Genomic DNA, 72,089 nt, shown 5'->3' on the forward strand with positions numbered 1-72,089 from the left:
GTTTGCTACTACAGACACAAGAGGTTTTAATTGTGGAGCATAGGGGCATCTCCGCTGGTGATGGGGAGGCTTGGTAAGAAGAACCGGCAAGACATAGGCCTGTACCCCCTGTCACAAAGACGGCAGTAATGGGTGATGTCAGACCAGAAACAGGAAGCAACACAAAAAAGGACAGGACAGACAGAGGCGTGGAGTTTGGTGAAGCTGAGCGCTTGCTTGCGCTCAGCATTTAATAGATAAACAGATGGCAAATAAAAAGGTTGTAACAAAACACTGACACCAAAACAGGACGTATCTGAGCAATACACATAGCCCCTGCTCCACAGAGAAAACAAGGACATAAAAAAGATGCTGCTTCCGCATCCAGCGCTCAAACAATATCACAGACATTTGCAGAGCTTTTTGAGATGTTATAGTAATAAAGTAATGACTTGGATCGCATTGAGGAGTTTGGTGATAAAACGAGTGATCAGGAAAGGATTCATCAGCATGCACGACTATGAAGAGTTATGTGAAATACAGCGAACAAGGGGTGAGGATTGGCTGGAGATGCAGTACTGATGTTCTTTGCTATGCAGTGCCTTTTAAACCTGTTTTACTCTGAAAAAATATATTTTTTAAACAACGTGTGTATAATAAACATGTTGTGTGAAAATAAATTGGACCTGACATGCCTGACAAGTGCTGAACAAATAGACCGCTAAGGGTTTAAGTACCCTCAGCCCGTCCCATCCAATAGCTAGTTCAAATCACATCTCCTCCAATTCATGACTGAAACTTCGCTTACCGTACTTGGATGATGACTCCTAATACCGTGACACCGGCCCTTTCCTGATTGGTCAGCTTCCGACTGCCCCCGGAATGAACTGCCCAACCATTCAGTACAAGGCACGCAGTTCCTGTTGTACAGTGCTCTAACAGGTCAAGGGGGAGAATGTTGATTCGGATTCATTTGCTGCACCATTGTTTCTCTTGTTACAAAAAGTTGGAAATTGTTTGCTCTTGAAAAACACCTGAAATCAGACACAAGTCGCTGAACAATTTGGTGTTTTCTATTCTGGTGAGTTGCTTCACCATTCTGTTAAATAATTTTGTGCATGTCTTAAATAATCTAGAGCTGTTGCTGCACTTAATGTGTGTAGGGGTGCTGTGTTGATTTAGTTTGACGGTTAGTTTATTAACATTAGTTTGTCTCTTTATTACTCTTACTATTGTTTTACTCTTATTGTAACATTTAATATGTTGAGCACATGTGTCAAAACAAGTAAAAAATATGTATTGATTAATTCATATTGTGTCTGGTGGTCAACTCAGTCTTAAGAAAACACTTTGCTTGCTTCCCGAGGGGTGTTCTCTTAGCCGGAGAAGACTATACTTAAAAAAAAACCGTTTCAGTTTCCAAAGCCAGCAACAGAAAAGCTGGAAGAAAGTGAGTGGAGGGACTGAACTCTGTCTCCGTGGATCATGGCAGTAGGGCGGCTCTCCCCCACACTGCTGCTTCTGGGGATCTGGAGACAGGATGGAGTGCTGTGTTGAGTCTAATCTTGCTTGGGGTGCCCTCCTGACTGGGGAGGGCTGAGGACATGAGCACCGGTTGTCATGCTGGTGATGTCACAGTCTTAACCCCAGATGCTCCTTTTAAACTGACCGTAGCTACAGAGACAGCACTAGTCACAGACCAGCAGGCAGAGGAGACAACCCCAGAACGGGGAGGGGGGGGGGGGTGGTCGAGCAGAATGATGAGTCAGGGATGTCAGTGTGCGGGCAGAAAGAGGAGTATGATGGAGAGGCTTGTGACTTTTCGCAGCTGCCTGATCTTCCAGGTGAAAATTGTGCTCAGATCAATGACTGTTTAGGTAAGACAAAAGGTAAAAGGGGGGGGGGGGGTCGACATTGCATCCTTTTTTCTGGATCTGAAATTGATCTTGAGCTCTGCTAACAATGTTCTCAGGAAAGCAACTTTGGCTGAATTTGATCAGAAAAAACAGCACCTTTTACCCTGTCTGTTTTTTTTTAAACTATGTGCCTCACTTTATCCACGGAGAAACTACTTTTAGCAACTTTTAATATCAATGGTTATAGAGATTTTTTTAAGAGCCCAGTTATTTGATTTTATTAACCACAAGAGAGCAGAAATCGTCTTTTACAAGAGACACACTCAGACAGCGCTAACCAGGTTCACTGGCTGTGCAAGGGCGATTTTATTTTAAGATATGGCTCAAATCTCAGTGGAGGGGGGGGGGGGGGGTTACTGTTTTATTTTCTCCTGGACTGGGCACAGAAATTTTAAAATTAATTCATGACATTTTACAAGATAAACTTTTAAGAGTGCATGTTAAACTTGGGGGGGGGACTTATTGATTTTTTTAACTCGTGGTGGTGGCTGGGTGAGGGGGTTATTGCACTTTGAATTTTAATCTTGACCACAACAACGGGGAACCCCATCCCCCAGTCTGTGTGTGAGCGGACAGCTGCTGTAAATACACACCACCTAGTGGATGTTTGGAGAATTGCCCACCACAATGCTAAACAATATACTTGGATTAAATTACAAGAGTTAGATTTCTGGGGCAAGGTTAAATCACTTTTACACCCCTAGAGCTCATATTAATAAGTTTACTCATTGGCATATTTCATATTCTTCATTATCAGGTCACCACTTTGTGTCCACCGCTGTCCATTACTGTCTGACGTTCCTGCTTATTGGCATTAATAAGATTTAGTGATAATTTCAAACATTTTTGGGACTATTGGCAGACACAGAAACACTACTTTGGCAGTCTGACAATGGCGGAACACAGGCTCTGCTGCTCTCCAAGGCACTGGCCTTCCAGCTGCGAGGCTGCCTGGCGTTGGTGGTGCACCGAGATCAGTCTTCAATAGAGATGCACCAAATCCACGATTCGGTTTCGGATTCAGCCCAAATACCTACTTTTTGAGCAGGGTTCGGATTCGGTGAACCGAATCTGAATCCTATATATCCGCCCAGACGCACATTCATTTTAATACATCCCTCCAATGTGGGCAGTTCTTTATTTAACAAAAGACACGAATCTGTTACTGAACGTAATTGTTGTATTTAACATGAAGACGACTGACGAACTCTGTCGCAGCTCTCCACTCCCTAAATTACTGGTGGCTCACGCACTAAACATGTCACCCTGCTGTTCAATGTAAACGTATCCCCGTATGCAAAAGTACATTCACACCATGCTTTTCTGTGGTAAGGTTATGCAGTAAACCTGTAATATATAGTAACGGCAAACTGTTGTGCTTTATTGCTGTGCCTGTCAAACGTGTTCTTGAAATCATACGGAGATTAAAATAAATAAATAAATAAATGGAAAAGTCAGATTTGCAAGAACAATATGCTTTTGTAAGTTAAAGTAGGTTATTCTAATGTGCCAATACAAGTTGATTTATTTGGGAACTGCTGTGTTTTATTAAAATATTTTAAAAACAATTTTGTAGCCTATTTGATATGTGTTACACACACTGCATTTAAATCAACGTGGGTTTTATTTCGCAGGGAGATTCAGGTCACTCATCATCACTAATGTTTTCCTCATAGCTCTCAGATAGGTTTGTCAACAGGCTCCAGAACCTCTGGACACTTTAAGGCAGGTCAGGTTTTTTTTTTTAACTCACCTCTCTCAACTGCAACGTATTCGACATGTAAAGTGAGTGTGAATTACTTGAGCAGTTTAGTAAATGTATTTAATTCTTTAATTGTGATGGTGATTCTATCCTGACAGCCTCGTAACAACGATTAATCATATTGCATTATTTATTTATTTATTTATTTTTTATACATACGGTAAACAATATCTATCAAAATAGCGCAAAACTATTATTATATTTAACTTTGCACTCACTTGCACTTCCATTTAACCTTGTGACGGCAAGCTTCTATTTATTAATATTACTTGCTTCGCCCAGTCCCGCCTAGTCAGAGACTGAAAACGCCAATCAGCTGCTGCATAGGTCTGATTGATGGAAACGGTATTCGCAGGCATGTGTGTGCTTTTGGTAACAACTAAGTAAAACAATTTAATTAATTCAACGACAGTTCGCACAATTCACACTCACTTTACCGAATACATTGCAGTTTAGAGAGGCGAGTTACAAAACCTGACTTTCCTTAAAGTGTCCCGAGATTCTGGACCCTGTTGGAAACCTTACTCTCAGATCAGGTGACACAGGTTGAAACGTCATTAAAGAAAATAGTGGGTTATGGTAAAGGTGCAGCTCTCCTTTCTTGTAAAGGTAAAGTAAACAGTTCTGTATTTTGATGTTTCTGTTGTGGGAGAGGGGGCTAGCGGTAAATTGTGGACGTTTGAAACTGAAATCTCATTTCTGTTCTTGGAGTCTTGAAATTAGAAGATGCTATTAACACTGTGTAACACATTAGAGACAAGACAGATTTCCGGACTGTGCTAAATTAAACCACATTCTCAGGGTTATTAATGGTTAACCAGGCGTTTGTCCGTTTCTAGTAATGGCCCAGAAAGTTCAGGTTTAAGCGGATTACAGATCATTAACTTTAACCGTGTCAGGTTGCGTTACCTCCCCTCTCTCATTAAAGCTGCAGTATAGTCAGCCACAACCCTGTCATGAAACTATAGCAACATCTGACTTTTTTGTGCCGCATTTTTTCTGATAAAATGAAAAAATGATTTTTTATTTTTTTTGTGTGTAGTATGGAAAATATTTTAGCAAATCATACAGTATTTAACCATATAACAAATTGCACAATACTATAATGAGCACAGAGAAATCCATTTGTATGTTCTGGTTGATATTCTGAGTAATGAACTGGAAAAGATTTCAGTTTCAACTTTATTACAAAAGATTTACTCTGAAAATGTTTAAAAATGTGGAGTCAATTTTGCACAGATCAAAAGGTTAAAAAATGTGGTCCAGCGCTAGGAGATATGCGCATGCACTACCCTTACCAAAAAAAAAAAATAAAATAAAATAAGCCTGCCGCAACCTGCTGTTGGCATATACCAGTAATACTGCTGCAACCTTTCTCTTGCAACCGGTTGCAAAAACTGGTAGGTTGCAGTGATATTGCAGGAAACTTTTGTGCTGCTTTATTTATTAATTATATGGATAAAAAAAAAAAAAAAACACACACACACACCACAAAAAGATCTGTAATGTATTTCTTTTATTTAATTTTGGTAGATCATAAATGAACATACACTTTAGTAAGAATACACTCTCATACACCATACTGAGATGTATATACTGAAACACACCTACTAAGATTACAAATTTATACAAACTGGGATTATACAAACACTCAACACTGAATGGAGATTACAAGCCGATACACTACTAATATACACACTATATACTAAAACATACTATCTCTATCCTGAGAATACACTGTGTTGAGATATAGTGAAACAAATGCTGTACTAAAATTACAAGCTCATACACTGACCCGAGATACACTATACACTGGAATACGGTACTGAGATTACAAACTCAGTGGAGGCTTTGAGTATATACAGTGCCTTGCAAAAGTATTCAGACCACTGACCAATTCTCTCATATTACTGAATTAAAAATGATACATTGAAATATTTAAGAAAAATAAATAACTGAAATATCTTGCTTGCATAAGTATTCAACCCCCACACATTAATATTTGGTAGAGCCACCTTTCGCTGCAATAACAGCTTTAAGTCTTTTAGGGTAAGTATGTACCAGCTTTGCACACAGTGTTGGAGTGATTTTGGCCCATTCTTCTTGGCAGATTTGCTCCAGGTTGTTCAGGTTGGTTCGACGATGCTTGAAGACCGCAATTTTCAAATAGTGCCACAGATTCTCAATGGGATTGAGATCAGGACTTTGACTGGGCTACTGTAGGACATTCATCTTTTTGTTCTTGAGCCACTCCAATGTTGCTTTGGCCTTGTGCTTGGGATCATTGTCCTGCTGAAAGGTGAATTTCCTCCCAAGCTTCAGTTTTTTAGCAGGCTGAAGCAGATTCTGTTGCAGTATTTTCCTGTATTGTGCTCCATCCATTCTTCCTTCAATTGTAACAAGATACCCAGTCCCTGCTGAAGAGAAGAATCCCCACAGCATGGTGCTGCCACCACCATACTTCACTGTAGGGATGGTGTGTCTTGAAGCATGGGCAGTGTTAGGTTTGCGCTACAAATATCCCTTTGAGTTTTGACCAAAAAGCTCTGTCTTGGTCTCATCTGACCACAAAACCTTTTCCCACATCGCAGCTGGGTCACTCTTATGCTTTCTGGCAAACTCCAGACGTGCTTTCAGATGGTACTTTTTGAGTAACGGCTTCTTTCTTGCCACCCTCCTATACAGGCCAGTGTTATGCAGAGCTCTTGTTAAGGTTGACTGGTGCACCATTACTCCACTCCCAGCCACTGAACTCTGTAGCTCCTTCAAAGTGATTGTTGGCCTCTCTGTGGCTTCTCTCACAAGTCTCTTTCTTGTTTGAGTGCTGAGTTTTGAGGGACGGCCTTTTCTTGGCAGTGCCTGGGTGGTGTGATGCAGCTTCCACTTCCTGATTGTTGATCCAACTGTGCTCACTGGGATATCCAAACACTTGGACATTATTTTGTACCCTTTCCCTAATCTATGCATTTGTATTACTTTATCTCTAACTTCTGTAGAATGCTCTTTGTTCTTCATTTTCCTTCAGATTCACAGCCTTACCAATGACCCTTCAACAATTTTAATGGTTCACAGGTGGAGGCCAATGGTAAGGTAATTGTGTCCTCGTTAGGGCAATTTCTTTCATCGGTGCAAACTGGGAGCTTCCACAGCACAGGGGTTGAATACTTATGCAAGCAAGATATTTCAGTTTTTTATTTTTCTTAAATATTTCCTAACATAAAACCAATGTCACCTTACAATAATTGATTCTGCGTTTCAGTGTTTAAAAATAAAATATGAAACAGAACGAAATTTCAATGTACCATTTGTAATTCGGTAATATGAGAGAATTGGTCAGGGGTCTGAATACTTTTGCAAGCCACTGTGTGTGTGTGTGTGTGTGTGTGTGTGTGTGTGTCTATATATATATATATATATATATATATATATATATATATATATATATATATATATATATATATATATATATATATATAATATATATATATATATATATCTATATATATATCTATGTCGTTACAGCAACTTTAAAAGACATTGAAATCTACTATATGACTGCGTGACAGAAGGAAATTAGCATATAAAAGTAGAATTTACAAAGTTTTGTTAATGTTTTGAGAATGTTTTTACATTTTGACAATTAAATTTAACTCATTCTAAAGTTGTGTTGAATGATTTATCATGAAAGATGATGTTTAGGTTGAAGCATAGAAAAAGTGTTGTTAAAACTTTGAGTTTATGATTTCATATGCCGTTTAGTTTGCTTTTGTATCTTATGTACATCCAAAGTTATTTAGTTGCACAAGGACTTTATAAACACCTCTAAATTGTATACATCTCAGTACAGAGTGTATATTTCTCAGTGTTTGCATATATATATATATATATATATATATATATATATATATATATATATATATATATATATATATATATATTATGACATATGTAATCTGGTGACCACCCTTACTCAAGTTTACCATGGTGAATTCAGGGACAGTTTGCACAATTCACACTCACTTTACTGAATACATTCCAGTTTAGAGAGGTGAGTTACAAAACCTGACTTTCCTTAAAGTGTCCCGAGATTCTGGACCCTGTTGGCAACCCTACTCTCTGATCAGGTGACACAGGTTGAAACGTCATTAAAGAAAATAGTGGGTTATGGCAAAGATGCAGCTCTCCTTTCTTGTGAAGATAAAGTAAATGGTTCTGTATTTTGATGTTTCTGTTGTGGGAGAGGGGGCTAGCGGTAAATTGTGGACGTTTGAAACTGAAATCTTATTGCTGTTCTTGGAGTCCTGAAATTAGAAGATGCTATTAACACTGTGTAACACATTAGAGACAAGACAGATTTCCGGACTGTGCTAAATTAAACCACATTCTCAGGGTTATTAATGGTTAACCAGGCGTTTGTCCGTTTCCAGTAATGGCCCAGAAAGTTCAGGTTTAAGCGGATTACAGATCATTAACTTTAACCGTGTCAGGTTGCGTTACCTCCCCTCTCTCATTAAAGCTGCAGTATAGTCAACCACAACCCTGTCATGAAACTATAGCAACATCTGACTTTTTTGTATAGCATTTTTTCTGATAAAATGAAAAAATTAGATTTATTTATTTATTTTTTTTGTGTGTGGTATGGAAAATATTTTAGCAAATCATGCAGTATTTAACCATATAACAAATTGCACAATATTATAGTGAGCACAGAGAAATCCATTTGTATGTTCTTGGAAAAGATTTCAGAACTTTATTACAACAGATTTACTCTGAAAATGTTTACAAATGTGGAGTCAATTTTGCACAGATCAAAAGGTTAAAAAATGTGGTTGCAAGATTACAAACTTATACAAACTGAGATTATACACACACTCAACACTGAACGGCGGTTACAAGCTGATACGCTACTAATATATACACTATATACTAAAACATACTATCTCTATCCTGAGAATACACTATGCTGAGATATCATGAAACACAAACGCTGTACTAAAATGACAAGCTCATACACTGACCCGAGATACACCATACATTGAAATACTGTACATACTGTACTGAAATGACAAGCTCATACACTGAAACACACTCTATACTGAGAATACTCTACACACTCTATACTGAGAATACAAGCTCAGTGGAGGCTTTGAGTAAATTGTTGATGCTCATATACATATATATATATATATATATATATATATATATATATATATATTATATTACATAGTATTAAAGCTAACTTTAGATGAAAACTTTAGATGAATATATGACAGAAGGAAACTAGCAAAGTATAATTCACAAAGTTTTGTTACTGTTGTGAGACAGTTGTCAAAATGTAAAAACAAAATTGAACTCATTCTAAAATGGTGTTGAATGATTTATCATGAAAGATAATGTTTAGATTTAAGCCTAGAAAATGTGTTGTTAAAACCTTATGAATGATGATTTTATATGCCGTTTAGTTTGCTTTTGTATCTTATGTACATCCAAATTTCCCTTTCAATGAAATGACAACCGACCACTCAGCATTGACAGCGCTCTCCTTGGCGCCAATCCCGGCACCGATTGACTCGGCACCGGTGAACACCTTCGACGCTGTCTTCAGCCCTGCACCGACCGCGCCACTCATCGACACCGACCACAGCACCGATTGACTTGATCCTGACCACTCTATCTCGCCACCGAGCGCAGCAGCCCTGCCTACGCACATGCCATGTCAGTGCGGTCATCTGGGTCCTCCGCTGGTTTCCAGCAGTGCGACCGGTGTGCTCTGAAGCTGGTCAGACAGGACGAGCACCTGTCCTGCGCCAGATGCTTAGGGCCAGACCATGCGGCCAAAGCACCGGTGGGTGAGTTGGACTGCTCTCCGTGCAGGAAGTTCTCAAAGAACTAAAAGCAGGAGAGCAGCCCTATCCCCAGGGTCCTCCGCAGAGATCCTCCCCCCCCCCCCCCCCCCCCCCCCCTACAGTGGCCAGGGAGCTCTCCCGCACACCAGGTACCACCACCGGTACAGAGGTGGAGGCATCTATCAGGGGAGGAGAGATGGTCATCGCCAAGGCAGTACTGCTTGAGGGGGCGTTCACCAGGGGACAGGCAGTCACCACGCAGGTACTGCTCTCCTTCCCCGCTTAGGCACAGACAATCCCCATCACAGTCGCCTCGGAGGCGTGCAAGCTCGGCTGAGAGATGCTTCCAGGAGTTGGCGGAGACTGTGAGGGCTCAGCAAGCTATGCTCAAGACCCTACTTAAGTCACAGGGCAGACTGCCCCCTACCACCAGGCAGCCCAAATTTTCACAGTCCCGTTCCCCATCCCCGACACTTAGATCTCCTATCCGAGGTGAGCTGTCCTTCACTGCGTCAAGGTCAGACTTCGCGGACCCAGCCACCTCCATCAGGCAAGCCACAGCGGGGGGCTCCTTACCACTCCTGCCGTATGTGTCGCAGAGGGAAGAGTTCCTGGCACTAATGCAGCATGCAGCTGCAGCCACTGACGTTTCCTGACCGGCAGAACAGGAGGGAAAGGGGATCAGCTTTCTCCAGCAAAAAGGGCACACACAGCAAGCCCTCCCTTTTTGCCAGGATTTCCTGGAATTGGTGCACTCCTCCTGGAGCAACCAGGAGTCTGCATCCTTAGCCTCCAGAACAGCAGAGTCTCTGCTGCACACTGCAGGAGCCCAGGAAGCGGGCCTAGACACATTCCCCACTACTGGGGACATGGTCACGGTATTGGTGCAAGGTTCCACCTTCACCAAGGGGGATAAGGACCCAACCTGCCCGTCCAAGCCTTGCAGGACAATGGATGCTATGTTGAAAAAGGCGTATGCATCAGCAGCGCTGTCAGTCAGATCACCAGACCTGGTGCTCTACCAGACCCAGTTAGCAGAGAGGCTGCAGGAAAGATCCACAGAGGCAGACATAGGGGAGCGCCAGTGCGGTAGCAAGGGCGATGACTGACCTAATGGGGGAGTTAGGCCAGGCATCAGGGAGAGGTGGCATCAATGGTGGCCGCTTGCTGGCATTTGTGGCTGACTCAAGCCAAGGTTGTGGAGACAGAGAGGGTGGCGTTACTGGATGCGTTACACCAGGGCAAACATTTGGGGCGACCATTGATGTGAGCTTTGAGAGGTCCCACAAGGCCACGGAGGTCACCTCCAAATTCTTGCGCCTTCAAGCTTACTGTCAGCATCCAAGGTGGCATTCACACCTTGCAGGGGTGAAAGGGCCTGAACACCACCCACCAAGGTGGCCTGCGCTCGCCGAGCCTTCACCACGCAGCGCACAGACTCCTGTCCTGGACATCCAGAAACTTGCGTTCCATCAGGGTGGTTCACCTCCCCGGTGTGGACAACAAGGCAGAAGAGCTGCAGACAGCTCGGAATGGAGACTGCATCCTCTGGTGGTGAAACAGATTTGGGAGAGGTTTCTTACTGCACGGGCTACCTCTTTGACACAGCCAAGTCCACTCATTGCCCCCTATGGTTCTCTATGGAGAGAGACGGGGGCCCCCTGGGAATAGACGTGCGAGCTCACCCCTGGCCACAGGGGCTCTTGTATGCATTCCCTCTGCTACTATTACTACCCCTGACACTAGAGAGGATCAGGATGGAGAGAGCACAGGTTCTGCTGGTTGCACCCAGATGGCCGAGACGCCCTTGGTTTGCTATCCTCTTCGACATGTTGTCAGGTCAGCCCTGGCAGCTCCCGCTGCGCAAGGACCTCCTGAGCCAAGCAGAGGGGCTATTGTGGCACCCGAACCCAGCCCAGCTCCACCTCTGGGTCTGGCCGTTGAACAGAGCCATCTATTCAGACGAGGTTTGCCAGATGCAGTAGTAGAAACACTATGGACTGCTAGGGCGCCGAGCGCTAGAGCCTAGTACTCATACAAATGGAAAGTTTTCCAAGACTGGTGCATTACCGAAGGTCACCCTCCTGTGACCTGTTCTAAACTCCTGTTTGACGCAGGAAAATCAGCATCCACTTTGAAGGTATACCTGGCAGCAATATCAGAGTGCCATGACAAAACTGACTCTGTGTCCCCTGGGGCACATTTCCTGGCAGTGCAATTTCTTAAAGGGGCTCAGAGGCTTCGTCCTCCCGTGAAGAGTATGGTCCTCAAGTGGGATCTAGAACTGGTACTGTGGGTCCTTATGGGTCCCTGTGGCAATGTGCCCCGCCCCTGTGTATTTCTGTGTTGTATGTTGTGTGTTAATGTTGGTGTATAGTCATTGGTACACGGGAAGTAATATGATATATGTGCACAAGTGTTTAAAATGTTTATTTGTATTTAGGCATGAGGATTGCACAGCACTTCATGTGCAGGTAAAATATAATAATATATGAGCACTGGGAATTGCATTTATTAATTCACATGCAGTTGTACCAAGACTCCAATTGAAGGATTGATTAGCAATCGAGTTTCGGTACAGCTGCATAAAAGCAGCATGTTTTCACTCACTCTGGGTTGAGTGTTTGGTGAGTGGAGAACGGGATTGGAGACGGAGGTAACAATAATAAGAATAGTTCAAATATCAGCTCACTGTGTTTGTCTGTGTAGTCCATTTTATTTGTCACTTTATTTTGGTGAAAGTGCCGTGTCCTGTGTTTTGTTTGTCTTACAACCTTTTATTTTCTGTCTTTTCAATTATTAAACGCTGAGCGAAAACAATTGCTCAGCTTCACCAAACTCCACCTCTCAGTTTATTATTTGTTGGTTCCTATTTCTGGTCTGACATCACCCACTACAGCCGTCTTTGTGACAGCCCCCATTCGAGCCCATGGCGTCAGCAGAACTGTGCCCTGTTTCCTTTAAGGTGGAGTTTTTAATAGCCATTACATCTGCCAGACGAGTAAGTGAGCTTCATGCGGAAATGACTCGCGGGTAACATTAAGAACAAATCCAACCTTTTTGCCTAAGGTGGTATCTTCATTCCATATTAACCAGCCAGTGGTTTTGGAAACTTTCAGACCTCCCCCGCACAAGTCAGAGGAGGACCGTAGACAGCACATGCTATGCCCAGTTCGGGCTCTGCACTGTTACCTGGATAGGATGTTGTCCTGGAGACAGTGCAACCAGCTGTTTGTGTGCTATGGCTCCCGCTCTAGAGGTTAGGCCCTGTCGAAGCAACGTGTAGCGCACTGGGTGGCAGATGATTACCGGTGGACATTACAGACAATTCTACCAGGGCCCAGGCAACTTCGTGGGCTCTCCTTCATGGCGCCTCCTTAGATGAGCTATGCAATGCTGCTGCATGGACAGGTAGTCAGACATTTGCGCATTTCTACCGCCTTGATGTGGCAAACCGAGCGAACGTTATTTGGTATTAAAGTTGCACAAGGACTTTATGAACACCTGTAAAGTGTATACACTTAGTACAGAGCGTATATTTCTCAGTGTTTGCATATGTATATATATATATTAGTGGGTAACTTTATGTCTTAAATGAGACCACCCTTATTCAAGTTTACCATGGTGAATTTATCATAGTCTTTTACCTTGGCTTTCCATTACTTTTGACATGGTTTCCTACTGTTTTAACATGATTTCAGTGATCTTTAATATACAGGACCATAGTTAACCATTTCTTAGAAACATCTATTATAAAATATTATGGTATTCCCATGGTACAGTACAGTAAAGAACAATGAAAGCATGTTGAAACCATAGGTAAAGTTAAATTAAAACCTAGTAAAAATGCAAAAACACAACTATGGTAAACTTCAATAAGAGCAGGCTCCTTCTGCCATACAGGTTTTTGATTCTGAAATTTGTTGCAGTAAGGTGTTAAGAGGTGTTGTCTTTTCATTGAAGCATTTATTAATTTCTGATCCACTCAGCTCAGTTTGTTAAAATTCACCTACTAATATTCAAACACTGTATATAGAGATTGGTAGCAGACATTGATTCAGTCAAGTTTCTAAATACTACAACTTGTGACTGATGACTGATCTCCAGTATAGTGCAAGTATCTCAGTATACAGTGTATGCGTCTCAGAGTACCTAAAACTCAGTAACCTCATAGTGGCTCCTCCTACCAGACATTGTTATGATGTTTCAGCATCCTTCTGATTCTGACTTTGAATATTTTATGCAGCACGTCGATAGGTTGCCATCTTTTGATTGAAGCATCTGTTAATTTCCGATCCATGTAGCTTTAGCTTATTCGAAGCATACACTATGAAACATTTTACCTACAAAACATGTTTCTGCAATGGTGACTTGCAAGAAGGGTAAGATGTTGAGCTTTACAATAGAAAACATTTTTTTGTGGGGTGGGGAGTAAAATCAAATAATTGACAAGATAAATCAATGATAAATGATATTTCTGTGATCACTGAGGTTGCAATTCAAAATTGGAGGTAGTGGGACGAAATACTAATTAATAATTACATTTTTTTAAGATTATGTTTAGCAATACCAAAAAAATGAGTGAACAAGGGCCATTGTGGTGTAACATGATCAATAAACCACTACCACCAGGTGTTATTTTTTAGGATATACTTGCTGTGTTGAAGTGATCAGTTAAGTAATCAATTGTGGGGGAGCAGGGAAGCTGGGAGCTTTTAAAATGAATACTACTATAAGGAACAGCAGAAGGGGTGACTGGCTATTTGGTACAGCTGGAGTGTGTCATTCTGTGCAAATAATTGCTTTGCTAAGTTTTGTGCTGTTTTGTTTCTGAAATTTAAATCCACTTTTTTGGCAGGTCAAATTCCTATAAAACAAGTAGAAAAGTGAATTAGAACAAAATAAACTAATCAACATTTTTTATTGTTAGCTTATGGTCTTTAAGAAACTAACAAACCTTGATGGGCTGACTGTTTTGTTGTTCTAAACATTTATGTATGCACTACTTTACTTCCTTGACCTTCCATAATATGGAAAATAAAAAACAAAAATGCAGAATATACATACATATGGGACACGAGAACTCTGTTACAGAAAATGAAAAGCAGGGGGATACACCAAACTGATGCATTTAAAAATAAATAAATAAATAAAAAGTTAAACAGTAGTTACACTTTAAATGTATTTCTAATCATAATGAACCTTTGCTCATATCTTGCAGATCAGTTTTTCTCTTTAGAGATTTCCCTACACCTAGACAAAGACCACCAAACAAAAAGTGAAATTACGTATGTATTAACCTTTCACTATTTCATTTTTATTTAATTATACTTTAATGGTTTTTATTTGCCATTTAAAATTCATAATAACCATAGTTTTCATTTATTTCTAGTCTTATTTTAATTGACAAAGCCCTTTCTTTGTCATCTGTTAAAGAACAGGAAAACAAGAATACATTATTTTAATTTCTAAATGTTCTCACTGTTGCAAATAGTAATTTGTGAACAGTTACATATAACAATAAAGCACTCATAATCTAAATGAACACATAGAGGAAATGATTTATCATTGAGGTATCACAGCCACTGTTACATTATTTACATCAATACTGCATCACACATTGTCATAATGTGCATAAGTATGAAAATCCCCTTTCACACTGAACTAGGTATTGCATCACCGGTTTTGTATACACTCAGAATGATCAGAAGTTTAATATCACTTAAAATAGGAATGGGGTTCCCTGCTTTTTTTTTTTTTTTTTACACGATGAAAAAAGGTATAGTCAAAGCTTCACTTAAACCGCCAACACTCTTATCTGACCAGCAAAAATAGACCAAATAATTCTTTACATTAACGTCCTTGGTAATACCGCATAATAAGTAAAACATGTATCATATTACATATGAATAGCTTAAAAATAACGCTGTTATCAGGAGTACTGTAGCTAGAAATGTATCTTTCCCCCATGGAGCAAGGCAGAAATCACCTTCAGCTCTTCTCTTCTCCATAGCATCTTCACCTGACTCCACGTCTTCGACGTCTGTGGTTTTTACCACCTCCGTGAGCCCATCTTCATTAAAACAGACAACTATACACAACGCTTAATATAAAGTGTGGGATTCCATTTCAAACTACAAAACACTAGAGGTTTATTACAGCCTATTTTTATTTTAAGATACTTACTTTCATCTGCCGTGTCTTTTGTTTGTCTCGCCTTAATCTTTTTTCTGAGTGAAAATGTTAATAATAATTTAAACAAAATTAGTCTACAAATTAAATTAAAGGAAATATTTTAGAAATTATTCCAATTATCTACATTAAAATTGCTGATTAAAATTACGGTTAAAGGTATATAAGGATACAGAAGCTATATTTCCCTTAATGTTGTAATGTTTTAAATAAAGTAAGTGCAATTATATTTGTACGTACTTGGTCAAAAATATTCGAGGCTTCACTGAGGCGACCAGGAAGGCACGAGATTATAAATAAATTTAGTGGCACGAGACAAGGGGTACCTATATATATGGCTGTTGAAAAGCCCGCGATTTCAGGTTATATAGGTAAGCTTTTCAGTCAAGAAAAAGTTTGCATTAAAATACCTCATTTTTTTTATTTATGTATTCATTTACTACGACTTACTATTGTATGTAGCCTATCCTTATTGCTTTGGATACATTAGTAGATATTTTGCTGTCCTTGCTGTAAACACAGCTGTAATTTGTTTTTATTTATTAGGCTTCCAAGCCACAATGGCTGGGAATCTTAAAACAGAGTAATTACACTGGAAAGGCTGACATTATTTTACACATACACACAGTACAGTATATATACAAAGACACATACTGTAAACTAAGAAAACATTTTTTGAAGCCCTGTTGCAGCTGTATAGCATCCAGAAGAAAAAGAAAAACTGCACCATGCTTTTTAAACCAGAAGACAATCGAAACAATAAAATATATAATACATGAGCTGTACATGTCACACGAATACAGCTTGTTTAAAAATGAAAAATATAGACAGAACTCTTCAGAATCGCTTGCTCTATGAAATACAATTGCAACTGTGAAGATCGCACGGTTATTCACAGAGAATCCCCACAAAAAACGGACATTTTAGTATAATGAGCAGCTTTTCTGCCGTAATATTTCTTTACTTAAAATAACCTCGTGGACATGCAGGCATTTACAGAACTGTACACTTACTGACACACTCTGTAAGTATTGGAAATGGAAATGTATACAGAAATGTTTTGTTTATTTATTTGTATTTATTTATTTTTAAATGCTGTTGCAGTTCAACAGAAGCCGCTCGAAAAAAAACAAAAACAAAACTGCATCATCCATTTTAAACCAGAAGACAATCTAAACAATACAATGTATAATACGTGAACTGTACAAGTCACACGAGTACAGTCTGTTTAAAAATCTGAATATATATATTTTTACTACCGAACTGTTGTAAAACAACAAACACGAATACTGAATCTGTTGCAACGAACCCTGGGGTGTAAGCCGTTTACATGAAGGGGGTGGCGGAACTTTGGGAGAACTAGACACAGACCTCTTCAGAATCTCATGCTCTATGAAATACAGTTGTAATGTTGAAAATCGCACGGTTATTCACGAATGCCCCCAAAAAGTAGACATTTAGAAGAATTGGAGCTGTGCAATGATGTTAGCTGATTTCCCCTCCTTCCCCTGTGTGGACTTCTATCCTGGTGAGAATGCAGAGAGCTTAATTGTTGTCAATATATAACGGAGGGATAATAAAGTGAGAGAATGAGTTGCGGGCTGAATTGCTACTGCTCGTGAAAGCTGTTACAGGCGGATTCCGGCTGTGTGTTGTGCGGATTGTTTCAGGAAAGTGACAGCCGTTGACGGAGGCGTGCTTTGGAAACAAATCCTGCAAGTGATTGCGCGATACCTACAGTTTAGTAAGGCAGTCTCTCAAATCTCACATTTCTCTCTCCCTACTCTTTGTTTTATATGTCTGGTGACTGACTTGTAAATACTTCAGTTAAATGCTTTATAAAAAAGTAATTTCATAAAACCCACGACTGATTTGGTATTATATACTGTTCCTGCTAAACGTTATATAAATGCAGTCGTGTATGCACTGATTCAGGAAAACTAGTTTTATATTGGAATATTAACTTTAACCCTGTTTTAAATTCTGTCCCTGTTAAACGTTATACTGAAGTAGCTCAGTGTGTTGTGCATGTATGCTTTTTACACTAGTAGTTTTGAAATACTATTTATATTAAGTGCTTATTTAATGTTTTATTATTTAATGTGGGATGTGTGTTGATATAAATTTGTTTTGATTTGTTGTGGATTGAATATAATTATACATTTTGTATGTTTATAATTTATTAGATGTGACTTGTTGTTTTACAAAAACTGGTGTGGCTTATATGAGCACTGTAGGTAATGCAAATAGTGGGATGTGTAACACAAAAATAGGTTTATATAGTATGGTTAAGTTCTGGTCTGAATAATTGAAGAATACAGAGACTGATAGCTAAGTGCTTTATTTATAGTAGTTAGATGTATTTTATTGGAGATGTGATTTTCATCACTGTATTGTGCATTAACCAGCAGGAAGAAAATATATGTTTGGTTTTTAACACTAGAACCTCCATGGGAGTCATTGTGACCCGTTTTGCATTTAAAATGTTAATTATTCTCCCGTTGTAAGTCGTATGTGTGTGTCCGTTTTTGACTTTTCCTAAATATATGAATTACATATCCTGGCGGGGTTTGATAGCCAGAATCGCGAAAAAGATACATTTATAAGTAGTTATACTTAGAACCGCACGTGGGTCAATGTGACCCATGCATTACAACACGTGTCTTTTTAATATAACTTTTGTAACTGCAGCAAACAAGACACGCCCCCTCTTCCTAGAACATGTTTATTTATTTTTTATTTCAAGCCTTTGTTTGTGGACTGACTAGGAGACAGAGATTGCTATGATAGTGGATTTGTCAAGATGCCAACTCAGTGAAAGCCTAGTTGCTTATGTACCTGGGAGACAACAATCCTTTGTTTTGTTCCACGAATGCAACTTTTGAAAAAATATTTCGATTTTACAGGCTTGTATGTACCAGTTTACAAGTGTTTACACAGTAGTGTTCAATGAAACTACATCTGTGTTTACAACACAGCTCCTGGATGCAGGCAAAGTCAGCTGGCAGACGGGTACGCTCCTCCATAGAGCACAATACAGCCGTCAAACCGGAACTAGTGTTATATTTTATTTTTATGTGTACATATAACCATTTACACGTGTGCACAAGTATATGTGCATACCTGTTTCTTTAGAAATGTGTATTTTAAAAAAAATAATTTTTAGTGTTTGTAGTTGTGCTGTATATGCTCTCATTATACAAATAAAGCCTTTTATGTTTAATTTTCCATTTAACTAGTGTTTCAGCCATGCAAATGTTAGATTTGAACGTTCACTTTTCAGTTGTATTCGATAGTATGTCTTTCATTTTTATAACAAAGCAGTTTAAAAATGTATGGGTCAAAGTGACCCACGTGGCGGTTCTAATGTTAACCAGAGGGTGGTGCAAGTTTGCCCTCTTATGGTGAAATTTAGAATGCAGTCTTTGGTGAACAAAGACTGCCTTCGAAAATCTCACCACAAGAGGCCGCTTATGACCATAATTCCTGATAAAAATGATATAGCCTTGCCCAGCAACATATATTGCTTAATACTATCATCACATCTAATAGTAAATCATATAATAGTAAAACAAAAAAAAAAGAAGTGTGCCCACGTTATTTTTTTTTAAGAGTGTAAAAGTTACTGTGATCTCTGGCTGTACAGTAATTTGATATCTGGGGTATTTAAATATGCAGCTAAAAGTTCCACAGTGTGCAATGCACTCACAACTAATCACAAGCAGTTATCACAGTTAATACTAAAATCCACATTTATAAAATACTGACCGTTGCCCTACAAAAAATTATACAAAATAAAATTATGCTTTCCAATTAACAAAATGTTTGTATGATTTCCATTTTCCCAAGTCTGAAACCATATCTTGTTCTTCTGTGAACGCCTTAAAGTTGCCTGCAACTTCCGGTTATTATTTATTTATTTATTTATTTATTACTTCCTTCCCCTGAGAACTTAAAAGTTGCATTAAATCAACACCGTTGCACAAAAAGTTACAAAACTAGGTACGGTGGTAGAGGCCTTTGGGAAGTTGTGTCAGAGCGAAAACGAAGGTCATAAGTCACATGGTTTGGAAGTCATATTGGATTTTTCGTTAATTTTTTAGCCAATTTAAATAAAATCTTCTCTGAAACAGCTTATGGCAGAGATGTGAAACTTGGGGCATAGACTATCCTTATGCCCTAGATTTAGTTTTGTTCAACATAAGTTGATTGGTCACATGGTTAGGCGGCCATATTGGATTTGTCAAATAATCTAACGTCTTCTTCTCTGAAACTGTTATGCCGATTTGAAGTGAAACTTTAGATACAAAACCTTGGCAAGGTTGTCTATCAAGTTTGTTCAAGGCAAGTCTCTACATGAAAAAACATTGCCACCGTGAGCCAATCAAATTTCAGCTATGGTCAATTTGCACATATTTGCATATTGCAGTATTTATCTAAGGTAGAATGTTGTAGACTTATGAATCTTCACAGAGTAGCGGAAGCCTATGAGAATTAAGGTATGCTTTATTAAAAAAAAATACCTTGATCTTGACCTTTGACCTGTCATTAAGCTCAAATGTAGAACTAGCTTTTAAATCCTTCCAGTGTAGCTTGGGTCATGGTTACTTTGGAACACTGTGACCAGGATGGCTTGAAGTGGTGACATCAGACCCAGAAGGACACAGACTCCAAAATAAGGACTGGCTGGTGAAAACTGAGCGGTGGCACTCAGTATATTTATTAAATGATGAAACAAACAAAAATTTAAACAAAACACACAACACTGAAAAGAAAGGGTGCATTGGCCAAACAAAAAGACAGACAAAACACAAAATGGACGTGGACGAACCCAACAAACAAGTACTGTGCTGGCACTTCCAGCACGCTGTAACATTTGCTATATTAATTTTAAATTAACTCTCCTCTTTCTCACCCGTTCTCCACTAATGAACACACAACTCCAAGTAAGTGCTTCGTGCATCTATATATACAATTGTGCTCTGATTCAATTACCAATTAATTATTTCCTTGAATCCCAGCACGTGAACTAATCTGTGTACTCCTGTTCTTACATATCAATACCCATGTAAATATGCATGTGGGGCGAGTTGTGCCATCCTCGTGTCTAAATACAAATTACACTTTAACACTCTTTCTCATAACCCATATTTATATCCCGTGTATTTTATACTTAAACACCAACATTAACACACTACATACAACCTAAAACACTAATAAACACAAAGGGGCGGGACACTCTGCCACAAACACATATAGCAGTCCAAATATGCTCTATCAAAAATGTCTGACCATGACCTTTAACCTCTCTTTAAGGTTATTTGCAAAAGTGGTTTATAACTGCTTAGAGAGTGCAGGTTTCCTAATTAACAATTGTTAATTCCTAATTAACAATTTATTCAGGGGCTTGAAAGAAGTCTGTAGTGGTTTCTTATTATTTTTTGTTTAAAGTCATCTAAAAAAAACAGTTATGGGGGAAAAAAGAAAAAAAACAGTGTTTGTCATTTAGCCATTTTAGATTAACAATTGAATGTTCAGATACATAACAAATTACCTTCTGTTAGCATGATAATTACTTCTGATTGTGCTGGTGCTGGAGTTCCTTTATCTCACCAGTAAAGCTCTTGCTTGTTAAAAACCAAGGCTGGTGAGTTCAGATATCCTCAGTTCCTTTTGGAGCAGTAAGTTTGAGGCATTAATGGTGGTCACTTTTGTGGGAAGTTCTAAAACCAGTGTATTCAAAAATAAATCAAACACTTAACACCCCTCACATAATAAACAATAAATAAATAAATGAACTGATACTTGCATTTTAACTTTTTCAGCTAATCAGATGACCGATGGCTCCAGTCATAGAAGCAGGCTTTAAATATTCGGCTGCTGGAAGCACAGGACTCTCCCAGCAGCCCCTGGTTCTAGTTTCCTTTATGGTCCTTATGGTCCTCATTGTTATGCTGTTCTACTGCTCATCCTCTGACTGGTGAGTATTCAGGATTTCTTGTTATTACATCAGCTGACCTGGTAAGATTTTTATATCTATTAGGCTCTGGCATTGGCTAGATTGTCATGTTCTAATTTAATTGAAACTAATTCTTCACCTAATAGTCCTACTCTTGACATTGGCTCCTCACAGCTGCAATGACTTCTTACATTTCTTTAAAAATAAAATACTAGACATCAGAAATTAGATTCCACAAATTCTTCTAGATTTGATACTGACAGTCCTATTGAATTGCCCTGAAAGTATAGTAGGACTGTCTAGCGTTGTCCCATTGTGGTTCAGATCTTTAGGTCTGAACCACAATGATAGGTTTCAGTTTGTCTCTATCAAACCTTACTCTGAGATCACAAGATGTGAGCCTGCTGGTTATTCCTAGGGTCAACAAAAACAACATGGGAGGTAGGGCTTTTTCTTGTAGAGATCCTAAATTATGGAGTGCTCTGCCTTCGTTTGTCAGGGAAAGCTGGGACCATTACAGTTATCAAGTTGAAAATGCACTTTTATAAAATAAGTCTTAGTGGGTTTTAATGTAAATTTTAAATTGCTGCTTTTGTATTATTGTGTATATTGCTATTTAAATGGTATTGTAGTGAAAAAGATTAAGCTGACAAATGTTTTTTGATTCAAAAACACTTTATATACAAGAAAGGTATACCTCCAATACAATCATATAAGCACGAGATTTAAACTGACTTCGGACAAGGCCTCAGTACAGCTCAGTGCATACGTTTGTATCAGAAAGCATGGATATCTATGGAGTCAATTCGAAAGAGATGAAAAGACCGACAACGCTTTACCATTTTGGGTATTTATACCTTTGTAAACAACTGTTGACTCCACTCCCATTTGTTTTACTTCTGTTCAGTGATAGGGGTTTCCACTCTATCATTGCACATTCCCTCGGGGGGGGGGGGGGGCTGCATACCACGTTGTATTTAGCAGGGTGCATCCATCTTGCCTTTCAGTTCCCCTCCCACATCTCACTCTATCTCTGCTAATCTCCTGCCTTTTGGTGTTTAGCTCAGACACCCATCTGTGACTTTCAGTCATGTTAGGCTATGCAAAACTGCACGTAGCTGGTTTTGCCAAAATGGTAAATGAAAGAACTCAAAACTTACACAATACTGTGTAGAACCTTAATATAAAGCATATTAAAGCAACTGAATTAGTAAGCCCATTAAAACGACTATAAAAACACATTCACACAATTTAAACAATGATTAAAAAGAACTTAACTATAAAAGACACACATACAATGTAACACTTACAATTAATTACATCATTAATACCTCATGCAGAAAGCCATCACAACAGTATGACTGTGGCAGTTGTATGTGTGACATGCTATACAAATATATTGTGGTTTGTTGTTTTTTTACTGCTACGTACTGTGCAGTGCTTTTATATAAAAAGCGATATACACTGAGTGTACAAAACATTAGGCACACCTGCTCTTTCCATGAAATAGACTGACAAGGTGAATCCAGGTGATCGCTTATTGATGTAACCTGTTAAATCCACTTCAATCAGTGTAGATGAAGGAGAGACAGGTTAAAGAAGGATTTTTAAGCCTTGACACAATTGAGACATGAATTTTGTATATATGTGCCATTAAGAGGGTAAATGGGCAAGACAAAAGATTTAAGTGCCTTTGAACAGGGCATGGTAGTAGGTGCCAGGCATGCCAGTTTGAGTGTGTCAAGAATTGCAACGCTGCTGGGTTTTTCACGCTCAACAGTTTCCCGTGTTTATCAAGGAAGGTCCACCACCCAAAGGACATCCAGCCAACGACAGGACAGTGGTCAAACGGCTCACTTATGAAAGAGGCCAAAGGAGGTGGATCAAATTGTGCAGAGCAACAGACAGGCTACAGTTAGTCAACTGACAGTCCAGTACAACATTGGTGCCGAAAGACCCATAAAAAAATGCACAACTCGTCGTACCTTGACACAAATGGGTATGGCAGCCGACGACCTAACAGAGTTCCACTTCTTTCAGCAAAACACAAGAAACTGCAGTTGCAGTGGGCTAAGGATCGAAAACACTGGACACTGGAGGATTGGAAAAACATTGCCTGGTCTAATGAATCCTGGTTCCTGCTGTTTCACGCTGATGGGTGGACTAGGGTATGGAGAAAACCACATGAGTACATGCATCCATCATGTCATGTGTCAACATTGCAGGCTGGTGGTGGTGGTGTGATGGTGTGGGGTGTGTTTTCATGGCACACATTGGGATTCTTGATAAAAGTGGAGCAACGTTTGAATGCCACAGGATAGCTGAACATCATTGCCAATCAGGTGCATCCTTTCATGGCAGCAGTGTATCCATCTGCTAATGGATTTTTTCAGCAGGATAATGCCCCATGCCACAAGGCTAGGATTGTCCAGGAATGGTTCCACGAACATGACAGTGAATTCAGCTTAATGCAGTGGCCTGCCCAGTCACCAGATCTCAATCCAATTGAGCATCTGTGGGATGAGATGGAACGAGCTATTCAGAGTAGAGATCCACTACCAGCCAACTTGACACAACTATGGGAAGCATTGGAGTCAACATGGGCCAGCATCCCTGTGGAACTCTTTCGACACCTTGTAGAGTCCATGCCTCAATTGACGAATTGAGGCTGTTCTGAGGGCAAAAGGGGGTGCAACTCAATATTAGGAAGGTGTTCCTAATGTTTTGTACACTCGGTGTATAAATGCAATAAATAAAGAATAAAATAAACTCCTAACTGCTAGCGAAACATCTATGCTGATAAAGTAACATAAAAAGGCAGAGAGACATTCAGTTATAGATGTTCATTGTTTTTCTGTCTTTCTTGAAACCCCAGTTTGAGCAAAATTATCAATACATGTCATCTGGTTGGAATACACACTGTGATTTTTTTTTTTTTTTTTTTTTTTTTTTTTTTTTAGTCCTTCCTCATAGTTTTACAGAATTGGCCCCGTAATTCTTGGTTCCTTTGAAATTGCTTTTGTCTTTGTTTGTGATCTGCTGCAAGCCAACTGCACTTTGTCAGGGACAGATAAGATTAAAAGGAACAGATGAAAATATTTTACATTATGGTGATTGTTGTACCAAGAGAAATATTTCAGGCAATGTCTTTCTACCTGATACAATCCAGCAGATACAAGTATGTAACTGTAAGAGATGCAAAGGTTGGGTGCCCCTGGTTGAAACTGTAGGCCCAGTACCACGATAAGACACGTGAAGTTTCTCTGGACCTGAGCTGGAAACAGGTGCTCTTCTAAAATAGAATGTAGTTAATAATTGTATGCAACCCTATTCTGTCCTGTTCTAAATGTAAAAACACAACCCTCGCGCAACATCATATAACCAGAATTTGTGACAGAAATGTAACTACTCTGAAAAATATATAAATCTCCAAAGCAGTAGGATTGCATGACAGAACTAAGAAAAATGCTGGGCAAGGCATGATTGTTTACAACACACTGCAATAGACAGGACATTAAATCAAATGGCAGCAACAGAATTCAAATATTAGACGAGGTGAAAAGCCTATAAATGTTACAATTATAAACGATTAAGAAACCTTTTACACCAAACAGTATTTGCATAGATCAAAACTTATAACAATGAATAACTTCAGGTAGACATTCTAGTACAGACAAAAGTAATTGTCAAGACATATGTTTAAATCAGACAATCGGTTACATTTCAGAAGAATTTCACTCGCTGACTTTTCAGCCAAGGCAGTGTATCTCACACAAAATCAAACTGGCTGACCCGGAACTTATCCTTGCTCACTTTCGTGCGGCACACAAGTGAATTCTAGGTCAGTCAGTTTTGATTTTGCTTGAATACAGCAAACAGTGTCTCTTTCATGGGTAGCAAAGCATAAACACAAGCAATGGGAAGAAGAAGAATGCAAGCGGCAAAGGGAGGGGTGGGAGGGATTTGAAATATTTTTACAAATCTGTGCTGAAAGCCCTGAATCACCGAAGAAATTATCCTGACCCTGGAGAAAGAGCAGCTTCTTTAATGAAGCATGTCAAAAAACACTTCCGATCACAGTAAAGCAAGGAAAGCTCACTGCCTTTGCTGTATTAGTGATTGAAAAAGCAGTAAGCCACATTAAACTGCACTTGGCTTTTAAGGTTGTCAACCGTCCATTAAGGCCAGTCAGAAAGAAAAGTCACATTTTAACACCTAAAACAATAAATAAATACATTTTTTAAAAAATCTGTTATTTTTAATCTGAATAAATATAGCATATTTTGTATTGCTTGCAGTTTTCCCAATCAGCTCGAATGACATATACCAACACCTTGTGTGAAAAGTATCAAAAGAAGGATACCAATTAACAATACTGTGCTGAAATTAGTATACAAGTTCTTCAACCAAGCAAGTAAACAAAGTATAGTGAGCTCGGCAGACATTGTCCAGCTTGCAATGCTTTTTTGTTATTGAAAATATGCTGGATAGCCTAGATGGAATTTATGCAATAAGTGACTGACTGATGAAAACTGGCACAAAACTGCGCTCTTTTATATACCTAGTGGAGAGCCACATTTCCTACACTTGCCAAGGTTGCCATTAATTTGTTGGCTTTGCCACACAGTACAGCAGAATTAGAACACATTTTTTTCTCAGATGAACATTGTAAAAACAGATGTAAGAAATCAATTGTCTACAGACCTTCTGAATAGAATTCTCACTGTCAAGACTGCTGTTAAAAATTGCACCAGCTTCAGACCAACGATCCAATCTGCAAATGTGTCCACGTATGACCATAAGAGGTAAATAAGACCTAAAGAAATCTAAGTACACAAAACAAGATGTATTTTTATGTATTGTTTCTATTAGTTTTTTAAATGGTGTCAGTAAAAAAAAAAAAGGCCACTGTAAATCTGTATGTCAGTAAAAACAAAATGACAAGGTTGGCAACCCTGATTTCACTACATGACAATGTACAGATGTGTTTGTTTATTCAATATATATTTTTGTGGACTTGGGGGACCTACAGCAAGTGGACAAAGATTTGAACACCCTGACACTGTATATAATCAGGAGGGAGGGAGTTAAAATCCTCCCTGCTGAAAAAAACAAACAAAAAAAAAACATGTGCAAATGCACATTTGTTTATTTGTTTGATTTGTTTAGTTTAATTGTTGTATTAGTAATTATCCGATGCACCTGGCTATCTTATAAATTAGAGCCAGGTGGAGGGTATTTAGAAAAGCATCCAGTCTGTTCAGGGCTGCTGGTGTATATAGAAACCTGCTTGATTGTGTGCTCAAGAGTAGAAAAAAGAAGGGTAGTGTAAAAACCTTTTGATGTGTGAAACTGTGTTTTTGTTTGTTTATTTTTGTTAAGCAGGTAAACAGCTTACTTAGTTGTCCAGTTTTATAATTTAGTTTCCTGTCTGTGGTAGTTAGTGCTCGTATAGAGCTAGGTTTTTGTTTTCTGTTTTGTTTATTTTGTATTATTAAAAATCTTAGCGTGCAAGTGCTTTCAAAAATCTCCATCTGTGTCTGGGTCGGTACTTTAAAAGGGCGAAAATATATATATATATATATATATATATATATATATATATATATATATATATATATATATATATATATATATATATATATTATGGATGAAGGCTATATTTGCATCCTGAGCCATTCAAACACAGCGCAACAGTGAATTCAGAATTGCATATTCTTCTAGATTATACTTGACCTTGGACCCATATTTGACTCCTGTGCTCCCCAAGACCACTTTCAAACAAAAAATGTCTCATGAGTTATGAGAGCGTTGCTATCCTTCGCTTAACCACTTGAGTAGGGCATTGTCAGTGACGAGATTGAATGAATGTCCCAGTAGGTAGTAGCGTAAGTTCTGAGTGGCCCATTTAATGGCCAGACATTCCTTCTCAATGATGGAGTAGTTATGCTCCCGGGTGAGAATTTTTTTTTTACTTATATAGAGGATGCGGTGTTCTGCTCTGTCGACATGCTTGGACAAGACTGTCCCCAGACCAACATCCGGTTGTGGAGCATGAATTTCTTGTCAAAATCTGGTGTGATAAGGGTAGGGACTTAATGGTGTCAAACACCCCTGACATTCTTCTGTCCATTTAATTACATTTGGTGGCCAGCCCCAAGAGAGACCTCACCTGGGACTTGGTTTTTGGGATTGCCATGTCCATCAATGCCTGGACTGTTGCTGTTATGCTGTGCCCTTACAGGTCAGGAGGGGAGATTGTTTACTCAGATTAATTCGCTCTCTGTCACAGAATACCTTGAAAAAAACTAAAATTAATGTAGCGCTGGTACATTCATATCACAGAGAAACTGGAGAAGAATACAAAATAAAAGACATTCCTGTCACTTGGACTGACACCTGGCAAATTTCATCTTTTGTGTAAAAAACAGGATGGCAGTGAGTATGAACCTGGAACAATTTCTGTTTTTTTTAGGCAGTGTAGACAGATACCTGAGGCAAAATGATTAAGCACATATATATGAAAATGACATTGGTTTTGCTGAAACCAAGAAAAACAGTGAGTTACATGAAAATAATTTCATTTTGGGGTTAGGTGACAGTTTATAAACTATTAGACCTGACAGTCTTTATGATGTCATAGAAACCTTAGATTTATTTTTTCCTATAATTCAGTGAAGCCCATCTCCTCTCTTCGCTCTCTCTCTCTCTATTATCTCTCTATCTATATATATATATATCTATATCTATATATAATATCTCTAATATATATCTAGATATACTATATGCAGAGAGTATATTATATATATATATATATATAAAATTTATTTATTTGAGAGGAACAGTAGTAGTTAGAAAAACTAGTTGGAAACTACCGAGTCTCTGTACAGCTCCAAGAGTTTTGCTGTTTTCACCATGTTCCAATGGCAAAACTAAATCACTTGGAATTACCATCTGTACCAGTACCTAAAGTCTGAAACTTTCTTATATCAAATGTGAAAAAAGATGTAAATATCTCTTCTAAACAATGAGATATAAGTTGTCAAACTAAGGTAAATTTGTTGTTCTCCTTCCGTTTCCTTACTTTACTTTTTAAGAGTGTGTAGTGACTTTTCAAACAGAGAAGCTAAATAACTGGACATCAATCAATGATGTGACTCCACATGTTGGTCAACGTCAAAATAAACAAGGAATGCAAGCAATTTGATATTCACACCATTTATATTAAACAATTTATTTATGTTTTAAAACAGCACATATTGCACAAAAAAAAATAAAAAAATATATCATTGTTTGAACTTGCAACATGACGTTCTTGAAGAGCACATTGCCTTAGGCTGCTGTGCCACTGCGCTGTTGTTGAAATACGATCATTTTTTAAGCCTACATCCATGCCTGATCAGCTTACGCTGAAAACCTGAAGGTTGTGCTCGATTCTATAAATACTCTATTTCCTGTTTGAAAATATTATATATAGTAAATATATAATAAATATATAGTTTCCTGTTTGGTAGATACCATAGAATGGAATTGACACAAGAGTGGCATGTAGCTTCCTTGTCTAAATCTTTGATCTCAGATAAATTGTAGTCCCTCATTTAATTAAAACTAAATAAAGGAATAATTTATTAGGTAGAATAAATAAGTGATTGAAAAAATGTATCAATGCATAAATATATTTATAAATAAATATTTTTAAATAAATAAATGTAGAAATTAATGTTTATATTATAAATTAATAAATAGCAAGCCAGAAAAATGTCATATGAATTAATATGGCTGATACTTTTATCCAGAGCAATTGACATTTGTATACCTATACAAAAAGTATGTTTCATGTTAAAAAAAAAAAAAAAAAAAAAAAGACATACAACGAGACATTAGTGCTTCTTCACTTGTAGCATATGTGGAATAGTGGTTAGAGCACTGTGCTCTTGACTGGAAGGTCACGAGTTCCATCCCAGGTGGGGGACTGTGACAGAGAGCGAGAGGATCTGAGCTGCAAATCTCCCTCTCAACCGAAGAGGGTGCTAAGCAGAGGTACTTGCACGCCTGTACCAAGATGGGTCGGCTTGGAGAGAGGGGTGGAAAAGGAAGTCAGACATCTTAGTGCAGGGCAGAATGACCATATTAGGGGAAAAGATTACTGTGATCAGCTGTGCTGCGTTAGACAACTGGCTGGTGTGCCGAGTTGTGCTGATCATGGGGTCTCCTAGTATATAAGGGCTGTCATTTTGTAAGTGTGGGGCCTTTGAGGTAACACTGAACCTGGGTTGCTGAGCCTTGTGTTTTCTTTGTGTGCTATGAGTGTTTGCTTGTTTATCATTAAGACCGGGGTCACAGTGATCTGTCACACCAAGGAGCTGCTGCACTACTGCCAGCACTTTCACCTTGGACACCACACACCCCGCACAACTGAACTGGACACGTGAGCACCTGCACTTTCCACCACCCCGAAAGTGCACAAAAGAGCTGAGAGGGACTTGCTCTATTGGGACCTATGATTTATATTTTTGTTGCTTTGGACTATGTTCCCTGTTAATAAAGTACACCCTCTGCCCAGTGGCGGAGCAATAGCAGGTGCAGCAGGTGCAAATGCACATGGGCCCGCACACTCAAAGGGCCCCAGAGGGGTTTGAAAGTTTAGATTTATTTTATTTTTTAACAATGTTTTTAACAATGATACTGTCCTTCACGTTTTATATTTGCAGATGTTACACATTTGTATCACTGTAGCTGCTGGTTTATGGTGCCAGTAATTCAGATTGTATCCTCCCTCATTTCAATGGGTATCGCTATTGTTTTAATTATCCAAGCTTCTTTCTCCCAGAGGCTGTTACGAGGCACGTCTTCATGGAAGGTTTTGGGGTACTATTCAGAACAGACATTTGCAGTTATATTCTGTGTGCATCCTGTAGTTTAGATGGAAGCTCTTGGGTGCTGCTGCAGGCACCAAACTAAACTAGAAAATCAGCACGCCTGCATTTCTGATTTAAAAATAATTAAAAAAAAAACAAAACAAAAAAAAAAAAACGTTTCATATGTGAGAATTTCTGCAAATGTCGGGGCACAATTATAAATTTTGTAATTATCTGTGATCGCAGAATTGGGGAATCCTGGTAGGGTTAGTGATTAAACCTGTTCGTTTATGATTAAAAATAGTGTAGTGTTGATGGATAGTGAATAGATGTAAAGATGTTCACAAAATTAAATAAAGTAGGTGAGTGGAAAACATTCTTGTTACGTACTGTTTCATACATGCTAACATTCTGACAATTAAATATAGTTCAATATTGAACACTTGATTTGGTATGTTTGATGTTTATAAATAATGGTTAAATTAACATTTGGGGAGGGGGGCCACAATAAGGTCCTGCACCGGGGGCCCTTCTTCCTTTGCCTCCACCACTGCCTCTACCATTGTTGGTATTGGGGTTATTTGCATCTGTATCAGTGACTCTGTGACGTCTGTTTCACCACCACACCCACCACATTGTCACAGGGACACACTGCTGCTTTACCTAGATTGGTCCAGTAAAAAAATCCCAACTGTATAAATGAGTAATTGTATGTAAAAAATAACATCACAATTGTAAATTGGCCCGGATAAGGGTGTCTGCTAAGAAATAAAATAATAATTTTCAGGCCTGATTGGTACTTGGATGAGAGACTGCCTGACAATACAAGGTACTTTAAACTTTTCTTTGTAGTGTACATTTCAAACTTTACATAATAATAATAATAATAATAATAATAATTTATAACAACTCACCATGTTAGTCTGTATAGTCTGTTTTGTTTGTCTATTTATTTTGGCTATCAGTGCTGTGTCCTGTGTTTTGTTTGTCTTTCAAACCTTTCATGTTCTGTCTGTTTAATTATTAAACTGCGCATCAGCACCTTCACCATTTCAAAACCTGTGTTCTGTGTTGGTTCCTGTTTCTGGTCTGACGTCACCCACTACAGTTGTCTTTGTGACACAGCAATACACATGTTTTTAACTTTAATTAATATTGTTTTTCGGTTGTCTATCAATTATTCTTTACAGTACTGAAAACACGCATACATTTCAAACTTTGCATAAGAGTCATATCAAACTAGCTTTATACGGGGCTTATTTGTATCCAAATACCTCATAGGGAGCTCAAAGCATAAAATATACAGGCACCTCCAAAATTATTGGCACCCTTGATAAAGATGAGCAAAAAAGGCTGTATAAAATAAACAACACAGGTAATGAGCTATATACTAATACAATTGCTCAGAGAAAACGTTTATTTAACAAGTAATTTTTTTTTTCTCAAAAAGATAGGTGTCAAAATTATTGGCATCTTAAGGAACTGTATTGTAGCCTTCCATGGCTTCCTGTTTCACTGAGGTATAAAAATGAGGTAACACACATGTAAAATCCATTTGTCATCCATCACCATGGGGAAAGGCAAAGAACTCACAAATGAAAGAGACAAATGGTTGTTGACCTTCATAAATTAGGCAATGGGTACAAAAAATAGCTAAAAACCTAAATATACCACTTACCACTATTAGGGCAATAATTAAGAAGTTCAAAACCAGTGGAACAGTTGTAAATCTGCCTGGTAGAGGACACAAGTGCATCTTGCCCCCACGCACAGTGAGGAAGATGGTTTGGGAGGCAAAGAAGAATCCAAGGGTCGCAATTGGAGAATTACAGAACTTGGTTGTATCTCCAAATCTACAATTAAACACCACCTCCATGCCAATAGCCTATTTGGAAGGGTTGCCAGAAAAAAGCAACCAACAAATGTAACTGCCTGGAGTTTGCTAAACGGCATTGGCACTTGGATTGGAACCGGGTGCTATGGTCAGATGAGACGAAAATAGAGATCTTTGGCCACGCACACCAGTGGTGGGTTTGGTGTCAAAAGAAGGATGTGTATGCAAAAAAGAAACTCATTCCTACTGTAAAATATGGTGGGGATCTTTGATGTTATGGTTTTGCTTCCACTGGTCCTGGGGCCCTTGTTAAGGTCAACAGCATCATGAACTCTACCAAGTACCAGGACATTTTAGTCAAGGACGGTAGGACGACTGCTCCTGGGTAGAGTGACTGTGGTCTTGAATTTTCTCCATTTATAGACTGTATGTCTGACAGTGGATTGATGGTGCCCCAAATCCTTAGAAATGGTTTTGTAACTCTTTCTAGACTGATGAGCACCAATAACTGTTTTTCTGAGGCCCTAAGAGATTTCTTTTGATTGTGTTTCCACACACCTGTATGATGAAGACTAAATGATCAAATTGTATGATCTTTATATAGGGTAAAGATCTAAAAAAAGATCTGACCACATTCAATGTGAAAAATGTGCAAAAATCAGACAGGGGGCAACTTTTCACTTTTTCACGGCACTGTATATATATATATATATATATATATATATATATATATATATATATATATATATATATATAGATATAGTACAGTTTTCATCAAAAGCACATTTCTCTGTCTGATTTTTGCACATTTTTCACATTGAATGTGGTCAGATCTTTTTCGTGGGTTGCAGTAATATATAGAGGGAGTCTGAGTTAAAAAATGACACCAAAGTTTGGTGCTTCTTTCATTTGTTTGGTGTGCAAGGTAATCAAACATGCAATCTTCAGGTGTAAAAAAATTATTGCTCCCCTAGTTAACTCAACCTAATTAAAGGGATAGTTAGGGTCAGCTGTTTGAATACTTTGGTTAACAATCAGGCCTGATTTGGGCCAGCCCTGCCCAATATAAATCTGACCAACTTTGGTCCTTACCATCAGAGTGAAGTTGTCAGCACACAGGTTCTAGAGGCACATCATGCCACGATCAAAAGAAATTCCTGAAGACCTCCGGAAAAAAGTTGTCGACGCCTATCGGTCTCTAAAGGGTTACAAAGACATTTCTAAGGCTCTGGGGCTCCACCAAACCACAGTCAGAGCCATATTGTCCAAGTAGAGAAAGATGGGACAGTAGTGAATCTTCCCAGGAGTGGTGGTCCTGCCAAAATCTCTCCAAATGCAAGCCGTAAAATCGTCCTGGAAGTCACAAAGAGCCCTAGAACAACATCCAGGGATCTGCAGGCCTCTCTCACCTCAGCTAAGGTCAGTGTTCAATCATCAGAAAGACACTGGGCAAAAATGTGATTCATGGCAGAGTAGTAAGGCAGAAATCACTGGTCACTAAGAAGAACATGAATACTCAACTCAAGTTTGTGAAAAAGCACCTGGATGATCCTCAAGAGTTCTGGAACAATGTTTTATAGACAGATGAGTCAAAAGTGGAACTTTTTGGCCAATATGGGCCCCATTATGTCTGGCGAAAACCAAACACTGCATTCCACAATAAGAACCTCATACCAACGTTCAAGCATGGTAGTGGTAGTGTCCTGATTTCGGGATGCTTTGCTGCGTCAGGACCTGGACGACTTGAAGGAACCATGAATTCTGCTCTATATCAGAGAATTCTACAGGAGAATGTCAGGCCATCCGTCCATGAGCTGAAGCTGAAGCTGAAGCTGAAGCGCAGCTGGGTCATGCAGCAAGATAATGATCCTAAACACAGAAGCAAGTCTACATCAGAATGGTTGAAGAACAAGAAATTTAAAGTTTTGGAATGGCCTATTCAAAGTCCAGACCTAAACCCCATTGAGATGTTGTGGCAGGACCTGAAACGAGCAGTTTATGCTGAAAAACCCACACATGTCACTTAGTTGTAGAGGTTCTGCATGAAGGAGTGGGCCAAAATTCCTCCACGGCACTGTGAGAGACTGATCAATAACTACACTTGCAGTTATTGCTGCTAAAGGGTCCCTTTTATCTAATATTAGATTTTGGTTGAAGATCTGATAACATTCAGTGTCAAAAATATGCAAAAATGCAGAAAATCAGACAGAGGGCAAATACATTTTCACGGCACTGTATATTTTAATATGAAACACACAATAAACACATGAAAATATATCATGCATTCTTTGCTTCAATAATGTGGGAGTGGTTAAGTTGGGTAGTTAAAGTTGGGTCTTGCCCACAACAAATGATAGAATACCAAGATGATTGCATAATTTGGTATGTTAGATTTAGTTGTGCTAGCCAATTAAAAAAAAAAAACTTCAAGACTGAATTACTAAAGTGTATTTCAAAAGCTATGTGCACAATGTCAATTATGCAATAACAGTAATATTTGTTCCTAGGAGAAAACACAATACTAACCTTGACTAACTTGAAGTTAACAAATATACATGGATGTTGTGCTTTTACTTTCAGGCAATCCTTTCAATTTTGTGATCATGAAGATGTGGAAAGAGGGGTTCCTAAACTCATTCAAGTTGTAGGTTCTCATTTTTTTCATGACTCAGTTGACTAACACTGACATATGACAACAAAGTCACTTTTTAATTAGAAGAAAAAAAAAATTGTGACAAAATTCAGATAGGAATAGAATTTTAATAATGTAACAGTATAAAAGTAGAAAAAAAAATTTGCAGGACAGAGCGGTATAATATTGTTAAGAGTAGTTTCTTACTATTTTCATATTGCTTAATTATTTTATTCCTTATTTGCTTTTTCACTTCAAACAGGGTAAAAACTAAAACTGTTGCGACCACAGAATGGCACAGAATTAAATATTTGTGTCAGAGTGTTTCTCCAATATTGAATTTTTTTTTTAATATATTTCAGAATACTCTTGATATTATCTAAGCCTGCAGAATCCTTCTTGCTGATTTCTTTAGAGTAGGCTGCATCCTAATTCTAAAGAACTAGTATAATTCAGTGACATTTCAACTCTGCTGTCCCACCTTTTTCATACTATCACTTAAACCATTCGGGCCAGCAGAGTTGAATTGCACAGGAGAACACATAAAAAAATGCATATATTCTCTTCAAATTTATTGAATTTTTGATTAAAGAGTCCCAAATGCGGAGAAAAGTTTTTGTCCACAGGTTATTTTATATTACACTGGGTCATACTTGACTTATTTATATATTTTGATAATGTATTCATTGTATTCCACAGACTAAACTGGAAAACCTTGATTTTGTGGGAGTCAGATTTAATCCAGAGGGGGATGAAATCCTTAAGGTTGAGAAAGGTATGAGAGTTATAGGCTACTTCATTCGGATCACACATACTCTATCAAAATTAATACAATTTTCTCCTTGCTTGCAAATTTTTACATCACAACAACCATTTTCCGTGCCCCACAAAAACATGCTCTACCAATAGTTATGCTGAAAGCTTCATGACCTTTCTATTACACTATTAGGCTTAAAAATAGATATAGTAGTTACGTTAAGCATGATCTGTGTGTGTGTGTGTGTGTGAATATATATATATATATATGTATGTATATATATATATATATATATATATATAAAAAAATATATATATATATATATATATATATATATACACACGCACACACACACACACACACGTTATTCACGTGTATATTTGGAGTAAGTCTTTTGCCTTATAAATAGGTTTGTGTTAAGCTCTTCAAAATGATGAAATGAAATGGGGAGGGGGGGAATAAATAAACCCCTGTGGGAAAACATTTGCAAGAGATGCAGTATATACAATGAGGTTGTGTCATGAATTTGCTAAATTGTGCAACAAGCTGAAGCTGAGCAGTATGTGTCCTTTGTTTGTTTATTTATTTATTTATTTCGCTTATGCAATGACATTGCCTTTTTCTCCATTTCAGGCAAACCTAATTTGGAAAAAACTACCCAGGTATCAACTCTCAGCTCAAGGGTGGAAGAAGAAAGGAATCCTAATGGGGTAACAAGTTCTGTAGACACTGATGAAGCAATACCAGGAGTATCACACCCCCAAAAATGTAATTCTTCTGTGAAGACAGGTGACATGCAGTTTCTCAAGGGGCTTCACATTGAACCTCTAAAAAATCCACCAGAAAACTTCAAGTCACCAGAGAAACTACAGAGAAATTCATCGGTTAAGAAGAACCTTTCAAAGACTCTGCATGAGCCAAGCTTCCTTCCTAGCTTGTTGGCCACTCAGCCTGGGGACCGAGATACAGGCCCTACCTCTGAAAATAAGCGTAAGAACTCAGACATTCTAGCACATACCTTAGACCCAGCCTTGGAGGACATCACGTTTCAACAGATAGTGGAACACACATATGAAACGGCAAATTACGTAAAAGAAGCCAATAGCCAAACCCTCCACTCTTCATTGACACTCTCTTACAGACATTCAGATGCCAGTCTTCAGCCTGACAGTTCTTATTCGTGGCTGAATGACGAACCAGAAGATCCCACTTACCAAACTGTGAAGGAATTCCTAGAAACTGAATGTTCTTCCCCTACACTTCTGGAGACACTCCAGCCAGAACCAGACAGCACTGGCGCAAACCAGCATAAACTGGTCTTAACAGATGACATTGTACTTGAAGAGGTCTTTGAGGAAAGAGAGGTTCTGGCCAAGTTGAATGTTGTCTATGCCAAAGTGAGCAGAAAGAGCAAGGCCTTATCCACAGCAGAGGAGGTCCATTCAGAATCATTTAATCAGAAACCACATGATGATGATCCTCCTCCTCCTCCATTGCCGGAGAAACGCTTTGGTATCGATCAATCATCTGAATCTAAGGTGAATATTTTATCATACAATGTGTATAAATGCTACCTTTGTCACTACGGTGAGTATTCTTACAAGACTACATGTTATGGAAGCATTTACTATCGAGTAATCATGTAATAATTTAGAAGTATACCAAACGGCTAAGCCGTTTACCTGTCACATAAAAAAAATTAACAAAACCACACAGGTTGAGCACAAATTGAAAATGTTTTTACATTGCCTTCCTTTTCTCCACTTGAGCACCCCATGAAGCAGGCTTATATACACACCAGCAGTCCTGAACAGACTGGCTGCTTTCTTTAAATACCCTGCACCAAATTTACAATGATAGCCAGGTGCAGGGGATAATTACTAATAAAGCAATTAACAAAACAATTAAATAATTAACAAATGTGCATTTGCACATTTTTTTTTTTCAACAGGGAGGAATTAACCCTCTCCCTGCTAACACATCCTCCCCCATGTCTTTAATGGCCATCTCCCTCCATCTTTAAAAGACCACCCACCCTCAAGTCTCATCTCTTTGATTTTCGCCCTCTTCCACGGGCAGGCTTGAGGGTGGGTTGGTCCCTCTGGTGCTACCAGGGAGGGACCGCTATCCAGCGACAAGGGACCCCACCGGGATGACAGGGGTGACTGAAGCGACGGCCGGGGAACAGGAGGATGCAGCAGCGGGCAGAGGTCTTCACCTGGGGACCGGCGCAGCAAGGTCTGATCACCCAGGGGATCGAAGCAGTGAACAGGGGGAGCCCAAGCGACGTCTGGCAGCAGCCCAGCAACTTCTGGGTGCTCGGGGAGAACAGAGTTGGGAACCAGGCGCAGAGCTGTTGCCACTGGTGATACCTCTCGCGCCGTCAGCTTTACCTCTCACTCTGGTACAGCGCTTCTCCAAGCAGTGCTTCTCTCTCTAGAGATGAAGACAGCAGGGCTTCTCCCTATGGGGCTGTAGCCAGTGGTGACTCTCTTGCCTGCCTGTCTCCATCTCTTGTTATGTTCCTTCTGAGCAGCGGTGTTTCTATTGATCTGCTCGATCAATGCTTTTAAATCCGTGCCCATTTCTGGGTCTTTAGGGACACCCACACACGCTGCCACCATATGTAACCAAGACGGCACTCACAGCCATTCGTTGCCCCTTTCAATGCAAGACCCAGGACACAGAAATGGAATTTTATCAGTGCCGACGTGCTATATAAAGATTATTACTGTGCTTTATTTGTTTTGTTTTCTGGAGAGGGAGAGGGACGAGTGATCCCTAGTACTATCATATATATACACACACACACACACACACACACACACACACACAGTGGCTTGCGAAAGTTTTGACCTCCCCTTGGCATTTTTCCTATTTTGTTGCCTTACAACCTGGAATTAAAATGGATTTTTTGGGGGTTTGTATCATTTGATTTACACAACATGCCTACCACTTTGAAGTTGAAAAATATTTTTTATTGTGAAAGAAACAAGAAATAAGACAAAAAAACAGAAAACTTGAGCGTGCATAACTATTCACCCCCCCCAAAGTCAATACTTTGTAGAGCCACCTTTTGCAGCAATTACAGCTGCAAGTCTCTTGGGGTATGTATCTATAAGCTTGGCACATCTAGCCACTGGGATTTTTGCCCATTCTTCAAGGCAGAACTGCTGCAGCTCCTTCAAGTTGGATGGGTTCTGCTGGTGTACAGCAATCTTTAAGTCATACCACAGATTCTCAATTGGATTGAGGTCTGGGCTTTGACTAGGCCATTCCAAGACATTTAAATGTTTCACCTTAAACCACTCGAGTGTTGCTTTAGCAGTATGCTTAGTGTCATTGTCCTGCTGGAAGGTGAACCTCCGTCCCAGTCTCAAATCTCTGGAAGGCTGTGTGGCAGGCTGGCGAGTGGAAAGAGGCCCAGAGACAGACTGCAGTTCAAAAAAATAACTATTTTATTATAAATAAACACAAAAATGAAAGGGCACAAGGGCCAAAACAAAGCAATTTAAACACAAAGAAAGACAAAAAGCAAAACTTACAAAAATAACAATTTCCAGGCTGGGCAATGCCTTCACTGGATTCAAACTTTCCAAACAACCAAAAAAAAAACCAACCTGCTTCCTCAGCTCCCTCTCTCCAAATGAGAAGCAGAGGCCTCCTTTTATATCAGGTGGCTGGGCGCTGATTGATCGTTAATCAACCTAATCAACTAATCAACCCCAGCCACCTGAACATAATAAACCCAGGCAGGTAGGGGAAGTTAACCCCATCCCTGCCAATTTAGGGCAGAGCTTTGCTCTGCCACAGGCTGAAACAGGTTTCCCTCAATAATTTCCCTGTATTTAGCGCCATCCATCATTCCTTCAATTCTGACCAGTTTCCCAGTCCCTGCCGATGAAAGACATCCCCACAGCATGATGCTGCCACCACCTTGCTTCACTATGGGGATGGTGTTCTCGGGGTGATGAGAGGTGTTGGGTTTGCGCCAGACATAGCGTTTTCCTTGATGGCCAAAAAGCTCAATTTTAGTCTCATCTGACCAGAATACCTTCTTCCATATGTTTGGAGAGTCTCCCACATGCCTTTTGGCGAACACCAAACGTGTTTGCTTATTTTTTTCTTTAAGCAATGGCTTTTTTCTGGCCACTCTTCTGTAAAGCCCAGCTCTGTGGAGTGCATGGCTTAAAGTGGTCCTATGGACAGATACTCCAATCTCTGCTGTGGAGCTTTGCAGCTCCTTCAGGGTTATCTTTGGTCTCTTTGTTGCCTCTCTGATTAATGCCCTCCTTGCCTGGTCTGTGAGTTTTGGTGGGCGGCCCTCTCTTGCCAGGTTGTGGTGCCATATTCTTTCCATTTTTTAATAACGGTTTTAATGTTGCTCTGTGGGATGTTCAAAGTTTCTGATATTTTTTTATAACCCAACCCTGATCTGTACTTCTCCACAACTTTGTCCCTGACCTGTTTGGAGAGCTCCTTGGTCTTCATGGTGCTGCTTGCTTGGTGGTGCCCCTTACTTAGTGGTGTTGCAGACTCTGGGGCCTTTCAGACCAGGTGTATATATACTGAGATCATATGACAGATCATGTGACACTTAGATTGCACACAGGTGGACTTTATTTAACTAATTATGTGACTTCTGAAGGTAATTATTTGCACCAGATCTTATTTAGAGGCTTAATAGCAAAGGGGGTGAATACATATGCACGCACCACTTTTCCGTTATTTATTTTTTAGAATTTTTTTAAACATGTTATTTTCATTTCTCTTCACCAATTTGGACTATTTTGTGTATGTCCATTACATGAAATCCAAATAAAAATCCATTTTAATTCCAGGTTGTAAGGCAACAAAATAGGAAAAAAATGCCAAGGGGGGGGTCAATACTTTCGCAAGCCACTGTATATATATAGTAACAGTGGGTGCCACAGCTGCCAGGCAGGGACTTTCCCGGATTCCTGGGCTAGGGAGTTTCCCCACAGCTCCCGGGCAGGGACTTTTCCGGCTGGTGAAGTGTCCGCTGTGGATTGGCTGAACCGGGCACTGCCTCCCTCCGGCTCCCATATAAAAGGGTCTGGGAGCTGTACATCAGGGTTAGCCTAGAGAAAAGGGACTGAGACCTGGAAATTGTTTAAAATTGTTATTTTGGTCAGTGTTTTGTGTGCAAAATAAAGCCAAGTAGTGTACTTCGAGAAGCTCTGTTTTGTCTCCTTGACATCTCTACATTTGGTTTTAGAAGTGGAATGTGGTGACCAGTCAAGAAGGAACCTGGAGAGGAGTCGGAGCTGCCCCCTGCTGGAAAGATGGGGACCGCTGGCCAAATAGCCAGAGGGGTGTGAGCCATCAGACCCCGGGAGCGCATCTAAAGGGGGACCGGTGCCAACGATCCCAACACCGCATCGCGGCAGCCAGAGTGGTGTAGAGACCCTCTGATTCAATGGAAAGGTGGACTGGGATGCGTTCCATGCCCAGTTCAATCTGGTAGCCCATCTAGAAAGGCTCTCCAACTCGCAGGGTGTTTGGCAGAGAATGCACTACCCTGCCTGCTCACTCTGGGCCGGGAGTAACAGGTGGACTTCGGGGCACTGAGTGAAACGCTCCGAATCCGGTTTGTCAGCAGCCAACATCCAGGGCTGCTGCACAACGAACTCCGGGGACGGACTCGGAAGCAGGGGGAGACCCTCCGTGAGTTAGCCACGGTGATCGGCAATCGGGACCAGATAACTGTGGGTGCAAGTGAGACTCCTCCGACCCCAAAGCCTCCAGGAAGTGGTGGAACTGGTGTACGAGAGAGAAGTGGTCTGGGCCACGGAATGGCAGGAACCTTCGGGACGGGGTCTACCACGAATCCAGATCGCGCAGATAGAGGCAGAGGATGCTATTCCCTGTGAGGAGTCGTCTGACTGGCTCCCCGAGGTCATCGCTCTTCTCAGGGTGGTAGCGGGCTAGAGTCCGGGAGTCCGTCAGCGACAGTGCTGGAGATTTGGACAGCCTGGTCATTGGCGCGCTGTCCGGAGAGCCACTGTGATGTGACCAGCAACCTTCGGCCAGCATTGGGAAAACGCCCAAGGGTCCGTTTAACTGGGGACAAGCAGACCCTGCAAAGAAACCCCATCACAGCGGAGCAGGATCCCTCGGGGATGGTGGTCGGGAGGACCACCGTGGACGACCATTGCCACGTCCTGGTTTCCGTGGAAGGAGTGAGTTGCACTGCCTTGGTTAACATCCGGTCGACAGTCACCATCCTGCGGTCAGACAGTGTCAAGGGAGACTGTGGCTTATGGAGGGGACCACTGTGCAGTTATGGATTGTGATGGGGGAGCTGGTGCCAATGGATGGAAAAGGAACAATGACGATCCACATTGCGGGGCAGTTGCTAAAGCATCCTGTGTGGATTGCCCCAGTCCAGGACTCCTGCATTCTGGGACTGGATTTCCTCCGTCACATCAGGGGCCAGGTGGACTTACAGGCGGGGGTATTGCGTCTTCCTGGAAGGCCAGCCCTTACACTGGCTGGACCCAGAACTTCGGGCCCATTGGCCAACGGAATGCAGCCACCGAAATGCCCCTCCCCTACTCGGCAACTGCGGCTGGTCCTTGGTCCAGCTCCAGCAGCACGCAGCGATCATCCCGGGGGAGGGGTACACTGATTTCCCCACCTCACCAGGAGCAGCCTCTTGCCGAACTCCTGCCAGTAGTCGTCACCACCACTGGGTCCAGTTGGCAGACTCCATCTGTTACTCGGCTCTGAAGTATGAAGTGGCGCACGAGACAGCAACCACAGTATGGTAGTGAAATTGTGAGGGGCTTTGCCCGGAACAACGAAGACAGCTGCGGGATCTGTTGATGTGCTTCCGCCACAGGTTCACCACAAAAGCCGAGCAAGCAGGACGGACACACCTGGGCCAGGACAAAATCGACACGGGGGACGCCGTGCCGATAAAACTGCGACCCCACCATGTGCCGCTGGCTCAGCAGACCGAGGCAAAAAAGATTCTGCAGGGAATGGTGGACGATGGCTTGGTGGAGCCTTATGAAAGCCCTTGGACGGCCCCGGTAGTCATGGTACGTAAAAAGAACGGCGAGTGGATGCTCTGTGTTGACTACCGGTGGCTGAATGGGGTGACTAGGAAGGACTCTTACCCCCTTCCTCACATTGACGAATCCCTGGACCTGGTGGCTAGATCATCCTGGTTCATGTCCCTGGACCTGCAAAGAGGTTACTGGCAGGTTCGCCCTTGCTCCTGAAGCCTGACCAAAGACTGCCTTTTCATAAGAACATAAGAACAGAAGAACATAAGAAAGTTTACAAACGAGAGGAGGCCATTCGGCCCATCTTGCTCGTTTGGTTGTTAGTAGCTTATTGATCCCAGAATCTCATCAAGCAGCTTCTTGAAGGATCCCAGGGTGTCAGCTTCAACAACATTACTGGGGAGTTGATTCCAGACCCTCACAATTCTCTGTGTAAAAAAGTGCCTCCTATTTTCTGTTCTGAATGCCCCTTTGTCTAATCTCCATTTGTGACCCCTGGTCCTTGTTTCTTTTTTCAGGCTGAAAAAGTCCCTTGGGTCAACATTGTCAATACCTTTTAGAATTTTGAATGCTTGAATTAGGTCGCCACGTAGTCTTCTTTGTTCAAGACTGAACAGATTCAATTATTTTAGCCTGTCTGCATATGACATGCCTTTTAAGCGTGGAATAATTCTGGTCGCTCTTCTTTGCACTCTTTCTAGAGCAGCAATATCGTTTTTATAGCGAGGTGACCAGAACTGCACACAATATTCAAAATGAGGTCTTCTAGTACATTGTACAGTTTTAACATTACTTCCCTTGATTTAAATTCAACACTTTTCACAATGGATCCGAGCATCTTGTTAGCCTTTTTTTATAGCTTCCCCACATTGTCTAGATGAAGACATTTCCGGGCAGTGTCTGTGGTAGTTCCGCGTGATGCCATTCGGGCTTTGCAAAGCCCCTGCTACTTTTAAATGGTTGATGGAAAGAGCCCTGAATGGCATTCCTTTGTCTACCTGGACGACTTGCTAGTGCAAGGCCCAGGCTTCAAAGAAGCCATTGCCTCTCTGCAGCAGGTGCTGCAATGCCTGGAGATAGCGGGGCTAAAGCCAAACCCGGACAAGTGTAGCTTCCTCAGGCAGGAGGTTACCTTCTTGGGATACCAGTTAGGGGGCAACGGCATCAGCACTGAGGCAGACAAGGTCAGCACAGTCCTTAATTGGCCCAACCCCACTAACCAGCAGAAGCTGCGGGCATTCCTGGGACTGGCGTCCTACTATTGCCGGTTCCTGGCGCATTTTACGGACATCGCAGCTCCCCTGAATTGGCTACTGAAGAATAGGGAGCCCTTCTGCTGGAGCCCTACCTGATCCAGAGCTGCCATACCTGCTGGATACGGACACCAGCAACTTTTCGATCAGGCATGTTCTCTCCCAGCAGGGGCCGGATGGTCTTGGTGTACTATAGTCGGGGCTTGTCCAAAGCCGAGAGGTGATACTGTGTCACCCAGTGGGAGTTGCTAGCTATGGTGGCGGGGGTGCACCAGTTCCGCCATTACCTCTATGGCCTTCCATTCACCATCCGCACAGATTATGGTGCACTCCAATAGTTACTAACATTCAAGGAGCCGGAGGGCCAGGTTGCTCAGTGGATTGAGCAGCTGCAGCCCTTCGACTTCAGGGTGCAGCATCATGCTGGATCCGCCACACCAATGCGGTCACGATGGCCCTGTGCGGAGGAAGTCTGCCAGCACTGCCAGAGGAAGGAGGACCAGGAACAGGAGCTGCTGTTCGAGCAGCAGGGGGAGGAGGCCCTGCTGTCTCTCGGCTCATCTGGTAGTGACTCAGGACCTACTTGGAGTCAGCTGACCATCACCGAGGCAACGGAATGGCAGCAGCTCCAGGAATAGGATCCCGATCTCATCTCTGTGTTGCAGCGGGTCGAGCAATGGCAGCGCTCCCCTTCGGGGGCAGTCACCATGCAGTCCATTGCCACCAAGGGGTTCTGGTCACAGTGGCCCCGCATCGTGGTCCCAGATGGAGTGATGCAGCGCTGATGGGAGGCTTGGTCAGGACAGCGGTCTCACTGGCAGGTGATAGTGTCCCGGGGCCTTCAGTCTACCATGCTACAGCTGCACCATAGCACCCCTGATACAGGCCACTTTGGAGTCAACAAAACATTGCACTCCAACAGGGCTTTTACTGGGGGCGATGCCGCCGCGATGTGGAGGACTACTGCCGCCATTGCGACAGCTGCACTGTTAGGAAGGGACCGGCAAACCAATCCTGCAAAAGCAGTTTCCCGTCGGCAGCCCTATGGAGATGGTTGGAGTCGACATCCTGGGCCCCTTTCCCTGCTCCGAGAGAGGAAACCGATTTATGTTAGTCGCCATGGACTGTTTCCCAAAGTGGACCGAGGCGTACGTCCAGCCAAACCAGGAGGCGGTGAGAGTAGCAGAGGCACTACTGGAGGGGTTCATCTGCTGGTTTGGGGTTCCCCTGGAGATTCACTTGGACCAGGGGCGGAACTTTGAGTCATGGCGGACTTGTGCCTACAGCTGGGAATACACAAAACCCGGACCACTCCATGACCCCCCCAAAGCAATGGATTGGTGGAGCGGTTCAACCAGACGTTGGCGACCCAGTTGGCCATCACCAATGCCAAGTACCAGCTGGATTGGGACTCACAGCTACCCCTGGTTCTTCTGGTGTGCCGCTCCGTGGTGCAGGAGTCCAATAACTGCACCCTAGCCCTGCTGATGATGGGTAGGGAGCTGTGGACCCTGGCTATGTTGGTGTTCGGCCGGCCACCCAACACGGAGGTACATCCCCATGGACCTGTGTGTGCCCGTAGGCTCCAGGATGGACACTGCCCACGACTCCGTCTGGGTACAACTCCAGGCAGCGGGCTGCCACCAGAAGCAGAACTACGACAATCAGGAGAAGGGGAGGCCATTTCGGGCAGGGGAGCTAGTTTGAGTGTTCCAGCCAATGAAAAGTGGGACCATTGCCCGAAACTGTACAGTGCCTGGATGGGGCTCTGTCGGATGTTGGAGCCTCTGGGAGAGGTGACCTACCGATTCTGCACAGTGGCTGGAGGGTGGTGCTCCATCGTGACTGGCTCACTCCCTACCAGCCAGCGACGTGCAGAGGACTGTGAATAAACTTGCTGGATAGCCCGGTGGGCCACCTGCCAGAGCCACCACACCAGCGGACCCTCCCAGCTCAACAGCCACCCTGCAAGGAGCTGTTGCACCAAGACCATGGAGGGTGTACACCAGACCCCGCCATTTCCTGGATTGAAGAGCCTCTTGGGGCAACGAGGACTAGAGGGGGGGTTGTGTAACGGTGGGTGCCACAGCTGCCAGGCAGGGACTTTCCCAGATCCCTAGGCTAGAGAGTTTCCCCACAGCTGCTGGGCAGGGACTTCGAAAATCTCTGTTTTGTCTCCTTCTTGACATCTCTACTATATATATATATATATATATATATATATATATATATATATATATACAGTGCCTTGCAAAAGTATTCAGACCCCTGACCAATTCTCTCATATTACTGAATTACAAATGGTACATTAAAATTTTGTTCTGTTCGATATTTTTTTTTAAAACACTTAAACTCAAAATCAATTATTGTAAGGTGACATTGGTTTTATGTTGGGAAATATTTTTAAGAAAAATAAAAAACTGAAATATCTTCCTTGCATAAGTATTCAACCCCTACACATTAATATTTGGTAGAGCCACCTTTCGCTGCAATAACAGCTTTAAGTCTTTTGGGGTAAGTATGTATCAGTTTTGCACACAGTGTCGGGGTAATTTTAGCCCATTCTTCTGGGCAGATTTGCTGCAGGTTGTTCAGGTTGGTTGGACGACGCACAGATTCTCAATGGGATTGAGATCAGGACTTTGACTGGGCCACTGTAGGACATTCACCTTTTTGTTCTTGAGCCACTCCAATGTTGCTTTGGCCTTGTGATTGGGATCATTATCCTGCTGAAAGGTGAATTTCCTTCCAAGCTTCAGTTTTTTAGCAAACTGAAGCAGATTCTCTTGCAGTATTTTCCTGTATTTTGCTCCATCTATTCTTCCTTCAATTGTAACAAGATGCCCAGTCCCTGCTGATGAGAAGCATCCCCACAGCATGATGCTGCCACCACCATACTTCACTGTAGGGATGGTGTGTCTTGAGGCATGGGCAGTGTTAGGTTTGCGACACACATAGCGCTTTGAGTTTTGGCCAAAAAGCTCTATCTTGGTCTCATCTGATTACAAAACCTTTTCCCACATCGCAGCTGGGTCACTCTCATGCTTTCTGGCAAACTCCAGACGTGCTTTCCGATGGTACTTTTTGAGTAACGGCTTCTTTCTTGCCACCCTCCCATACAGGCCAGTGTTATGCAGAGCAGTTGATATGGTTGACTGGTGCACCATTACTCCACTCCCAGCCACTGAACTCTGTAGCTCCTTCAAAGTGATTGTTGGCCTCTCTGTGGCTTCTTTCACAAGTCTCCTTCTTGTTTGAGCGCTGAGTTTTGAGGGACGGCCTTTTCTTGGCAGTGCCTGGGTGGTGTGATGCAGCTTCCACTTCCTGATTATTGATCCAACTGTGCTCACTGGGATATCCAAACACTTGGATATTATTTTGTACCCTTTCCCTAATCTATGCATTTGTATTACTTTATCTCTAACTTCTGTAGAAAGCTCTTTGTTCTTCATTTTCAATCAGATTCACAGCCTTACCAATGATCCTTCAACAGTGGGGTTTTTATCCAGAAAATGTGACAGCAACTTTAATGGTTCACAGGTGGAGGCCAATGGTAAGGTAATTGTGTCCTCGTTGGGGCAATTTCTTTCATCGGTGCAAACTGGGAGCTTCCACAGCACAGGGGTTGAATACTTATGCAAGCAAGATATTTCAGCTTTTTATTTTTCTTAAAAATATTTCCCAACATAAAACCAATGTCACCTTACAGTAATTGATTCTGAGTTTCAGTGTTTAAAAATCAAATATCAAACAGAACGAAATTTAAATGTACCATTTGTAATTCAGTAATATGAGAGAATCGGTCAAGGGTCTGAATACTTTTGCAAGCCACTGTGTGTGTGTGTATATATATATATATACACACACACACACACTAGTCACAACCAATTATATAAAAGCACATTCAGAAAAGTATGGTTTCAATTTAGATTTAAAAGAATCCAATGTTTCAACCTGCCTATGTAACCGGAATAGAGATCCACAACCGAGGAGCACAAAAGCAAAAAGTTCTTGCTCCAGATGATTTAAGAAGGCTTTTCGGAACAAGTAAAAATTCAGCATTTCTTACATTATTCTGTAGGAATAGCCTTAAAGCTATTACAGGAACTTTAAAATCAATCTGGTGGCTCGCTGGTAACCAATGTAAGGACCTAAGTGATGGATGTGTATGAGAAAACAGTGTGGCAGCTGTGTTCTGGACTTCTAAGTTTTTTACATCTGATTATTTATGTATTTGCTTATTCGTTTATTTCAGATTTGGGGAAAAGAAGTAACCACAGAAAACCAAACCACCAGTCAGCCAGAGACAGTGTCACTTCAGTAGAATTCTGAGGGGAAGCCCAGGAAAGAGATTGCAGTGCCGTTTATATATTGATTTGATAATGGTTTTACAACCCATTAATGGGGTGATTTTCATTATATTGTAAATGATACTTTTCTGCAAAAACACCAATATAACTTAACTATAAATAAAGTAACTTCATTCTAAGCTCTTTGTTTCTTTCTCAGAATGATAATTTAAGTGCTCAAAAAGTGTGCCTAAGCTACTTTTTGTATACTGTGTAATGCTATAGGTAAATGGGACAGCCTTAATTTTTAGGCTTAATTTTTAGGCTATCATCTGAGCACCAAATCTGGTAAGAAAAGTCAATCCCTGGTAGAGATCATTTTCACAGTGTTTCTGGGATATTCATTGACAATATGGTAAAATATAAACGTGATATTAAACAGTAATATCAAGTTAATATTAATATTTTAAAAAGTTAGGGGAGGTGGTAAAACAAATAGCAATGAGTTTTATACTTTGGAGTAACACAAAAGTGGTATCAGTGCATTGAGAACAAGACCTGTGTTTTTATTTAATGTATCATAGTGTGGGGTAATATGATCATGTGACATTATCAGAGGTCAAAGGTCATGTCATGTTTAGAGCTGTTTTTGACCTTTTTGTGTTTAAATGGCATAAAAATTGATCATAATATTCCTCAGATTATCTCAGTACCAAATATATATTTTCTATATCTTACTGTTTGTCAGGGTGTCAAATGTCCCTTTTTGTAAACAAATGTATTTTTCAAACATTCTGTAAAAATGTCAACCCACGGTGTCGAATTCTGATTACCTGAAAACCGTGGAAGTTATAAGGATTACAACCTGGCTGGATTTTAAAAGCTACGTTTGAAAATGTAGCAGCCCTTTAACGCTAGAACGACCGCGTTTATACGCATACCTAGAACAACCATGAGCGGTCAATTTGACCGGCGTATTAAAAACACTTGAATATAAAAGTTGTAGATTTATTGAGGAATGTCATATAAAGCATCTACACAAATGAGACATTGTAAATAAGCAGACATTTGAAAAGAAATGTGTTTCTATACAGATATATTACATAAAGCACAACCTCAAAAAACTGTAAAAAATGAAATAAACAAATATTTGTAAATAAATGTGTATAAATAGGTATATCATGTACATCCAAAAGTGTACAACTGAAACAATGTAAATAAGTATAAAAAATTAAAATAGATGGGTTTATATTACCTACATAACAAAGTGCATATATACAACCAAAGCTATGCGTTTATACACAGGCATACTATAATTGAAATTACATGAATAAACATTTGAACAGAATGGGCTTCATTTACAATCGTTTACAAAGTCTAAGTGCTGCACAAATCACACAGATACTGCACTTTTTAAAATATGCAGTGTACTTTGCGCATGTAATAGTGCAGCAGTACAGTACCTATAGAAAGTCTACATCCCCTTGAACTTTTTTCACATTTTGTTGTGTCAGTGCCTCAGAGTTTCATGCATTTAAATGAGGATTTTTTTCCACTTATCTACAGACCATACTCCACACTGTTAAGGGAAAAAAAAATTTATTGAGAAAAAAATTATTAGTCTCCACCCCCCTGAGTTAATACTTGGTGGAAGCACCTTTGGCAGCAATTACAGCTATGGGTCTGTTGGGATAGGTCTCTACCAACTTTGCACACCTAGATTTGGCAATATTTGACTATTCTCCTTTACAAAACTCTTCAAGCTCTGTCAAGTTCCTTGGGGAGCATTGATGGACAGCAATCTTCAAGTCATGCCACACATTTTTGATTGGATTTAGATCAGGGCTCTGACTGGGCCACTCAAGGACATTTACCTTTTTGTTCCTTAGCCACTCCAGTGTAGCTTTGGCTGTGTGCTTTGGGTCGTTGTCATGATGAAAGGTGAACTTCCGTCCCAGTTTCAGCTTTCTTGCAGAGGGCAGCAGGTTTTCCTCAAGGACTTCTCTGTACTTTGCTCCATTCATTTTCCCTTCTGTCCTGACAAGTGCCCCACTCCATGCTGATGAGAAACATCCCCATAACATGATGCTGCCACCATCATGCTTCACTGTAGGGATGGTGTTCTTTGGGTGATACACTGTGTTGGGTTTGCGCCAAACATGACGCTTTACATTTAGGCCAAAAAGTTCCATTTTAGTTTTGTCAGACCACAAAACTTTTTGCCACATGGCTACAGAATCTCCTGAGTGTTTTTTTGCATAGTTCAAACAGGATTCAAGGTGGGCTTTATATTCAAGGTGTTTGATATTATTTATACCCATCCCCTGATTTGTGCCTTTCAACAACTTTGTCCCAGAGTTCTTTTGAAAGCACCTTGGTGCTCATGGTTGAGTCTTTACAGGAACTGCTGAATTTATCCTGAAACCATGTGAATCACTACAATTTAATACAGATGGAGGCCACTTAACTTGATGTGTGATTTTGAAGGTGATTGGTTACACCTGAGCTAATTTAGGGTTGCTATTACAAGGGAGGTGGACACTTACCCAACCAAGCTATTTCAGTTTGTATTTTTAATTCATTTTCTAAACATTTCTAGAATATTTTTTTCTCTTGGCAGTTGTGGGGTAGGGTGTGCAGATAAATGAAAAAAATATTTGTAAAAGTTGAATGGCTTTGCGCAATATATCTGTCTTCTAAACGTCCACAGGTAGATTGGAATCACTACATGACACACAATTAGACACAAATGTCACCTGACCCTCTCCTGACTTTCATTGCACATTCCACAGTACTAGCACTGCCTTAGAGAATGGAACCTGAAACGCTAGACTGAGAAACCACTCATATAATAGAATGGGCAACTTAACTTACACATGTACGGCATGGTACTGCAAGTGGGTTTTCATTTGATGTATGTGCGTATGTCATGGTGCTGAAGAGGTAAAATTAAAAATAGTCAAAATTATTGCCTTGGTCATTCTACTGTTAAACATGCCTAAAACAGGACAAATTAAGAATAAACCTGTATTAAATGGCTTTGTTAATTAAGAGGCAATTGAGGCTTATCTTTGCCTGCTGTCATTCTTAAGCACAAAGTATTGTAGTAACTGAGTGAAAATCTAATGCTTATTCAAGGGTTGTTCCTTAGTAAAATGTCAAAATGAGAATAGAGAATATATCTCCACATACTAGTAATGAAAAAAAAATAAACCCTGTCAAATATCCTTCCCCTTAAGAGGAAGTTTCTGCTTCTGATTTTTCAAACCCCTCAAATCTGTACCTTGAGAGGTAGTCTGTATTTTTGTACTGGCTACCTGCCTAATGTCTTACTTCGAATCAAAAGGGCTGTAGAGCCAGGTACCAACAAGTAATGCATGCATTCTTGTCATGCAACCTATTAATCCACATAAGGGGCTGGTGATCAGTGACCAAGGTAAAACTAGTTCCTAAGAGATAGTATCTCAGAGATTCTAATGCCCATTTTACCAACAAGCACCCTTTCTCGATAGTGTTGTATCTCTGTTCTCTGGGGAGTAGTGTTCTACTGAGATAGAGTACAAGGTGTTCCTCCCCTTCCCTTTCCTGACATAGCACAGTCCCTAGTCCCACCTCTGTCTGCACTAGAAATGGCTTGTTGCAGTCTGGATTGATTAATACAGGTGAGGAGGTCAAGGCCTATTGGAGGTTATCAGAAGCCTTTTGACACTCATCTGTCCTGTTGTTTGTTTCTCTTTGTTTTGACACCCCTCTGTCCAGTTCACTTTGTTTCTCTTTGTTTTGACACTCCTCTGTCCAGTTCACTTGGTTTCTCTTTGACTTCTGTATTAAATCTATTACAAAAACAATTAAATTATCAATTCAAAAAAAAAAAAAAAAAAAAAAAAAAAAAAAAAAAGTTAGAAAAACACAACAGCCATTTAAAGTGGTGATATCAAACACAAAAGCCCAAGTTCAGAGAAGCAATTGGGGCAACCTTGTCAAACATCAAGCAAATAGACACAATTGGAAAGGTGCTGGGGCCCAACATTCACACAATTGTTGCTTCTAACTTGGCTTCTTTTTTTGATCGCTCAAACTTAACATTGAAATGCTCATTCCCTTATCAGCTGGGTTGTAACCAGAATAAATATGCTGAGACACATATGTGCCAAGTGTAGCTGGGACTGCAATTATGACCCTTCCTAGTCCTATCGCACCCCTACAAGCTATCTCAACTATGCCACTCTCTGATATAGGTTTTATGTTACAGAGCTAGAGGGACACTCTATACCCCAGATACATATCCAATCGTTATCAGGTTTCTACAACAGGCCTCCTCAATTGAATGAGCTCACATACAAGAATGCAGTTTAAAAAAAGGTTTAATAAAAAAAAGAATAACTTAACAGCAGTCATCAAGTACAAGTCAGTGAACGTAGTATATATATATATATATATATATATATATATATATATATATATATATATATATATATATATATATATATATATATATATATATATAGTAAGATAGCAGGGAGGGGGTTAAAATTCCTCCCTGCTAAAACATGTGAAAATGCACTGTGGGTGAATGGGCTAAGGGTTTTTGAATTGTGTTAATTGTTTTTATTGTTTAGTTAATCCCCTGCACTTGGTGCTAATTGTAAACTGGAGCCAGGTGCAGGGTATTTAAGAGAGGCAGCCAGACTGATCAGGGCTGCTGAGGAAAGAGCCCGAGGGTGAGGGTGAGGGTGAGGGTGAGGGTGAGGGTGAGGGTGAGGGTGAGGGTGAGGGTGAGGGTGAGGGTGAGGGTGAGACAGAGACAGAGACAGAGACAGAGACAGCAGTCGTATCGAAGGAAGGTATTGTGTGGAACGTTAGTTTGAGTTTTTGTGTGACAGGTAAACGGCTTAGCTGTCCTGTGGTTTAGTGAGGATCCGGTCTATGTTTAGTCAGAGCTCCAAGAGGGAACTAGGTGTTTTGTTTTCATTTCTGTGTTTATTAAAAAGTGTGCGTCAGCGCCATAAAAATCAGTTTTAGTCTTGGGTCTACTTTAAAGGGGCAACGAACATAGTAAGTTGCAAGGATCTTTTACTATATATTATATACAGTATGTATATACAAGAGAATGAATAATAGATGCAATACTGGAAACCGCCACAAGGCCCTACCAACTGAATGTTAAAGGTTCTACTAATATGATAGATGATAATTATAATACTAGAAATCTTAAACAAGAAAATACACAAGAGCTGCAATCAGAACCGTCTTAGATTTGAATAAAGAACCTCTCCCAGCATGTACTCACTTGGGGTGAAATAAAAGAAAGAAAATTACAATTATTAGTGTATCAAGAAAATCAAAAGTGCATTAACAGAAAATAACTCCTAAATATGTATATTAAAATAAACTTAACAGTGCACACAAAACCAAACTAATATCAATTCTCAAATAGACGTGAAGCACAAACTATAATCACTGCAAACAAGACAAAACTCACCCCTCTGAAATATCCTACAGCGCTGGGAGAGGTTCAGGGAGAATTGACGTAGCTTTTGTTATACATGTACAAAACAATTTGACTTTAATACTGCAACATGGTAGAAACACCATTCGTAATACCAGTGGTTTGAGCACAAAGCGTAGTTCTAAACAAAGCACTTATAATAAATACAAGTGAATCTAAACAGAAAGAGAAGTTATAAAAATAGATACTAAAAAAAAAACATATATAAGAAACAGTGGCTGTGCACGCTCCTAAAATACAAAATAATTCACAATATTAGGCACACCATGAAAACATATTTAATTATATTAAAAACAAAACAACTTCCGGATTGCTTTACCCCAGTGAGTTAAATTACCGTGGCCACACACAAAGGGATAATTGTCCTGCTTGCCCTGAAGAGGTTAAAAATGCATCAAGCAACCGGCACAATAAACTTAACATGTTAAAAAGATCACACAAGAAGAGAAATGCAAATGGTGTGGGGCTTACCTTTAACAAACAAGGACATAGGCTGGCAGTCCTGATCAAGAAAATAGTTTTGAGGTCAGGAGCAGCCAAATGAACACAGCTTTTATATTGAAAGTAAATTGGATGCAATTAACACACAATTAAATATTAGTTAGCAGTAGTCCTACCTGCTACACAATGAAAGTGCTCAACACAGACTGAAGTGTTCTTGATTATCCTTACAAGCACTACTACAGAGAGAAAGACAGACAGGGAATGGGAGAGGCGTCATCACAGGCGCAGACAAGTATATTTTGGGAAGACACACGGACAACATGCAGGTAAGGCACAGGTAGATCAGGGCACACATGGACAGACATTTAACCCATACATACAAGAATATATGAAAGAGCATGAAGCAATATATATCCAACAATGAAGATGATGAACAAGATCAATAATGGCAACTAGTGCAAGGGATAAAGAGAATGCAAGGTAAGTGTATGGGAAGTGACAGATCCAGGGCTGGGGTGTTGGAGCCTTCTTTTTGGTTGTGCATTGGCAATGTTTTTTGCTGCAGATGTGGCTTTTGAGCTGATAAGGGAATGGTCACAATCCCCTTGAAGTTGTACAAACAGCATTTCAATGTGAAGTGTAGCGATCAAAAAAAGGAGCCAAGTTAGAAGCAGCAATTGTGTGAATGTTTGGACCCAGCACCTTTCCAATTGTGCCTGTTTGCTTGATGCTTGACAAGGTTGCCCCAATTCTCATAACTTGGGCTTTTGTGTTTGATATCATCTCTTTAAACAGCTGTTGCGTTTTTCTAACTTGTTTTTTTACATTGACAATGTTTTTGTTATAGATATCACTTATTTTTTTACTTGATCAAATAATGAATAAATCGAGGGAAAGCTGTTGGAGAATGTGTATGGTAAATAAATAGACAGACAGACAAGACAAGAGAGTAATAAGTAGAGTAATATAAGAGAAATGAGAAAAGGTTTGAAAGTAAAGTAATGGTAGAAGGGACTTTTGGAGAGTATTGAAAGTGTAAACATTATATTGTATCTGTTGCAAATGTACATCCATGAGTGGTAAAAACAATATTTTGTCTATTTTAGTAGGTATTGATATATTGGTATTTACGTAGGTACAAAACAACAATGTTATGAATGGTTAAAGGTACATATGCATGTCAGTGATAAAGGGTAGTATAATAACACATTTTAATGCTGAAAAAAACATTATTCTCCTTGTTATAGAGGTTTTATGAAGTTAGGCCAATGTAAGGCATGTGTAAAGCATTAGATCTCTTGATAAAAGGCCACGTCCATGTTCTTTGCATCTGCTGGCCATGGTTTGACTTCAATGAGTGCATCATTTGCATGCCCCCATTTTCCAGTAGCACCCACGGCAATAAAAGACACATAGTGACCTGAACACCCTGTCCTTAGTGTATAATAATGGAAGATAACTGGTCATTCCTATTGTCCACGGCAATTTTGCTCTTCTGCACAGCAGTAAACTTGGCATTGTGTCGCTTTGTAATGGTCCTGTCTGGTTTGGACTGCAATCATACTTCCTGCTGACCGAATAAGTTCACATTTCATGATTGGAGAAGTTTTGCATTGCCTACATTTGCTACAAAGAATTGTTGCCCATTTGTCATTTCTATGAATGAGTTCTTCCAAACACATGGAATCTGTACCGACAGGTACATGTAGAGGGTAAACATGCAACACCTGTCGGTTTGATGAGCAGTAGTTATATCTAGTACATAGAATGTCATAACTGAAACCATGCAAGATACTTCAGGACACATTTCAGACAATTTGGTGAGAGACTCTGCAACCTCTATTGAAGGGTTCTCCTACAAAGTGACAAATATCCACAGTAGTTAGAGATGCAATGGATGTCAAGTATTCATAGTTGTGAACAATAGCCTCTTGTTGACTGTGTTTTAATGAATCCTTCAGAGGCTGCAAGTGAAGAAGGAACTGCAAAGCTGCATTTGCAGAGCATGAGGTAAAATTTGGGTTGCTGAAGCCTCTGAATGAATGTGTAACTGCAAGTGCTCTCTTAGAAGATTGAGGCTTTGCTGTTCCTGAACATTAGTGATGGCTTGGTGAATGAAATGTGCTCAATCTTTTATCTTGTGTCCCTTGTGCATGTTGGTCTCCTTCAAACTTATCAACTTAGGGCAATAAATCCCTCTGAGCCTATTGTACTCTGCAACTGCAGTTTGAGGTGCCTTAATGCATGTGGGGTGAAAAAGTTAATATGTTAACACTGCTTAAGGATGTAACTCTGGAAAGTGCAACAAAACTTTGTCCATATGAGGAAATGGAGTTACCAAGATCCATCCTGTTTTTAGAGTCATACCCTGGTGTTTGTGAATGTGATTGCATGAGCACCAATGACTGGGAACTGCTCTTGAACAATGTAGACTATGTCCATGATTTCAAACTTTGAGCGTGAACGGTCAAAGGTATGGGTGACTCCTTTGTTAAATGAGATGGTTATGGTTTTGGCCATACTTGTGTTTTCCAGATAGTAGGAAACAGCTTGAAGTGTCCCTATTGCCCCATTGATGAGACCATTGGCAATGTCAATATTCTTGCGAAGCACCAGTTTGCAGCATATTTTGACTTGTATGGTAGCTTCCAGTCCAGCTGTACGACTGCAGTCAGCCTTATAGGCATTCATTTTTTTCAGCACAATTCTCAGGAAGTTACAAGGGCAGTCCACAGTCCATAAGATGAATGTCTTCTCCAGGCATACGATCAAGCATGGCAGTCTGGATCTGTTTACAGGCATCTACAGTAGTCATGATTAGCAGTGGGAGAAAACCACTTCAGCAAGTACAGTAGAATCTGTCAGAACTCACGGACGCTGTATCTATTACAGGTACTAATGAGAGCAAAATAAATACAAAAGAAAAACAAGGGAAATGCAGATCTTTTCAAGAAAGCTGGGAGTCTTAGTATAAATGGATTTTATATTTATAAACGCTGCAATAACAGTTCTGCTTGTGAAGCATCCACACTATAATTTGACAGAACAGGTGATTTATTTGCACTGTGCAGGACCTTATTTTTTCCCATTGGTGCCTTAGCCCCGCAGCACTCATAGAATCGTCGCCTGTGCACCTATTATCAGTAATTAAAGGCTGGTTTTCAAACAAACTGATTATCGCTTACCAATACTGTATTGGTATAAGAAAAGTGTGTTTTTAAAAAAGTAATTTCAGCTTTCAATCATTTAGAATATGCTGAAGATAATGTAAACAACACCAAGCTACAGACAGGGAGTCCCAAGCTTTAAATGTGTTACTGTTTATAAATAAGAACTCAACTTTATTATGAATATTGTGTTATTATGTTTTAAGCAACATACTACAATAGTGTTTATTATGGTAATTGTTGGTTTATTAGTTTTAAAATGTTTAGTAAAACATAACCTATTGTTTGACCAACCAGCCCCCTTTGCTAATGACATCTTCAGTCAGGGTCATAACCAAGTATAAATCTCCACATTTTTGTAAAATGACTTTACACTTACTTCTAAAGATGCAACGCATTTCTGTAAATTCAAACAGTAAACTTCACATCCCACGCAGAGGGAGAACACAAACGGAAAACACCATTAAGTGGGGTTGGCATTGCAAGGGAGATGACGGGAGGTTTCACAGTTCTGATCGAGTGACTGTTTTCTAAGAATTATTTGTGAATGCTTATTCACCATTGCTACACCCTGTTAGAAAGTTGCATTTTTAAAAAAAAATTATTCATCATTTAATCATAATTTACAAGATTAAATACACTACTACACTCCTCCTGGGCTCTGCTATAATAGGGTCAAACGACTGTGATACTGCACGTCGATTGGCTCAGTGGATGTGTCGGATTTTGCTAAATTAGAAGCCTGGCGTATAGTGAGTTATGGAAAGAAACGATCATTTGAGTTGTATTTAACATGGTGTATATCGTGTTTTGAGGACAAAGGAGCAATGCGTCCCCCACCTTGGATGGAACTCATGACATTCCAATCAAGAGCACAGTGCTTGAACCACTACTCCACATCTGCTACAAGTGAAGAAACACTAATGTCTGTCTTGTTGTGTACTTTAAAAAAAAAAAAAAAAAAATTACATGAAATGTACTTTTTGTATAGGTATACAAATATAAACATTAATTTCTACATTTATTTATTTAAAAATATTTATTTCTAAATATATTTATTCCTCTATGCATTTTTTAAATAATTTATTTATTTCTACCTAAAAAATTCTTGTTTTATTTATTTTTAATTAAACGAGGAACTGCAGGATATTTCAGGTTTAAAAAAACAAAACAAAAACAAAACATTAAGTATTTTTTATTCTTCTGTATTCTGCTTAGAACCCATTTTTACATATGTATCTCTATGACCTAAAACACCATACAATACTTCCTGTAATTTTTTATTCTAAAATATTGATGTCTGGGCAAATTACAAACATTGTTTCAGCTGAGTGATTGCAATGACGTAATACACATTTCTTATCAGGGGAATCTTATTACTGATAAAAATAAAGAAATAAAAAAGAACGTATCTGATTTCATAAAATGTAATCTGCTTAAATCTACTCAGCCAACTTACAATTTTCATGTTTTTTTTACATGCAGTTACTCATTTATACAGTGGGGTTTTTAACTGGACCAATCTAATTACCACACTAGCGTATCACCCACCTGGGATTAAACTTGCCCCCTTTCGGTCAAGCGCACACTGCTCTAACCACTACTCCATATATGCTACAAGTGAAAAAACACCAATGTCTCATTGTGTGTGTGTGTGTGTGTGTGTATATATATATATATATATATATATATATATATATATATATATATAATATATATATATATATATATATATATATATATATATATATATATATATATATATATATATATATATTTTTTTTTTAAATGAAACTAATATATATCTATATATATATATATATATATATATATATATATATATATATATATATATATATATATATATATTTATATGCTTAAAACATACTTTTGTATAGGTATACAAATGTCAATTGCTCTGGATAAAAGCATCAGCCAAATCAATTAACACTAGAAGGACTGGAGATATACTCATACCTAGAAACCCTGCAGCAACTGAACATAGATAAATAAACTTAAAAAAAAAAACATTTTACAGAAGCACACAGCACAAGAAGTTATAACAAAAAGTATCATTAATATAATTAACATTTATAATATAAACATTCATTTCTACATTATTTAATTTTTTTTCTAAATATATTTATTCCTCTCTTTTTAAGCATTTATTTATTTCAACCTAATAAATTATGCCTTTATTTAATTTTTAATTAAATGAGGAACTACAGTTTATCAGTAAGCAGAGATTTAGACAAGGAAACTACATGCTACTCTTGTGTACAATTCCATTCTATGGTATCCAAACAGGAAATGAGATATTTTCAAACAAGAAATAGAGCATTTCTAGAATCAAGCAGAACCTTCCTTTTCAGCAAAAGCTGGTCAGGCTTGGAAGTAAGCTTAAAAAATGTATGCCTTTCAACAACTGCACAGTGGCACAATGGGTTAAGACTGCGTGCTCTGCAAGGACACCATGTTTCAAGTTTAAAGCATGGCAATTTTATTTATTTTATTTTTTTCTGCAAAAAGTGCTGTTTTAAAACATAAATACATTGTTTAATATAAATGGTGTAGATATCAAACTGCTTGTGATCCCTGGTTTATTTTGATGCTGACCAAGTTGTGGAATCCAGTTATTTAGCTATTCTGTTTGAATAGTCTACTGCACTCTAAAAAGTAAACTGAAGAGAAGAAATTTTTTACCTTAGTTTGACAACTTATATCTCATTGTGTATAAGAGTTATTTACATTTAATGTAAAAAGTTTCAGACTTTTGGTACTGGTACAGATTGTAATTCTAAGTGATTTAGTTTTGCCGCTGTAGCATGGTGAGCTGTATAGAGACTCACGGTAGTTTCAAATAAGTTTTTCTAACTTGTATGAGGAACTACCGTTCCTCTCAATCAGTCAAAGGGGCATCAATATGGGAAAAGTCAACTCTAAAATCCCTGTAATACCCGGCAAGCCCAAAAAGGATCTAACTTTTTTTGGTTGTTGTTTTTGGAACTGCAGCTCTAGCAACTGCTTGTACTTTGGAAATGTCTGGCTTCACCTGACCATTTCCCACAACATAACCCAAGAAACTACTTTCAGAAGTGGCTAACATGCACTTATTTGGGTTGATGGTTAATGCTTGCTTTTCCTATCTCTTGCAGCACCAATTCAATGTGCTTCAGATGACTGCTGTAGTCTAGACTTTAAATTATTACATCATCCAGATAGGCAGCAGCATAACCCAAGTGTTTTCGTAAAAACCTATCCATGAGGCACTGAAATGTTGCAGGTGCTTCTTGCAAACCAAAGTGCATTGTCCTGAACTGGTATAACCCCAGAGAAGTGGAAAAGGCAGTCTTGTACCTTGACTCTGGCTCCAGGGGGATCTGCCAGTAACCTTTTGTCAAGTCCAATGTGGCTATGAATTTAACATTGCCTAGTAGGTACAAAAGCTACATCAACCCTTGGCATGGGGTACGTATCACATTTGGATACTGAAATTACCTTGTGAAAATCAGTGCAAAAGGGAATTTACCCATCTTTCTTGGGTACTATAACCACTGGTGAATACCATGGACTTGATGAAGGTTCAATTATCCCCAGGGCCAACATCTGATCAATCTCTAGCTACCGTTGATGCGGTAAGGGTGCTGTCTAATGGGACAATCGCATGTTGAAAACCTCTGTTTTGCCAGGCAAACTATTGAAAACTTTCAGGTACTTACTCAACAGAGTATCAAGGTTAATATTCTAAGCAGGGGTTAAACTACCTTTAATTGGAACATCCCTCTGCATCTCAGAAGTAGTTAACTAGTCATAAGCTTCTTCTGCTGAATTTTTACCCCATTCTTGGAGAACAGTGAGAGACTGTTTCCTTTGTTTCCTTTCAACCCAGGGTTTTGTGCGATTCATGTCAAAATGTTTTCTCCTTTGATTTGCTAGTGAAATTTTATAGTCCACAGGCACGGTGGCATGGTGGTTAGTGCTGCTGCCTTATAGCGCCAGGATCCTCGGTTCGATTTTTGGCCTAGGGCCTGTCTGTGGGGGGTTTGCATGTTCTCCCTGTGTTCGTATGGGTTTTTTCCCGGTACTCCAGTTGCCTCCCAAAGACATGCTGTTCAGGTTGATTGGTCACTCTAAATTGCTCTGTGTGTGTGTGTGGTGCCCTGCAATGGACTAGTGTCCCATCCAGGGTCTAGTCCCATGTAAGAAATTTTGTAATAGTTTTTGTGTTAGAACTGATTATAATATGTTATTTTCTGTTACAAATTGAACAAAAAAAACTGGGAGTGGTATTTTGGGTTTTTGAGTTCAGGACTGTAAGGAAATGTAATAGTCCATACTAATATTGTTAGAATATTTGGAACGTATGGTACTTTCAATGGAGAGATATTGAGCACAGAGCTTAGATGGGGTATCTTGGAATGCAGTGCGTGTCTCAATAAATTGCAGATTGACTGAAGAGAGGGCAAATATGACCATTTATGGGTATTTGTGAAGGGGGTTCTCTGTTCTTTGCTTGATTGCATGGGGGGATGGTAGTATCTCAGAGATAACAAGATGCAAAAGAATGTGTGTGAGGCTTGGCAAATTGCTATGTACCCAGATATAGTGAGGCGGAGTCATAAATGACATAATTGAAAGGGTGTGTTTTGGAATCTACAAAACTAAAGTGAAAACATTGTTCAGGGCGCAGTTCTATCAATCTCACTGCAGCCCAGAGTGACGTGACTCTGTTCAATACAATTGTCTATTCTACGCTATACCAATAAACATATATATATATATATATATATATATATATATATATATATATATATATATATATGAATTGACTGTTTTATCAGTTTCATTATTCTTTACACCCGCCTTGCACCCTATGTCTGCCGGGTTAGGCTCTGGCTCACCATGACCCTGTAAAGGAGTAAGCGGTTAATGATAATGGATGGATGGGTGGATTTAACCACAGCTGCAGATCAGCACAACATTCCGGTCACTCTCCTGTTCGCCATAGCTCCCGCTTGTCTACTAGATTGGCTCCAGCTTCAGACATCAAAGACTGGACAATCCCAAAGCTTCAACAGTTCCTCTGCAATCAAAATATTCTATTCAAATCAACAGCGCATAAGGAATAACTGTTTAACATGCATCTACCTACTCTTCAGGTTTCTCCTCGTCGATGGTGTTATGTCAAAATTCAGATCATCGCTTTCCAGTCCCCCCGCACCCTCTGCATCAGCCTCTCAAAGCCTCGCCTCCACTTCCTGAAGACCCAGCGGGTGGAGCCACCGCAGCAGCCGTCTATCAAAGCTCACCCTGGGCAAGTCAGTACTGAGACTTTTTTACAGCTAGATTTTCAGTGTCTGCCCCAGGTATTCTACAGGCCCCTGCCTTGCCTTCAACCGTAACCTCCCAGGTTATTCTCCTCAGTCCAGATGTCCACCAAGCACCAGCAGTCACGTCTATGACCACTACGGGTGTCCGACAGGCCCCCTCAGTTGTTCCTTCTCTGTCCAATGCAGGTGGTCAGCAAGCCAGTACATTCTTTACTTCTGCCTTTCCAACTTTGGGTGTCCAGCAGGCCCCCCCCCCCCTTCCTATTCTTTGCCTCTCACAGGTGTCCAGCCTGCCTTTTTGTCCAGTCTTTCCTCTATCCCAGCTTACACAGGCATCCAGCCAGCCCCTGCTCCTTCATCCTTCACAGGCTTGCAACAGGCCCCTGCTTTTCTTCTTTCTATGCCAGATTCCCAGCAAGCCCACACAGCAGGCTCCTTACTCCCATCTCAGCTGGGCCCAGCTCTCTTTTCCTCTTCTTTCCCCACAACTATGGGGTTCCCCAGGTTTCCCCAGCTTTCCAGTTTCTCAATAATCACCCTTTACTTCTTTTCTCAACAAGTTCTGTTTTTTCTTTAACAATTGTCATTGCCATGCCTCCACCTGATCAGATTCTAGCAGGTACAGATGTTAATTTGGTTTCCCTCCTTACAAACACCTTATACTCAGCCACTACCAGGGTGGTCCAGTGCACCAATCTTTCAGTTACCCTCAAAACCTCTGACCCCAGCTTATTCAAAACTCTCACCATTTCTGAATCTATCCTAGCTTTCAGCCATTATAGAAATCATCTGTGAATTCTATCCTGACTGGTGCTTTGAGCTGGATGATTAGATGTCAATTATTCTAGACCTTTCTGTTAGATTCGGAGGATCACACTTTTTCGAATATCAGAAAGCCTTTTCTGCCAAAGCCACTGCTCGACTCCAGAAATGGAACCAAAGGATTTACTGGGGAGCCTTGGATTGAGATTTATTTTCTTGTTTTTTCACAGGTCTCCAGCTGTTTGCATGCTCCATATGCAGCTCCACCTCTCACCACACCATTTCCTGCTCCCTTACTGCCCCTCTGCCCCCTTCCCTTCTGTCCCTTCTTCACACTACTTCTCTTACTTTCAATCCTTCAGTACTTCCAGGTCTAAGGACGGACGCGGCCATAGTATTACTTTCTCTGGCAGCCGTCAGATTTGTAATAACTTCAATGAAAAAGCCTGCTCCTTTTCTTCCTGCAACTTCCTCCACATCTGCAGCCACTGTGGGGAAGCCCACTCACGATCTGTCTGTCCCCGTAAACCCAAACACTCAGCCCCCTCTATAAAACCAAACCTTCCATTGCCAATGTTCCAAAATGACTGCTAAAATTTCTTTCTACACCTGTCAACAGTCAAGCCCTGGCCACAGAGTTAATCAAGCACTCTGACCCCTCTTTTGTTTCATATTATTAACGGTCTCATTGAAGGGTTTTCTACTGGTCTTTTTTCCTTTCCCACCTCCTTCATCTATTGCAATAAACTCCAATCTGCCATTTCCAATCCTGACGCTGTCGACTAAAGAAAGAGTTAGAAAATCAATTCATGATCGGCCCCTTTGAATCTCCTCCTTTTCCCATATATTGTGCATTAACCCCATTAGCATTGCAATAAGAAAATATTTTGGCAAAAAGAGACTGATAATTGACTGATAGACTGATAACTCCTATAGCATCAACAGCTTAATTCCCCATGAAGATTTTTCCTACAATATGCAACAATTGACCATGCAATTTCATTAATCAAAGTCACCGGGAGAAATGCATGGCTGACATTCAAATGCATTTAAGATCTTGCCCATAGATCCTGCTCTTTGGCACCTCTTTGGAGTACAGTGGCATTCCAATTTTTTTTTTTTCGGTTCATCTGACTTTCGGCTGTAGGAGCAGCCCCAAGATTTTTAACACTCTTTCAGAAGCCCTTTGTTGGATTCTTCTAAACAACTACCGCATTCCCTTCCTGCTGCATCTCCTATGTGACTTGAGCCTCATTGATTTCCCCACACTCCTCCTGCCCAGAACATCACCATTCTCAGATCTGTGTTTTCAAAATTAGGTGTCCCTAAAATTGGAGACGACTACATTTTTTATAAAAAAAAGAAAAAAATAGGTGTCCCTCTAGCATCAAAGAAAACTTTGGGTCACTCACTGCCATTAGGAGTCTTTTCTATCAAAGTATCAATTGCTGTGTGGCAAAGTGGTTGATAGTGTGCAGGTGCAGGTGATTAAAGAACACACAGACAATTGTAATCCAGGTGAAAAGGTTTATTTTTTATTTATTTTTATGTCCAGTGCTGGATGGTCAAACAAACAGTAAATAATAATGCTGGTAAGTAATACAGAGGTGTGTATTATTTACATTTATAACCGCTGGGGAGGGCCCTAAAATAATAGTCCTGTTATTGTATCCTCACATTAAACACAAAACACATACACAAGTCAGTTTAGTGTGTGAATTAGTGATTGTGGTGCAATACAGTTTACAGTGATACAAGTGAAGTGCTGTCCCGGGTTTGTGCTGGCCGCTGGCGACAGCTCCGGTACACGTTAGCCGTCTAGTGATTTACAAACACAGAAGATTATTAATTGACTTGAAACGAATATTCTTAAAACACAGGTTTATTTCAGCAGTGATTACTGTGTCTCTCATGGTCCTTCAAGTTCAAGTTCACAAACCAAGCGAAGGAACAGATTACGATTCTCCACTCACCTTATATGCTGACATGCATGACTCCTTGGTAAATGAATGCAGCTGCCTTTACAATCTGCGGCTGCTACATTGTTTCCCTTCCAGGTCGATACGATCTTACAACAGGGCCTTGCCTTTTTCAAGACTGACTGACTTCCTGACCCGGAGAAAGAACTGTCAAGTCAGCCTGTCCAAAGAATTCTGCTCTTGCTTAGTGCCCTCTCAGGTCGGGAGGGAGATTTACAACCAAGGTTAATTATATTTCTGTCACATCCTGGTATCCAGTTTTTTCACAAACTCATATTTGGTTCCCCTAGTTTGACACTTGGTAACTCTCAGATTTCACTAATTCTGAAAGGTCAGAATCACCTTCCCCCCAAAACCCGTCTTCCTATCACTTTTGACATACTTTCCCATACTCCTTTCCTTTATTTGATTTTAATCTTTTTGCTCAAAAGAAGTAAAACTGACAAAGATGGAAAGGGATCCCTAATTTATCTGTTTAAATTAAATCCCATGTAAGCTCCTATGAATCCCTTCTATCTTTTCTTCAACTCTACCTTTGTCAGGGTGTCTCAGCTACCGACCCTTTCTTGATTAATGAAAACGGAGCTGTCGTTACCCGGCATTGCTTTATTTTCCACCTTCACCAGATCCTTTCCAGAGTCGGATTCTCAGCCAAGCAGTTCTCTGGACATTCCTTCAGGAATGGAGCTGTTTCTTCAGCTTCTCGTCACAGAGTTCCAGACTGCATTATCAAGCAGCTAGGTTATTGGTCTACTGGGGCTTATCAAGGGTACACCAGGACAAACATTGTAGATCTTAAAAATGTTTTTTTTTTTTTTTTTTTTTCGCAAATATGCTCTTAGTATTGGTAACCCCCATTAGGGCTAGTCCCTTAGTGAGCTAATTACTCCTACTTGCAGCATTGAGACTTGCTTGTTCTTTTGGGGTCGCTGCCTCGTCCTCGTGGCTAGGCCTGAGTCCTCAAAGGTTTAATGCCAAATAAATGTAGCTATGTAAGTCATGTACTGTTATTTCTGCCACAGCTATACCGTGCATTTCTTCAATAAATAGTTTAATCCAAAATTATTTTGTGATTTATTATTGGTGTTTTATTATTATTATTGGTGTTCTATTATTATTATTGGTGTTTTGTCCCAAACTACTAAATGGGTGGTTAAGGTTTTCACCATCATGGGGTTTTCTAGATAATAGGGTACAGCCTGAAGTTTCCCTATTGCACCATTGATGAGACCAATAGCAATGTGAATATTTTTCCGAAGCATCAGCTTACAGCCTATTTTCACTCATTTGCTAGTTTGCAGTCCAGCTGTATGACTGCAGTCAGCCTTATAAGCTTTCAATGTTTTTCAGCACATTTTCCTGAAGGGAAGGAAGTCTACAATGTCCATTGCCACAACATGAATATCTTCCCCAGGCATACTATCAAGCATAGCGGTCTGTATCTGGTTACAGTTGTCTACTGTAGGCATGAGACAGGTTGAACTTTCTTCTTTGTCGTCTAAATCTTTCATGTGTTTGGATAATTTATTTTTTGCAGCTGTAAATATCTCCTCCCTTGATTGATATCAGTTGGAGTCAGGCACTGTTAAGCAGATTGGCATAACCCCAGTCCTGCTTCTAGCAAATGTTAGTTTTGAGTTGATCATACGAGAACAATCAGAGGTCCACAGATCCCATAGAGACAGTTAATTTGTGCAATGCCTCTTGAGTAAATGGCACACAAGGTGGTTTCTCATGCACAGGAGGAGGCCGCAGCAAATCCCTAAGAAGTAAGATGTTGATTTTTCCAAGCCAGCCATTGTCTTTGTTGGTAGTGTGAAAAATCTCACATAGGAAAGATGGATGTATAACAAGGTGACATTGGAAATCATAGACACCTCATCAATAATGATGGATAAGGGTGTCTGCTAAGCAAATTAATAATAATAATAATAATAATAATAATAATTGAAAAACTTTGTTTTGGAGCTTTGGTTTGTTTCAATAGAACAATAATTAATCATATTCCATTTGCTTTTATCCAAAGTGACTTATAGAAATTAGTGTGGGTGAATGAGGCATCAACAACTGCTGCTGCAGAGCCACTTATAATAGGACCTGGACTTTACAAAGACCGGAGCACAAAGAGGTTAAGAGACTTGCTCATCAGGAACACACACAGTGAGTCGGTAGATCTGAACCAGGCTCCTGGTATAAAGCCCCTTTCTTTAAGCACTGTCCCTCAATGTTACAGTGTGTTTAACAAAATATTGTATAACATGGCATATCAGATTAGAATGCAACATGGTAAAAATGTATAATTATTTGTATTTACTGTACGACTGGCCCAATTGGTTCAGAGGGCTGTTCCTTATCAAATTTGTGTGCAATTCAGAACTTTGAGAAGCATGCATTTACCACATAGAAGAATCGGTAATCAATTGTAATGTAATCCAATGGACAGATTGGTAATAGACTGAATGAACCAAGTATTTTCTTAAAACAACAACTGGTGTTTACATAAAATCCAACAAAACAAAACATAGTTATGTCTGGTAAAATGGCATTCTCAAGCACAGCTGGAGAAGTTGCTTGATAAAAGATGTGAAATGCAGCTGTTCTAACATGTTAATGATAATAACACACACACACATTACTTGAATAGCAAAATTGTTTCAACCTATATTGAGGCAATGTATTGTCGTTTTGATAGGGTAAATGCATATAATAGCCGAGTTTGTTGAAAGGGGGTTAAGATGTGAATATGTGTCATGTAGCAGTTATGTAGTTGGAGTGAAAGTATGACTAGTTAGGGTTCAAATCTATGCCTTCAAATCTATATATATATATATATATATATATATATATATATATATATATATATATACAGTGCCTATAGAAAGTCTACACCCCTTGAACTTTTTTCACATTTTGTTGTGTCAGTGCCTCAGAGTTTCATGCATTTAAATGAGGATTTTTTCCACTTATTTACACACCATACTCCAAACTGTTCAGGGGGAAAAAGTTTTTATTTAGAAAAAAAATTATAAAACAAAACTGAAAGATCATAATTGGATAAGTCTCCACCCCCCTGAGTTAATACTTAGTGAAAGCACCTTTGGCAGCAATTACAGCTGTGAGTCTGTTGGGATAGGTCTCTAACAACTTTGCACACCTAGATTTGGCAATATTTGACTATTCTTCTTTACAAAACTGTTCAAGCTCTGCCAAGTTCCTTTTGGAGCGTTGATGGACAACAATCTTCAAGTCATGCCACAAATTTTCGAATGGATTTAGATCAGGGCTCTGACTGGGCCATTCAAAGACATTTACCTTTTGGTTCCATCGCCACTCCAGTGTAGCTTTGGCTGTGTGCTTTGGGTCGTTGTCATGATGAAAGATGAACTTACGTCCCAGTTTCAGCTTTCTTGTAGAGGGCAGCAGGTTTTCCTCAGGGACTTCTCTGTACTTTGCTCCATTCATTTTCCCTTCTATACTGACAAGTGCCCCAGTCCCTGCCAATGAGAAACATCCCCATAACATGATGCTGCCACCACAATGCTTCACAGTAGGAATGGTGTTGATCTAGGCAGGGTCTTGGTGGTGCCATACACCTTCCACTTCTTAATAATCGTCTTGACATGCTCCAAGGGATATTCAATGCCTTTGATGTTTTTTTATACCCATCCCCTGATCTGTATCTTTCAACAACTTTTCAACAAGTTCTTCTGAAAGCGCCTTGGTGCCATGGTTGAGTCTTTGCTTTGAAATGCCCTACTCAGCAGAGGCAGAAAGGTGATTCTCAACACTGAAACAGATAATAAACCTTCTTCAGAAACAGTATGAAAACTGAAAAATTAAATGCTTTAGCCATGTTATCAATTGAAAAAGACATGATGACTGACATTCCTGACTTTAATAATAAAGTTATTGAAAAGTTTGCCACAATAAGACATTGCAGGGCAAACTTTTTGTATTGCTTACAGCAAGAAACAAATCCACTTGATAATGTATCTACCACTGAGGTCGGTCCCCTGGACTCCACCCCCACAGACCCCACCCTGTCAGCTACATCTGAGGTGTGAACACCCAAAAATATTGGCCACCAGCCATCACTGGCTCCAAGGGATATTCAAGGCATTTGATATATTTTTTTATACCCATCCCCTGGTCTGTGTCTTTTAACAACTTCCCGGAGTTCTTTTGAAAGCGCCTTGAGCTCATGGTTAAGTCTTTGCTTTGAAATGCACTACCCAGCAGAGGGAACCTACTGGAACTGCTGAATTTATCCTGAAATCATGTGAATCACTACAATTTAACACAGCTAGAGGCTACTTTACATGGTGTGTGGTTTTGAAGGTGATTGGTTACACCTGAGCTAATTTAGTATTGCTACTACAAGGGGGGTGGACACTTATCCAACCAAGCTATTTCAGTTTTTTATTTTTAATTAATTTTCTACAAATTTCTAGAATATATTTTTCACTTGGAAGTTGTGGGTTAGGATCTGTAGATAAATTAAAAAAAAATAATTAAATGCATTTTAATTCCAGGCTATAAGGCAACAAAAGGTGAACATGTTGAAAGGGGGTGTAGACTTTCTATATGCACTGTTGTAATAAAAAAAGTGCGTTCTAGAAATGCGTTCGAGTTCGTCTGTGCCCTTGCCCTATAATAACCCCGTATCTTATATAACTTGTTTTTGTTAGAATGTTCTAGGGAAAGGAATGGTTTATTCAGAGGGCCGAGCCTCGAGGGAGTGATCTGGCCAATTACTCTCTCGCATGCAAAAGCCTAACTTGGTAAGTTATAAAGGACGGGGTTCTCCCCTGCTCTGATGGGAGTCAGCCGTGAGGATTAGCGCGCAGTCCTGCTCGGTAATTTCTTGGAGACAGCTGCTTTCTCTTACCAGGGTCGAAGGGCTCTCCTGATCCGCTTGGAAGGGTAAGAATTAGTTCAGTTGCGTCTCATGGATTATATTGATCTGTGATTAATATAATCTTTGTATGTAACCTTGTTGGGTTGTGTCCCGTTAGGGATATCGTTATTCGCAGTATAGCATCTGTGTAGGTAACGGTGTGTGTGTGTGAAATAATAAAGGACCTTTTAAAATTACTCTGTGAAGTAATTGTCTTATTTACTTCCACACCAACTTCCTTTTAAATTTAAAGTAATTAAATTTCACACAACATTATTGGCGTTGTCGGCGGGATCATAAAAGGAAGTTTGGACGTAAATAATCACAATGTTTGAACGCAAGAATAAGGAGCTTGAGCCTGAGGTGCTGCCTGAATGGGATGAAACCATTTATAGTGATGGGGCACAAGAATTAAGAAAGGGCGGAGGGCTGCCAGAATCTTGGTTTAAACTATTGAAACAAGCAAAACCTGAACAATTAACGACATGTCTAAAGAAAGTACCAGTTGGTAATAAAGATCCAATACGAGCATTGCAACGTAGATTATGGATTGTGTATACGGCTTACCGCATTAAGGATGAGGAGTTGGAACAAGTAAAAAAAAGGCAAGAACGGCAAATAGTAGAATTGTCTGATGCAATGGGACGTGCATCCCTTGCACAGGCACAGTGTGATGTTTTGCGAGGAAAATTACAGCAAACGACAGGAATGGCAGAGAGGGCTGCGGTGTATATTGCTAAAGTTAATGCTAAAAAAAAGAAAACGCCGAGTAAGCAAAAGATCCGTGCGTTCGTGGCTAGTGCAAATGTAGCAGGGTGGGATCCGGAACGATGGGATGGTGACATTTGGAGCTCGGACACGGATGACCGGGACTATATTTGGGACCCGGATAATCCTGACCCAGATCCAAATGATGAACCAGACCTTGAATCCAAACCACCCCCTTTGCAAGCTAAACCTATTGTTAGACGCAGACAAGTTGCTGGTCCACAAGGCAACATAATAACTGCTCAATTGTCTACTGAGGATTACACACAACAAGAGCGACTTGATATCAGAGAACGATATCGTCAAAAGCAAGGTGAACCAATTGATAAATGGTTGTTACGGTTATACGATACAGGAGCAGGAAATGTACGTGTAGATGTCGGTGATTACTCTGAGTTTTTGGACTTGAGCACAGATCTCATTATTAGACAGTGGTGCAGAGGTTTTCATAACCGAATGGATGGAAATAATGGTGATACTAATCTCCTTACTTTAATGGCAGAAGGAGCAAATGAAAAATATCCTACATTGCAAAGTTGGCCTGAAATGAGGGGTTCATGGGGAACTTTGAGTGAATGCATACAGCGCTTACGGGAGTTAACTATGAGGGAAGCTGTGTATACCGGACACGTGCATGAAGTAGATGAGTTCCCTTTGACTGCTGGTGTACGCGCTGCTGTAATACGAGACGCGCCGCCATACTGGCTTTATTAATATCAGAAGTCGGCACAGAGGTAGGGAGAGTGGTAGTTAAAATTAGAGAACTGGGTGACTTAGGAGACTGGAGCACACAGGAAGAAAAGAAAGAGAATACACAGTGGAAATTCCGTGGTAACTACCAAGGGAACCAGGGGAACGGGGGAGGTGATAAAAAAAATCCCTCGGAAAGATTTGTGGTCTAAATTAACACGTCAGAGGTCCC

At 40.1% G+C, this 72,089-nt stretch overlaps 1 protein-coding gene across 2 annotated transcripts; it reads left to right on the forward strand.

The window, feature by feature from the left end:
* Positions 1 to 4,230: 4,230 nt before the first annotated feature.
* Positions 4,231 to 48,464, forward strand: LOC121316017. 2 transcript variants are annotated; one of them, XM_041250693.1, is made up of 7 exons: positions 4,231 to 4,266; positions 14,725 to 14,791; positions 21,521 to 21,675; positions 34,927 to 34,990; positions 35,678 to 35,753; positions 36,369 to 37,273; positions 48,278 to 48,464. In XM_041250693.1, exons 3-7 carry the CDS (start codon positions 21,536 to 21,538, stop codon positions 48,344 to 48,346), a joined length of 1,254 nt encoding a protein of 417 aa, XP_041106627.1. In that variant the 5' UTR covers positions 4,231 to 4,266; positions 14,725 to 14,791; positions 21,521 to 21,535; the 3' UTR covers positions 48,347 to 48,464. The 2 variants fall into 2 exon arrangements, with proteins under 2 accessions (XP_041106627.1, XP_041106626.1); XM_041250692.1 differs by lacking the exon at positions 48,278 to 48,464 and adding an exon at positions 37,687 to 37,930.
* Positions 48,465 to 72,089: the final 23,625 nt, after the last annotated feature.

This window comes from Polyodon spathula, chromosome 5 (genome assembly GCF_017654505.1).
Source record: "Polyodon spathula isolate WHYD16114869_AA chromosome 5, ASM1765450v1, whole genome shotgun sequence".
Classification (NCBI taxonomy): Eukaryota; Metazoa; Chordata; class Actinopteri; order Acipenseriformes; family Polyodontidae; genus Polyodon; species Polyodon spathula.

Excerpts from the sequence above, each read along its gene's own strand:
- LOC121316017 (XM_041250692.1), top strand. The coding sequence starts at position 21,536 with ATGGCTCCAGTCATAGAAGCAGGCTTTAAATATTCGGCTGCTGGAAGC. Across the intron at positions 21,676-34,926 it reads TACTGCTCATCCTCTGACTG|GCAATCCTTTCAATTTTGTG; the intron begins GTGAGTATTCAG and ends TTTTACTTTCAG. Across the intron at positions 34,991-35,677 it reads TTCCTAAACTCATTCAAGTT|ACTAAACTGGAAAACCTTGA; the intron begins GTAGGTTCTCAT and ends TGTATTCCACAG.